Source organism: Trachemys scripta, chromosome 2, assembly GCF_013100865.1.
Source record: "Trachemys scripta elegans isolate TJP31775 chromosome 2, CAS_Tse_1.0, whole genome shotgun sequence".
NCBI lineage: Eukaryota > Metazoa > Chordata > Testudines > Emydidae > Trachemys > Trachemys scripta.
In genome coordinates this window covers 214,536,333-214,608,421 of record NC_048299.1, presented here as the reverse complement: position 1 = coordinate 214,608,421, position 72,089 = coordinate 214,536,333, and the positions used below count along the sequence as shown (strand labels likewise).

The 72,089-nt window shown below is 40.8% G+C and overlaps 1 protein-coding gene across 1 annotated transcript; it reads left to right on the top strand.

Moving 5' to 3' along the window:
• The first annotated feature begins 17,348 nt into the window (after nt 1-17,348).
• ALKAL1 (ALK and LTK ligand 1) lies at nt 17,349-62,495 on the top strand. The gene is made up of 6 exons (XM_034762915.1): nt 17,349-17,482; nt 19,070-19,426; nt 51,310-51,363; nt 56,761-56,841; nt 58,511-58,587; nt 61,828-62,495. Exons 2-5 carry the CDS (start codon nt 19,081-19,083, stop codon nt 58,573-58,575), a joined length of 546 nt encoding a protein of 181 aa, XP_034618806.1. The 5' UTR covers nt 17,349-17,482; nt 19,070-19,080; the 3' UTR covers nt 58,576-58,587; nt 61,828-62,495.
• Nucleotides 62,496-72,089: the final 9,594 nt, after the last annotated feature.

The following is a 72,089-nucleotide window of genomic DNA, read 5'->3' as shown; positions in this document are numbered from 1 at the left end:
CCCCACTCAGCTGTGCCCTCTTGTTGAGAGCATTACAAACACCTTGCGCCTTATCCCACAGTATTTCCAGAGTCGAGACAGGAGCTGCCACATGGAACATTGCAATGTCATTCAAGCAGCCCTGCTGCAAGCCACAGAATGAAAAAATTCCCGGTTGCTGCTGGCAGTTGTTCAGCAGCTGAACATGGTTGAGCGCCGTTTCTGATTCCGGGAAACAAGCACTGACTGGTGGGGTTCCATTGTTATGCAGCTATGGGATGACAAACCATGGCTGCAGAACTTTCAAATGTGGAAGGCCACTTTCCAGGAACTTTGTGCAGAGCTTTCCCCAGCCCTGAAGTGCAGCAACACTAAAATGAGACCTGCTCTGACAGAGGAGAAGAGAGTTTGTGATCGCTCTGTAGAAGCCTGCAATGCCAGACTGCTACCAGTCAGTGGGCAATTCGGAGTTGGTACATCCACTGTGGGAACTGTTGTGATCCAAGTGTGAAGGGCCATTAATCAACTTCTGCTAAGAGAGGTAATGACTCTGGGCAATGTGCAGGACATAGTGGATGGTTTTGCCACAATGGGGTTCCCTAACTCTGGTGGGGTGATAGATGAACACATATCCCTTTCTTAGCACCAGACTATCTTGCCAAAGAGTACATAAACTGAAAGAGAGATTTTTCAATGGTGTTGCAAGAGCCAGTGGATCACGGGGCATTTCATTGACATAAATTTGGGATGATCAGGAAATTGATGTCAATTTCTTTAGGAACACAGGTCTATTCAGAAAGCTGCAATCAGGGACTTTCTTTCCAGATCACAAACTAACCATCGATGATGTTGACATGCCAGTCATGATCCTGGGACACCCAGCCTACCCCTTCTCTCATGGTTCATGAAGCCATACGCCAGCCACATGGACAGCAGTAAGGAGTGGTTCAACAATAGGCTGAGCAAGTGCAGAATGGTAGTGGAATGTCCCTTTGGATGTTTAAATGGTCACTGGCACAGTCAGCTTACTAGGTTAGACCTCAATAGCAATATCCCCATTGGTATTGCTGCCTGCTGTGTGTTCCAAAATATCTGTGAAACAAAGGAAGAAAAGTTTCCGGCTGGGTGCGGGGTTGTGGCAGATCATGGCAGCTAATTTTGAGGGCTGGACACCAGAGTAATAAGAAGAGCCCAACAAGGAGCTCTGCATCTCTGGGAGGCTTTGAAAACCCATTTCAGTAACGAGCCACTGCAACATGCTCCACTTATCTGCATTGTGCCTTTCCCATATCATCTCCTACGTTGTATCAGTTTCCCGGTACCTCCCCTTCACCACTCCAAACCCACATGTTTGGAATAAATAAAGAGTATTTCATTCTTAAAACGTTGACTTTTATTGCACAAACATAAAGAGACTGAAAGAACAGGAAAATAATTTAACTTTGGGCAAACGGTGTGATAAAACTGGGAGGGGAGAAACCAAGTCAGCTTGTCTGTGAAAGCACATAAGTCTTGCCCATCAGAGGTCTTCAAATGGCTGCCTTTTGTCCTAATAATGGCCTTTGTTGGTGGGGAGGAGTTAAACATTCTCCCTCAATTTTGACCAGAAATTCAGTCCTGGACCTGAAAAGCCTTCCCAGTAAACGTTGTGTTAAAAATTACACATTTCTGCAAAAAGTTCTGATTTTGACAAATTGGCATTTCCTGACCCCAAATAATAATGATAATAATTAATAATTTATTAACAAATTCCCAAACAACTCTACTGAAGAGAGGAAATCTAAGAGTGAAAACAAAATCTATCAAAATAAGGAGTCTGGATAATTGAGGTAATGAAACAGTAAATAGAGAGACAACAGGCTTCAGAGATTTTTAGTTTGCTTGTTTGTTTAAGATAAGGGAAGTGGCATGGCCAAGTGGATAGGGCACTGGCATGGGGATCAAGAGACCTTACTTTTCTGTGTAACCCTGGGTAAATCATAAAATCTCTCTGTGCCTCTGTTTACCTTCCCACTTTTTGGCTGTATTTCCTGCTTATACTGAAAGCTCTTCAGAGCAGGAAATGGTGTGTTTTTGTTAGAGCTGGCTAGAAAAAGAATATTCCTTCCCGTGAAATTGTTTTGTTTTTGAGAAATGTTTTGTCCCGAATCAGAAAGTCAAAAACTTGTCATTTTTTGTGGTAATGAAAATCCAAAAAAAATCCGTTTTGGCAGAATTTAGATGGAACTTTTCAGTTTGCTGAGCTGCCTGGTTTCCCAGTCAGCTCCACAGTTCCCCAGCTGCTCAGCTGGCTAAAAGGCCAGTTAATAAGCCAGACAGCAGGCAATCAAGGGCAAAAGGTTTAAAAGTCTCTTGAAGTACATTTTGAAGAGACAATTTAAAAATCAGTGGTGAGGTATTGTGTTGGTGGTACCAGTGTCTTCTGTACACTTCTTTCTCTCTCCCTCTTTTACAGAAATAATTCAAAGTTTGTGTTCCATTAATTGATTATCAACCCTCAAAATTCTAACACATTGAATAATCAAAATTTTATTTTATGTTTAAAACAAAATACTTATGAAGGTTTTGATGGAATCCTTGAGGTTGGCCATGTGGCACTTAGGGAATGCCTACACTTCAAGTCAGGAGTATAAATTCCACTGATTGAGACAGCACACTAAAATTAGAATGTAGCCACAGTGGTGGGAGGAGCTAACTTCCCCAAGCCCATACATAGGGTTCCAGTCAGGGCTGTATTGTGGGCTGCTGTAGCTACAATCTATTTTTAGCATGCTAGTTCCATCAGAGCTAGCACAGGTATGTCTCCTCAAGCTGGGAATGACATGCCCAGCTTGAAGTGTAGCCATATCCATATGATACAATTATTACTTTTGTGCTTTACAGAAAGACTGAAGAGGACACTACGATAATCTTATCTCACTTGGTTGATTTTTTTAAGTTAAATTACTCTCCAACTGTCTAGAAAGGCTTAGGCTCAAATTAGTTAAACCTGATCCAGTTAGATTTAATAAAACGCCATATGGTGCAGGCAATCTGAGGCTCTTAATGAATGTTCTTTGCTTGACACTGTCAAAGGCTAGCCTTACTCTTATTTTTTCTCTTAAAATAGATAAATTCTTTTGTCTGGGATGAGAACATCTAGTTATCCCAGACCCAGGAGCTTTGGTAATGGATTTTTCACTGGTTCTTATAGCACTTCTAAAGCAGCCTTAGTGGTTCATGGAATCTCCCTCCTTTTAGCTGGTGTGAGGGGCCCTATTACAGTTTTGTCCCCTGTTTCTTAAATCTCTGAGTAAAGCTGCTGGTCTGTACAATTATCAATAGTCAATAATCAAGCATTGTAATCAAAGAATGTATGTTAATCAAACTAAGACAGTAAAAAAAAGCAGGGTCACAATGTATGTGCACATTACTTTCTGATCTATGACCAACCCTTCTATCTTTTAGAGCCCTCCTAGAATGCCATGGCTCCGATATGGGGTTAAGGTTGATGTGACATTGCAGTTTGCTTGGCATTAGAACAGGTGCAGAGTGGCTTCCAAATAGTGCACAGAAATGTGCACTTGCTCAGCAATGTGAGCAAATTTCCCTGTCCATGATGAAAAGAGCATTGTTGAGGAGGATACCTGGTCATGAAACAGGAGAGGCACAGAAAGGGCATTGGTGTTGTAAATGCAGCCTGTGAGTGCAATAATGGGACCAGTCCTCCTTCCATCCAGTCAGTAGGAATTTTACCATTGACTTCAGCGAGAGGAGGATAGGGCCTGGCATGCAAAGCAGCCATTTTTAGAGATTTCCGGTTACTCATCTTGCCAGCCAGGCTTACTAAAGTGTGCTTAGGAACTGCATTTTAAGGAAGAAAGGAAAAGCAAGGGCAGTCATGAGCATAGGCACTGCATCTGTGAGTGCTCCAGGGCTGGAGTACCCATGGAAAAAAATAGTGGGTGCTCAGCAGGGCGGGAACCTCGGAGCAGAGTGGGGATGGAGGACCCTAGGAAAAACTAAAAGTCAGTGCCTGTGGTCGTGAGTCCCAGTTGTGATTAGAAATGCTTCTGAAGGTTCACATGAAACATTGTCTCACATACTCAGCACAGTGATCTTATCAGCACAACTCTCCCCTCAAATTACTTCACTGTATTACATTGCAGGTAACAAATCACCATTCTTATTGCTGCTCTCTGAAACCTTCATCCACAATCCATAGCATAAAAGTACACAGCTAAGCCTGAAACATTCCCTCCAATGGAAATATCCCTGGGAAGTAATCTGTAGGGAGGAAAATTCTGCAAAGATGCCCTTGAGCAGCAGTTATTGACCCTCTGGACCATATAATCATAGGACTGGAAGGGACCTCAAGAGGTCATTTAGTTCAGTCCCCTGCACTCAAGGCAGGACTAAATATTATCTAGACCATCCCTGACAGGTGTTTATCTAACCTACTCTTAAAAATCTCCAATGATGGAGATTCCACAACCTCCCTAGGCAATTTATTCCAGTGCTCAACCACCCTGACAGTTAGGAAGTTTTTCCTAATATCCAACCTTAACCTCCCTTGCTGCAATTTAAGCCCATTGCTTTTTGTCCTATCCTCAGAGGCTAAGAAAAACAATTTTTCTCCCTCTTCCTTATAACCTTTCATGTAATTGAAAACTGTTATCATGTTCAGTCTTCTCTTTTCCAGACTAAACAAACTGAATTTTTTCAGTCTTCCCTCATAGGTCATGTTTTCTAGATAGTTAATCATTTTTGTCGCTCTTCTCTGGATTCTCTTCAAATTGTCCACATCCTTCCTGAAATGTGGTGCCCAGAACTGGACACAATTCTCCAGTTAAGGCCTAATCAGCTCAGAGTAGAGCAGAAGAATTACTTCTCATGTCTTGCTTACAACGCTCCTGCTAATACATCCCAGAATTATGTTTGCTTTTATTGCAACAGCGTTACACTGTTGACTCATACTTAGCTTGTGGTCCACTATGACTCCCATATCCCTTTTCACTGTACTCCTTCTTAGGCAGTCATTTCCCATTTTGTATACGTGCAACTGATTGTTCCTTCTTAAGTGGAGTATTTTGCATTTGTCCTTATTGAATTTCATCCTATTTACTTCAAACCATTTCTCCAGTTTGTCCAGATCATTTTGCATTTTAATCCTATCCTCCAAAACACTTGCAACCCTCCCAGCTTAGTATCGTCCGCAAACTTTATGAGTGTACTCTCTATGCCGTTATCTAAATCATTGATGAAGATATTGAACAGAACTGGACCCAGAATTGATTCCTGCGGGACCCCACTTGTTATGTCCTTCCATCATGACTGTGAATCACTGACAACTACTCTCTGGGAACAAGAAGAACAGGAGTACTTGTGGCACCTTAGAGACTAACAAATTTATTACAGCATAAGCTTTCGTGGACTACAGCCCACTTCTTCGGATGCATATAGAATGGAACATATATTGAGGAGATATATATACACACATACAGAGAGCATAAACAGGTGGGAGTTGTCTTACCAACTCTGAGAGGCCAATTAATTAAGAGAATAAAAGCTTTTGAAGTGATAATCAAGATAGCCCAGTACAGACAGTTTGATAAGAAGTGTGAGAATACTTACAAGGGGAGATAGATTCAATGTTTGTAATGGCTCAGCCATTCCCAGTCCTTATTCAAACCGGAGTTGATTGTGTCTAGTTTGCATATCAATTCCAGCTCAGCAGTCTCTCGTTGGAGTCTGTTTTTGAAGTTTTTCTGTTGTAATATAGCCACCCGCAGGTCTGTCACTGAATGACCAGACAGGTTAAAGTGTTCTCCCACTGGTTTTTGAGTATTTTGATTCTTGATGTCAGATTTGTGTCCATTAATTCTTTTGCGTAGAGACTGTCCGGTTTGGCCAATGTACATGGCAGAGGGGCATTGCTGGCACATGATGGCATATATCACATTGGTAGATGTGCAGGTGAATGAGCCCCTGATGGTATGGCTGATGTGATTAGGTCCTATGATGATGTCACTTGAATAGATATGTGGACAGAGTTGGCATCGGGGTTTGTTACCAGGATAGGTTCCTGGATTAGTGGTTTTGTTCAGTGATGTGTGGTTGCTGGTTAGTATTTGCTTTAGGTTGGGGGGTTGTCTGTAAGCGAGGACAGGTCTGTCTCCCAAGATCTGTGAGAGTAAAGGATCATCTTTCAGGATAGGTTGTAGATCTCTGGGAACAGTTTTCCAACCAGTTTTGCACCCACCTTATAGTAGCTCCATCTAGGTTGCATTTCCCCAGTTTGTTTATCAGAAGGTCATGCGAGATAGTATCAAAAGCTTTAGTAAAGTTAAGACCTACCACACTGACTGCTGGGATGTGAGCAATCTAGGTTCAGGTCCCTACTCTGAACCAGGCAGCACAGGGAGATAAACCTCAGTCTCCGACAGCTCACGTAGCACCCTAACACTGGGCCATTGGCTATTCTGGTGGAGTGGTGTCTTTCTCTTGTGTGATTTTTACACACACACACAAATTCAAAAGGTCTCAGTTTTATTCTGAAGTGGAATAAAAACAAAATTTGAAACCTCAAAAATTTTCTTCTTTTCTGGCCAGCCCTACTCTTCATCTCTGAAACACGGTAGAGTGACTCATGAGAAAACTCCCCTACTGCAGTCAGCCAAGTTTTTTCCTATTCATGACAAGAAAGCAAAATGATGAACATACTCAGAGAGTAGAAAATCTCCTCAGTTTAAGGTTCAGTTCTGGTCTATGACTCCTGGCTGTGGAACCTGAAAACACTCTTTCCACCTATTTTCCAAGCACCCTTACCTGACACCTGTGCTGAGCTCAAGTTACCCACCTGTCACCATGGACAAGATAGCATCCTGAGTCCTGTCATAGCCTCCAATCTGATGTTTGCTCCCCTTCATCACATAAAAACCACTCTTACTAATTAACATCACCAATGCCCACCTCCTAACTTATTTCAACAATTTCTTCTCTGTCCTAACTCTCCTTCCCTTTCTGTGACCTTTGAGAAGTTAGTTAGTCCTTTCTCCTTCACTGTCTCCTGGCCTTGGGGCTTCCAAAATGTACTACTCTCCTGGTTATCTTCTTACCTTTCTGACTGCACCTTCATTGTCTCTTTCAGAGACTTCACAGCCTCTTCCATCTGCCTTTCTGTGCTAGTCCCTCAGAACTCTCCTAGGTCCTCTTCTGATCTCACTTAAACAAGTATTTATGTCTCACTGGAATGCTTAAAGATAAGCATGAGCTTAAGTAATTTGCTGAATCAGGGCCTGTAAGAGGGCAGGCTTTCCAGCAATCTGATGGGCAATGAACGTATGCCTTATGATTTCCTATGAAGACATATTTCATGCTGACATAAGCAATATTTCAGCTGATTGTTTCATGTGTTAGGTTACTAAAATACTTGTAAAGTGCATTATTAAGATTTTTTCAAGTAAACAGAAAGGGAACAATGAGAAAATATGACAGTTTGTTGACTTTTTTGGAATAATTTCTAAAACATTATTTATTATATCTCACTGGATTAAAGAACATTTTCTGAAACAAGGAATGAGCCCAAACTAAACTAAGCAATATCACATTTCTTTTTATAGTGTTAGTGAAATGCTTCTTTTTTTAACAACACCAAATCTAATATTTCAAGTATAGAAATAATATAATAGGGATCGAGACCTTCAGAATAAATAGAGGTTTCAGAGTGGTAGCCATGTTAGTCTGTATCAGCAAAAAGAACAAGGAGTACTTGTGGCACCTTGTTAGTCTCTAAGGTGCCACAAGTACTCCTAGAATAAATACAGCTATTAATGCCAAAATTATCTACTTAACATTAGCAGGACACAAAACCTACCATTCTAGAGGTTTTCTAATAATAAATAAAACAATAATCCTTTTGGATAAAAAGGTTTAAATTTCAATAAAATATTCTTTTACAACAATAGAAACAGTTTTAACCTTAACAGACATTATGCAAATAATTGCTCACCAATGGGAGTAAGGAGTTCACTATCTAACTCATAATAAGAGGACACCAAACCAGGTGCTGTACAAAACCAAATGATTCTACACCACTCTCAGCCTCCTACATGCTCATATACACACAATGATCCATTCATTTTCCTAGGGTGACATCTCAGTGGACATGGTATGGATCCCATCCTGCAAACCTTATTTAAGCAAGTAGCCCTTAACAACACACATATTCCCTTTGATTTCAGTGGATCTGTTCTCCCAGAATCCTTATTTAACCACTGCATCACCATGCTCCAGTACTGGAAGCTTAGAGGTAAAATCCTGGCCCTACTGAAGTAAATAGCAAAACTCTCTTGATTTCAGTAGGGCAAGGTTTTCATCCTAGGTCCTGATTTCCATGTGACAGGGTCATAAATACCTAGCCCTGTTCCACAGCCAGTGTACATTAACAGTAATTGAGTCTTGAAAAAAAATAAAAGATCATAATATCTGATATGCCCCAAATATGTGGAAATAGTAGGAAGGCACATCCCTCGGTCTGCGCCTCTTCCCGCAGCCCCCATTGTCCTGGAGGGGCGAACTGTGGCCAGTGGGAGCTGCAATCGGCCGAACCTGTGGACTTGGCAGGTAAACAAACCGACCCGGCCCGCCAGGGGCTTTCCTTGAACAAGCAGTGGACTGGCTTTGAGAACCACTGGTCTAGATGTTTGCAAATTGATTGCTTAATTATTTGCTCCATTATTTTTCTGGGTACAGAAGTTAAGCTGCCTGGACTGTAATTCCCTGGGTTGTCCTTATTTCTCTTTACATAAATTGGCACTATATATGCCCTTTTCCAGTCTTCTGGGATCTCTCCAGTCTTCCATGATAATCGCTAATGATATCTCCTCAGTCGGCTCCTTGAATATTCTAGGATGCATTTCATCAGGCCCTGGTGACTTGAAGATATCTAATTTGTCTACGTAATTTTTAACTTGTTCTTTCCCTAAGCACTTCTGCCATTTCCACATTTTCTGTTATTATTCACCCTTCCCCTAATCTCTCTACCCCCATTGGGTAATGAGCCTACACTGTCCTTGGTCTTCCTCTTGTTTCTCATGTATTTGTAGAATGTTTTCTTGTTACCCGTTATGTCTCTAGCTAGTTTCATCTCATTTTGTGACTTCGCCTTTCTAATTTTGTCCCTACATGATTGTGTTAGTAGTTTATAAAGTATTCATCCTTTGTAATTTGACCTAATTTCCACTTTTTGTAGGATTCTTTTTTGATTTTTAGATCATTGAAGATCTCCTGGTTAAGCCAGGGTGGTCTCTTCCCATACTTCCTATCTTTCCTACGCAGTGGGATAGTTTGCTCTTGTGCCCTTAATAATTTATCTTTGAAGAAGTGCCAACTGTCTTCAGTTGTTTTTCCCCTTAGACTTGCTTCCCATGGGATCTTACCTACCAACTCCCTGAGTTTGCTGAAGTCTGCCTTCTTGAAATCCATTGTCTTTATTTTGCTGTTCTGCCTCCTACCATTCCTTAGAATCATGAACTCTATCATTTCATGACCACTTTCACCCAAGCTGCCTTCCACTTTCAAATTCTCAAACAGTTCCTCCCTATTTGTCAAAATCAAATCTATAACAGCCTCTCCCTTAGTAGCTTTCTTCACCTTCTGAAATAAAAAAATGGTCTCCAATACATTCCAAGAACTTGTTGGATAATCTGTGCCCTGATGTGTTATTTTCCCAACAGATGTCTGAGTAGTTGAAGTCCCCCATCACCACAAACTCCTGTGCTTTGGATGATTTTATTAATTGTTTAAAAAAAGCCTCATCCACCTTTTCTTCCTGGCTAGGTAGTCTGAAGTAGACCCCACCATGACATCACCCTTGTTTTTTTACCCTTTTATCCTTACCCAGAGACTTTCAACAAGTCTGTCTCCTTTTTCCATCTCAACCTCAGTCCAAATGTATACACTGGTAATATATAAGGCATAACCTCCTTTCTTTTCCCCCTGCCTGAGCAAGCTGTACCCTTCTATATCAATATTCCAGTGATGCATATTATCCCACCAGGTCTCTGTAATGCCAGCTATGTCATAGTTGTGTTTATTTACTAGCATTTCATGTTCTTCCTGCTTATTTCCCATACTTATTGCATTAGTATAAAGACATCTAAGATACTGATTTGATCTTGAGGAACCAAGAGAAGGCTGGGACTATTCATGGGGAAGGCCTCGTGTGTCTATGCTGGGTTTGGAGTCTCTTTCACTCCAGGTCCGTGTAGTTCCATTGGAGACCTTAGCTGCCCACAGAACCCTCTTAAAAAGGAATTCACAACCAGACTCCACCCAAATGCAGTACAGTCTGGCTTCATGTTATATTTTGTATTGATTCCCTCAGGCTTGAGGGGGAATGACATACATTCTTTTCAGTTCCACTTTGCCCTTTATGTACCTGTCCAGTCTTCTCCCCATCTGCAAGTCTATGTTTTCAGTGTAGAGCTCTCCATGAGGTACCAGAAAAAGGAAGACGTTGATGCAGAGATAGTTGCATGACCCCTTATTCCATGTGGATGGTACTCTTCAAGTGTGCATTCCAAGGGTTTTATTGGGCCCCAATTAGATATGCACTTGTTAATTTTTGTACATGGCAAATACCTGTAGAGAAAGGAGAGAAACAGGTGTGGAATGAGAAATGTACAACTCGGCATAAATTAACCTCCATTTCAGTTAAACTGAGAAAAAGCCTACAACAGAAGAGCTTATAACTCATTCATAGTGATCACTTCCTGATTTTCTCTTACAATTTTTCTTCTTTTCTTCCCTTAAAAATACCCATGGAACTAACAAAAATGATAGTGTAACATTATAGTTGCAGGATCATTAAAAGTTAGGGAATTAAAAGTGTTAAAGTTGCCCCAACAATAACTTGGGCACAACTCAGATACCACAGTGAAGAGCATGATATGACTGATAGATTGCACATATTCAGCATTTTCTCATGTTAAATATACATCTTAAAATATTGCTGTCTGTTATTAAAATATATGGGATGTACAACATTGAAGCCTTAACTCTTGGAACTTCCCAATGTTTGATCTTGCAACTGTAGAGAGAGAGAGAGTGTGTGTGTGTGTGTGTTTCTAAATTAAAAGGAAATATAAGGGATGAGAGATTTTTCTGTGTGGGGGTGGATACATGGATGGATGGAAGGGATAGGTAAGGGAGGACTGAGCAATGGCAGAAAGGACTTAAAGGGAGGAAATAGGGGCACCTAGAGGAGAGGCAGAGAGACCATTGCAGAGGATACCATGACAGAAGGCAGGAAGCAGAGGGTGGGAAAAGAGGAAAAAGGGCCAGAAAGGTAACAAAACTAGGAAAAATTAGTGTTTTCATTATATTTAAGCTTTTGAAGATATGTGTGTTGATGCATCCAATATCATAATACATGAAAAGGGGAAATTAACTGAAAGTGAAATACAATTTTTTTTTAAATTGATAAGAAAAACCCACACTACTAAATAATGCATAATTTGCCTCTGAAACTCTTTACAATAAAATACACTTGGGGCCAAGAGATTATGTGATTCCAAAAAGGATCTGAAAATTTAATGGGCAGCAGGTTTTAAAAAAATAAAAGGAAGTTCTTCTTCACACAGCGCACAGTCAACTTGTGGAACTCCTTGCCTGAGGAGGTTGTGAAGGCTAGGACTATAACAGCATTTAAAAGAGAACTGGATAAATTCATGGAGGTTAAGTCTGTTAACGGCTATTAGCCAGGGTGGGTAAGGAGCCTCTGTTTGTCAGAGTGTGGAAATGGATGTTAGGAGAGAGATCACTTGATCATTACCTGTTGGGTTCACTCCCTGTAGGGCACCTGGCATTGGCCACTGTCGGTAGACAGGATACTAGGCTAGATGCACCTTTGGTCTGACCCATTACGGCCATTCTTATGTTGTTATGTTCTTATGTTCTTAATTTATATGGATAATAACAACATCCACATTTCATAGTGTCATGGATTATAGAACCAAAAGGGATCACTGTGATATCTAATCTGACCTCCAGTATAACACAGGCCATAGAACTTCTTTGAATTAATTCCTGTTTGAACTGAATCACATCTTTTAGTGGAAGACATCCAGTCTCGATTTATAGATTTCCAGTCCTGGAGAAACCACAACAGACTTGGTAAATTGTTCCAATGGTTAATTATCCTCCCTGTTAAAAATTTGCATTGTATTTCTAATCTACATTTTTCTAACTTCATCTTCAGTGATTGGGTCTTGTTATACTTTGTCGGCTAGACCGAAGAGCACTTTATTATCACATTTCTGTTCCTTTGTAGATACTTAGAGATTGTGATCAGGTCACCTCATAACCTTCTCTTTGATAAACTAAATAGATTGAGCTCCTTGACTCTTTCACTATAAGGCATGTTTTCTAATCCTTGAAACATTCTTGTGTGTCTTCTCTAACCCCTCTTCAATTTATTAAAATCCTTCTTGAATTGTGGACATCAGAACTGGACACAGTATTCCAGTAGTGGTCAAACCAATGCCAAATGAAGTGGTACTATTACCTTTGTACTCCGACTTGTATTGTTTATACTTCCAAAGATAACTTCAGCCCTTTTGGCCACAGCCAGTTATGTAATTCTTCAAGTATGTGTCAGTGTGTAGCCCACTGCAAATGAGCATGTGCCTCGTGTGTGAGACTATAGTTTTTTTGGAGGGTTGTTAATAGCAGAGTATGTCATGACTGTTCATAGGCCCTGTGACTCCTCATGCTCCTGTATAAAGGACAAAGGGTGGGGTGGCCACAGCCTTCTCTCAGCTCCCTCTTTCTGCCCATGGCCATGAGACAGACTCTGGAGACTGTCTGATCCACTAGTTCTTAGCTCAGGCTAATCTTCAAAATCTTCAGAACCACTTCTGATCTCCTGTTTCCCTCACCATGATCTGATTCCAACCATCTGGACCAAACTTTTCTAGTCAGACCATTCCCCCCACCTCCCAACCCATACCAGGGTTCTTCAGAATGGCAGACTCAAACCTGCACGCTTCCAATTCTGTCCATCCATTGATAGACTAATTCTACTAAAGGGCAGGCAGAGTAGATTTCTCTTTTGCCTGGGGCAATCACCTTCTGAGCTGATGCTTGGTATTCTTATCCAGTCTTGATATGAGAGGCAGAGACTCCACCCTCTGGAGATCTCATTGGACCCTGTGGAAACAAGCTCGAGAATCCTACTAGTGGACAAGCCAGCATCTTCAAGCATACTACAAGCAGGGGGGTGACATCTAAGACCACCATGGAGAAGACAGCAGTGAGGTAAGATCTGGTATAGATATTGGCACTGGCACTAAAGTCAGCTTAAACGTTGAAGCCTACAGCAACACCTCCAGCATCAAAGTAGAGCACCAAAAGGAGTTTCTCCAAGCACCAAGGCAGAAGTTCAAGAAAGAGCTCAGTGTCCTCCCACGAGGACAGTCACAGCAAAGCCTCTGGAGAGAAATCCTACAGACTTTGCATGACATTAATGCAACAGACTCTGACAATGTTCCTCTCTGCATCGATCCCATTGGGGCATGAGACTCAGACGGAACAAGGTCCTTCATTGGTGCTGAAAAATCTACCAACATCAGTACTGACTCCGATACTAGGAGCACTTTAAACACAGGTGCTGTCTGTTTAGAAATACGTTCTCCCCATCATTGAACAAAGAACCTTCTCCTCTAAGGTCTGCAATCAGCGACACGAAGAGACATACAGACTTCTCCTATAGAACCCAGCTGCCACTGGTTAGTCAAGAGTCGCATTTGTCTAGCCAACAACCAGCAAACCTTCCATATGCACAAGGTATGCTACCATGGCCCTACTGAGGGTCTCTCTAAGCTCAAGACTGGTGTGAAGCTCTTCATTCGCAGGATGTTTACTTCCATATCACTATCCACCTGTGCCACAAGAAGTATCTAAGATTCACAGTGGGGCCTATTATTAATACAGGGTTCTACCCTTCTGATTCTCCATGGCACCAAGAGTGTTCACCAAGTGCCTGGAAGTAATGGCAACACATTTATGAAAATAGGAAATCCAAATTTACCCATACTGGCTGATCAGCAGCAGGTCCCTGCAGGAGCTTGAGACAACCTTAAATTGTGTCCTTTCCCTGTTCTCTCAACTAGGATTTCTTGTGAACTACAGTAAATTGTCTCTCATACCATCACACACAGTAGAGTTAATAGGAGCTTTAGTCAGCTCCAGAGCAGCAAGTGGTTACCCGACAACAGAAAGGTTATGATCTCTTCAGTCTGTCATAAACAATTCACAGATGAAATAGACTATGTGTCTGGAGCTCTTAGGCTACATGTCAGTGTGCACCTTGCCAAACTTCATCTTTGGTCCTTACAACTTTGGCCTCCACATCCAGATGGCTCATGAACACGATCCTGCCTCAAGTCCGGGGAGTGGTCATTTGGTGGCTAGACCCCTTGAATGTGTGGAAAGGGGGAAATGTTTTCAGTCACTTCCCTGATGATGGCTTTTATCATGGATGCTTTTGGAAGAGGCTGGGGCACCCACCTCAACCACCTGCAAATGTACTGAGTAACATAAAACTGATGATTATAAGTTAAAATTCCCATTGACTTCAATAGGAGCAGGATTTCACCTTCTGGGTTTTCTTGTGTAGCTGGGTTGATATGAAAGACATGCTAACAGATTCACTTTGACTCAGTCAGGCACCTATCCTTTGAATCTTCATTTTATCTGCTTTCAGTTATATGGATAATTTGAGGGTAAACTTGGGTAGTTTGTGTATTTTAGTACCTAGAAACCTCATCACTAAAGCAACACTTGCAAGCAGGTCACCCACTTGCAATTGAGCTATGTTGACTGAGGATAAGGTGAAAATTCAAAAGAGTGTCTCACTGAGCTGAAATGATTTTGTCAGTATGACTTTAATTTCAGCTCAGCTGAACACACACATGTTACTGAGGGATGTCAGAGAAGAAAAAAAAAAGTACCACTAATCAATGCAGTAACTAAACCAGTGGTTTATAGTTCGGATAGCAAGTAAATATTTCAAACAATTTATGGCTATTGTGGTCATGTTCTTTACATATGTCCTAAATAAGGGGCTGTGTCAACTCTAAATCCTTTAGAATTAAGAATTACTGTCTTTGCTGTCTTCCAAGTGCTATAAAAGTCACACTGGGATTCTTTCCAAGAATACTGATGTGGGGGCTCTTCATGGCCACTGCTAGATAGCCCTGCTGGAGTCCTGTCCTGAGAATAGGTTTTCAACCTATCAAAATTGCCTGGGATTAGTAAAGCAGTCTTCTCTCTCTAATTGCTTCTCATGTCTCCTTCTTTGAAATACTTTCTGAAGAATGCACATTCCCAAACAACATAAGCAGAGGTAAGGCTTTGTGCAATAATAGAAAATAAATCTTAAAAAAAAAATCATAGTTTCTGAGGTTCTTGGGTACTTTTTAACGAAATAGGAAAAGTGACTTAAAAGAAGAGATTCAGGAAGCATGTTGTCCTAATTAGTTCTTGTAATTATTTTAGGGCTTGATCCAACTCCCATTGCAGTCAATGAGAATCTTTGCAGTGAGTTTAATGGAAGCTAGATTAGCCCTACTATCTGTTATGCTTACTCTCTTACTCCCTTGGTTTCTTGTTTACTCTCTTGAAAACAGAGGAGGAATACATTTAAAAAAATGTAAAAGATGGGATAGTGCATTGGGCTTTCACCTTTGGCAACCTGAGTTGTTCTTTTTATATTTATTTATTTAATTGAAAGTGTTTATTGTTTTTAGGTGGGAATACCAGTATATTGTTAATCCAAAAAAGTTAGGGTGCAGATAATTGGAAAGAGAGAATAAAGGCAGAGAAAGGTAGCAGGAATAAAAGAGAAAGGAAGAAGTTGGGTGGCCAGAAGGTATTCAATAAATGGCAATCAAATAAAATGGAAGTGTGATACAGAGCTCTGCAGTATATAACTATAGATTATTGACCATACGTGTCAAGGAATAGGTTATCGCTACCTACAACCAAATTTGCTGGCTTTATACTAATTCCTAGCAGACATCCGCTTCCCAGAACCACCACAGAATTTGGATGGCAAGAATAGCAGTTTTTGCTCAAGGGATGGTCCAGATCAGGATCCCCAAAATGTTACTGATCAAGATTCAGCTGCATTTGCAGCGCTGACTAGGGAAGCTTGCAAAATGCCTGCTCCTTACTGGGGTGTTGAGACCTGAGATTGGGAAGATTACTTTAGGATCATAGTGATTGCCATACCAGGTCACTCCATGTAGCACAGCATGCTGTCTGACAAGGACCAGTCCCCAATACTTCTAAAGATGATACAAACAACCCTGAGATAGCCAATTATGGGATAATCTGACCAAGGGAAAGTTTCTTCCTAGCTACCCTATTAGTTAAAGTTTGGCTTACATGTCTAAGCATGAAGATTTATATCTCTTCCAAAACTCTTGCTTAAAAAAAACCAAACAAACCCTTACTCTTACAACTTTGGTTACTCCATATAAATGTCCAATTCTTTTTTAAATCCTGCTAAACTTTGTCCTCAGGCGAATTGTGGCAAAGGGCTTCATAGGCTAATTCTGTGCTGTTGTGAAGTATTTCCGCTTATCATTTTTAAATGTGCTGCTTTTCAATTTACTGCAGTATCTTCTGTGCCTGACTGTTGTTCCAGTGCAAAGGTCCAATTTTCAATGATTTCAAAGCTTCCTTTCCATCTTTATGAATCTTCAAGGCAAATGTACATACATTTTGGAATTAATGATTTTGCTAAGGCAGGGATAACTATTTTGCCATTTTATTTTTTGTCCCCCATGTTCTGAAATTATTTTTTAAAGAAAAGTATTAACTTTTAATGTGCTTTACTTTATTGGTTCATTAAAAACTCTCTCTCCCTACCTGCCCTCAAACCATGACAAACCTGAGTGTGCAATTTACACACACTGTTCCTTTCTGATGGCTTCTTTTTCCTCTCCATTCAACAGTATGAAAAATTAATTTTACTTTCTCCCAATGTATTAATAGCTGTACAAGGGAATCCCACTACGTTCAAAAGTATTCTCCTCTCTTGTACGTGTAGGTTTATGAGCAAGCATTTCCTAATCTACAGAGAAATCTAATTTCACAAATAGATCTGAGCCATTTCAGTTGATGGCTTTCAATTGCTATCCACCGGGGGACGAAAAAGGAGGAGGAAGTTTGTCAGAAACACTTTCGCTGAGGCGAAGAATGATTACCAAAGATGTCTTCACTGACTGCCACCCACCTACAGTCGATAGTACTCAAATGAATACGCCCGAAAGTGAACTATATAAGACAGGCGAATGGCTGCTAAAGGCGCATCCTGCTGTTTTGGGTTTAGAACCGATCGCTCCCCATTCACTCTCTAACCAAAGAAGTAAGTCTTCACTGGGAGGAAGAGGAAGGAAAGTCTCTTAGCAACTTAGAAATACCAGAGTTGAGCAAAATTTGACTCTACTTCAAGGTAAGCGCTCCCTCTTGTCCTCTGTTTAGAGAGAGAGAGAGACATTTTGCCAGGCTGCTGCAATTTTCTTTGTAGTCAAGATATGGTGGCTGGGGTTTAGCATTTCTTTAATTATTCCAGGGGTAGTGTCACCACTTAGAATAATCAGCATCAATGAATGAAAAGCTCAATCCGTTCCTAATTCATTCCTAGAGCTAGTCATATGCAATAGCTGCCGGCGGAGGGTTGGAAACCTCGAACCATTTTTGGGGCAGTTAGCTTGCTGCGAGATCTTTTTAGCTCTTTTGACAAAAGGGAGTTGTAAGCGATGCAAACATAAATCGGTTTGTAAATAACTGAATTATTCCCCCCTTTCATAATCCTAATTATTTACTATATTTAGAATAGCTTACTTAGATGTATTAGGTTCTCTGCTAGGACTCAGCCAGTCATTATTGTGTTTGCCTTTTAAACTGCCTTTCATATTTGTCTCCGCTCCAAAATAATGAAACACCCCAGCCTCCGTTTTCCTAAGATACTTATAGAAGTATCTTGGCTGTAGTATCTCCACGTGTGTAATGTGCTCGCGCGGATGTAGGAGGGCTTTGAGCTCTCACACTGATATAGTAAAACATACTAAAGGTTTGGACTTTTAAAATGTATTCGTATCAGAACACGGGCTACATCGAAAAATAAAGCGCCTAAATTCTCTTACCAGTCACCTAGCATAATCACTAACGTCCCCCGAAAGCCAGGAGTTCGATCAATGAATGTGCCCGGTAGATTCACAGAGATGAAAGGCAAGCCATTTCCCCCATCAATGGGGGAAATTGTCATTCTAAGAGGAGAGACAGCGAGAGTGTATTTTATATAATGTATATCAGTATGAGAATCTAGGGCAATACCAGAGGAGTGTGGGGATTTCTAGTTCTATGGTTTAAAAGTCCTGGGAAGATTTCTCCTTCCTTCCCCCTTTAAAAAAAAAGTCTCTGTCTTGGTTATTTGTGTCCAGCTGAAAGTTAAAACTGGTTGTGATTCCGCTGAAAGACTAAAGCTTCAGGGGTGATCACACTGGGAGAAGAAAGCCAGGCAAATCCCCCAATAAAGCCCTGGATTGTAATATGTGCTGCTTGGTTAATACCCTTGTCCTAATCCGTGTCTATAAATGTGTCCTAAAGGGATCTGAGATGAAACTGCAGCGCTTGCCGCGGTGGGCGGGGAAGTATGGTGGGGCCAGGCAATCCGGAGAGCCCTCCTTCTCCCCCCCGCCGCCCCCCACCCCAGCGCAGCGGCGCTAGCACTAGCATGGTCCCCAGCCCGGCAGCGCGCACAGTAGACGCGGGAGAGGAGACGGGTGTGCTGAGCCCAGCGCCCTTGAGCCCACCCGGCTCCCTGCGCGTCCAACAACACGCGCCTCCGCTGCGCTCCAGCCAGTCTGGTCCCAGCAGCGCTCTTCTTCCCCAGCGCCCTGCAGCCGGCCTCAGTCAGCCCCCATTGGCTTCGCTCGCTTTCCCCACCCAGTGGGACAGGAGCCGGCCCCAGCATGAGGAGAGGGCTGGGTGCGGGCATGGCCAGGAGCTAACCGTGCTCTGCTCTATCTTCTCTCAGGAGCCAGAGAGATGCGAGGGGCAAAGAGATGTCACGCTCTACCTGCCATCTTCTTCCTGCTGCTCACTTCAGCCCCTGCGCCGCCGGGGGTCGAGGGCAGCAGCAGGGACCTGGAGGCGCCAGGAGGGGACAGGAGGATTCTGCTCGATCTCCTCTTGCAAGCTATCGGGGACAGCCAGAGCCACCAGCCCCACCCACCCCGAAGGGGGGACAGGGTGATCTCCAGGCGCTACAGCGGCAGCGCCCTCTACTCCGCAGCTGTGGACCAAGACCCCCGGGTGACTTCCTCCTCCTCCGCCTCCAGGGAGCGAGCAGCGGGGCAGGTGCCCCGGCTCTTCACCAGCTCCAGGCACGTAGGTAAGAGCAGCGTCCCTTCCCCCTCCTTTCCCCTCCTCACCCCCGATCCCAGCAGGCGGCGGACGGGTTTCAGTCACCAACCGCTCAGCCTCTCTCCCCATCCCTGGCCTGACAGAGGAAACTTGTCCTCAGCAGCTGCGGTACTTGTCAGACCTAGGCCGGGAGGAAGGGCGCGTCTCCCCAGCTCCCCCGAGGGCAATCACGCGTGTTTTGTCGCGCTCCGTGGGGATCTGTGTTTCGACCCTGCCCTTCTATCTGCGGGAGCGGGACGTGTTGATGGCGTTAGAGCCAAGTTGCCCGTCGTCATGGCTCGTCTGAGATCTGCCGCTTTCACGTGGATCCCTGCCGCGCGGAGGAGCTGGCCTCAGCCTTGTAGAAACACAGAAGCAGCGAGCGAGCTTCCAGAAATCTGCTTCTCCGCTTCCTTCCCCCTCTGCCCTGGTATCCTCGTCGCTGCTGCTCGGCTCCCGTGGCAGCCACTGCAGCGCGAAAGCTGCAAACTTTCGGTGCAGGCAGGAGCAGGAGCAGCGCGCGGATGTTTTGACTGGAGCAGAGCGCGTGGCCAGATGCCCGGGATTGGATGCTGCTGCCTGTGTTGAACTGCAGAACTTTCCCCACCTTGTCCTTAAAGTTTCTACCTAAGCGATTCCCATTCACTTTCAGGTCCTCGGATGCCTTGTTAGCCTTTAAGTGCTGCAGGTCTCCCGAGGCTAAGACGAGCCTGAGTTTAACCCGTGAGCTGCTGTCCCTCTCCCTTACACACCCGCAGGCGGGGCGCAGGAGGTCGGATGATGGGCTGGGGCAGCGGAAAGCACAGCGCTGGGTAGGGAGAGCCGCTGGGGGCGGGGGTGAGCCACGGGAGCCTCTTACAGTATAGGGGCCGGGGGCTGCTCCAGGAGAACTTTTCTTCTTTATCACTTCGCCGTCGTTTCCAGGCAGCTCTCGGCAGCTCCTGGGTTTGTTTCTGCCTTTGCGTCCCTCCCGGGGCAGGCGGGAGACTCAGCGCATCGAGAGCCGGTGGTTCTCCTTCCCCTTCGTCCCGCTGCACCCTGAAGGGGACTCCTCTCGGACCCGTACTAGCAAACAAATATAGGAAGCGATTTATTATCCTGCCGCCTCCGCTTTGGCTCCATTCCCCAAACTAGGAGTTCAGCTTGTCTCGGGCTCCTCGGGGTGTGTGTGTGTAGTGGGGAGGTAAAGCCACACCAAATTTACCAAATTATGCGGTCCTTATCCGGAGGAGTGAGAGGGGGAATCGAGTTTACTGGTGTCATGTGATTATCACTTTGCTGCAAAAGTCGAGCTTCATATTTTTTGGAAAAACAAAACTTCTGAGTAGTGGTTTTAAACCAAGCCCCTCGCGTTTCATATTTACATTGACTTGTTCTCTCCTTGGGTCAGCACAGAAACAATTCTCAGGAAAACGAATTCCTACCCACAGTCTGCGCTGGCAGTTCTCTTCTTCCTAGAATTAAGCACAGAAAAAATAACTGATGTTACATTTAGCTCTGGATTTATTAATTCAAGATGTCTTGTTTTATTGATACTGACAGCACCATTTGGTCCATATATTAATTAAATGTTAGCCACTTTCATGAGTCTGCGTGGGGGAAATGCAGTGTACCTTTTCTTCTTTTTGTGTGAAGAAGGTCAGAGTAGGTCAGAAACGTTGGTACCATTAAGCAATAAAGTATGGCAGGGGAATGAATTGTGGGTTTGGGCACAAAAGTCAATTGTGATCAACATAATTGTGCACAGCACAGATCAGGTACTAAATTCTTATTTTGATAACATCTTGTATCCAGTAATGATGCCAATACACTGAGTTACAGTGATTAGTTATTAGCAGAATTATTTAGTAGATAAGTGTATAGATAAGACACACAGTCTTTTGTCTATGTGGTTAGGCTATGTACATTCTACATAACTGGTATTTTTGCATGAAAGTAGCATTATAAGATTTACAAAAAGGAGATTAAAAGCGTGAATATATCCTGGCTGTAGCCCACTGGTGTTTTCCATCAGGCTCACTGCCATTTCTTCCGGATGATGCTGGGCAATGAGGAAAAGACACATTAGAAAAGTTGACATGGCAAAAACAAATAAAGTTTGGCCCTTCAGTATTGTACTTATGCCTCTTCTATACACAGTCCTTGACCCCTACATTTCAAAGGGGCAGGAAGATGCAGTTAGTGAATACAGTCCCAGGAAGGAGAGTGTCTTTAATGAACCTTCCAACATTTCCCCCAGTGTTTAGACCACCAGTTTACTGAAAAGAGAGGTGCCCATGATGCATGATCTTTCACTATCCTGGCTTGGACTACATGTGAGACAACTGCAAATATGTCTGATTTTTCACGGGTCCCCTTTTCAAGGCAACATGCAGGATGCTTGACCAAGTTCCACCATAAGTAATTTATTCTCATGACTGGATGGTAGAAGGACAGAATAATTGCACTCCCTGGTCTATGTATAGAAATCCTCAGGCTGGGGAGTGCTATTTTTTTTTAAAAAGCATGATAGATGCAAAAGAAGCATAAACTTCTTAGTGTTGAGAGCAGCCAGACTAACTCTGGGAGTTATAAAAAAGTCTATTAGAAAACATGTTCAGATAATATCCCCACAGATTCATGTGCTGACAAGAAGGGTGATAGCAGGGAACATAGGTATTGACATACCAGAAAAGACTAGTGGGCCATCAAATCCTGTATCCTGTCACTAACAGTTGCTAATATCAGATGCTTTAAAGGAAGGCATAATTATACAATACCCACCATAGAGGCAGTTTCTTATGCACTGAAATATAAAAGTTATAGGCATATAAAATATTTATATCATATCTAATGTAACAGTGACGCTTCATTATTCATATAAATGTCTATTTTTTAGAATCTTTTCTGATGGACAGAGAAATACTTCTGAGTGCAGTTCACACAGCATGGTTTCTTTCTCTTTAAATACTTAGTTTTAGAGAATGTAGTGCTTGTGAAGAATGCAGGACTGATAACCTTGGAAACTGCAGACCTCCAGTTATCCATAGAACAGGTACAACATGGTTAACCACCGAGCAAGCTTCCTCCCTGACCTAAAGAGATCTTCTCTAGAGTTTAGAAATTTTCATGCTTATTCAGCTTCTGGATTTACTGACACAATAGACAGCGAGAGTGCCAATTACACCTATTTTCATGGCTGAGGTTTTTGAGGTGGCCACCCATGTACTTGAAACTGGACTTAGTTAATCAACTCTTTTCATTTATGTCAATGGCATGGTGACAACTTTTGTTTCAGATGGTCACAAAGTGCTATTGAACTGGATTGATAAAGAGATCTCTCAGTCAGAAGGCTGGTTCACTCAGCTCAGGATGCAGATAGAACTCCTTATTTGGATCATCACTCTTATGTTCATTTTTGAAAATGATCATTTTGTGTCAAATGACAATTCAGTACCCCTTTTTGTTTCTTCTTTCAAAAACAAAAGGTACATGGAGCTAAGGCACAGTAGGAGAAACACCTATTTTATGTGTCCTTCCTTTCCCTCTTCTCCTAAGAGCCATTCAATAGATTTGGAGAAAGAGGTCTTAGATTATACTAATCATCTCATATTATGCATGGAGACCCTTATTTCCAGATCCAGTGAAGATGACAGCTTCATCATCACTTTCTCTCTCTCCACTCAGAATCCAAGTCACAGGAACCTCCATTGCCCAGATCCTTCCAAGTTACATCCGACGAAGTGGGCATTCACCCACGAAAGCTTATGCTCCAATACATCTGTTAGGCTAGGTCTACACTACCCGCCTGAATCGGCGGGTAGAAATCGATCTCTCGGGGATCGAATTATCGCGTCTCGTCGGGACGCGACAATCGATCCCCAAATCGACGCTCTTACTCCACCAGCGGAGGTGGGAGTAAGCGCCGTCGACGGGGAGCCGCGGAGGTCGATTTTGCCACCGTCCTCACAGTGGGGTAAGTCGGCTCCAATACGTCGAATTCAGCTACGCTATTCGCGTAGCTGAATTTGCGTATCTTAAATCGACCCCTCCTCCCCCGTAGTGAAGACCTGCCCTCAGTCTTAAAGGTGCCATAGGACTCTCTGTTGCTTTTTACAGATCCAGACTAACACGGCTACCCCTCTGAAAGATTAACTAAGGAAGTCAAATAAAAATATTTGACTTCTTAACTTAATAAAATAGAATTACTTATAAAGTGACTCCATCTGTTACTTTAGCTGAGCTTTAGGGGTTGGTCTGGTGGACATGTTATTCTGGAGAATGGAAAGTTTTGATTACTGTTATTTCCTTTTCTCCCAATATCCAGAAATCTTTACTTTCACACTATAAGTAGGAAAAAGTTATTTGAATATTGAAAATAAATAATAATAATAATAAATTGGAGAAAGCATAAGCACTGCCTGGAATATCCCATGTGCATCATGACAGAACATACTTTTTAATTTCCTATTTTTTTTATAATAATTAGCAAGTTTCTATTCTTCATCAGCCTCAATTCTGTTCTCCATTACATCATTTAAAATTTGAAGTTGTCTGTTGAATTTACACTGGTGTAACTGAGAACAGAACCCAGCTTTGTGGCCTAAAATCCTGGAAAAAAATCAACTATCTTTTAAAATAATATCCTCTCACAGCAAAGGCAAAATTTGAGCCACATAGCTGCTGTGAATTTAGATGACTCTTTCCTCTACAAAAAGAGAGAATAGTGAATATATACGGTCTTTTAATTTTTAGGACTACTTTAGCATGTAGGGTACACCAAAGCTGTTCCTGTTTTGCAGAAAGTATTTGGATAAAAGGCAGCTAAGAAAATCTCATGAAATTAATGAAATATTCATGTTTACCCAAACATTCAATTAGAAGATAATCTGAGGACCACCGTACCTTTGTGGAAAATACTGCTTTAATTTTCAGATGAAAAGGCAGAATTGAAAACTCATGTACTCAGAGTAATGATGATTAGGAAGCCACAGTTACATATAGGGAATAGGGAGAAAATTTCAGTCATGGTTCAAAAAGGAGGGACCCATAACAAATTTTCAAAGCAAAAAATATGCTTCTTAATATGACGAGTTCTCAGGCTTATAGAGGCTCAAAGTATGGATGTTGCAGTAGCAAATTTAACTCCATTAGGGGTAACACACTATTCAAAGGAACAATGTGTATTTTTAGTCACATTCTAGAAGACATCCTAGCAGAAGATTGTCTTTTGGTTGCTAGATATTACTTTGTCTGAATACCTCTCTGGGGAATAGATGCTCACTTTCGTTAATCAAAATGGCCAAACAGAGACAGTGGAGAATCCCCTCTGTGCGGTGGGACTCACCACTGATGGAAACCTGGCAGATGCAGATCAGCTACCTCCTGTAACAGCTGCCCTGCCCACTCCCACTGCAGAAGAGGATGAAGGGGGTGGCTGGGTGGAGAGGGACTGTGGTAGAATAGCACTTTACTAAGCCTGATGCCTCTCTGGCATAAGGACCCCAAATGTGTAAGTTAGAGCTATTCCTCACAGCTGGAAGTTGAGCTGGGTCTGTGTAGGTGAGGCTCAAAGAGCTGTAAATGGTGCTGTATCAGCAATCCCCCCTCACTGCCGCTGTGCAGAGTTTGGATACAGTCAAGAATCTGTTTCACTATCCATGCCCTGAAGAACCTACAGTCTAATTCAATGTAAGACCTAAGTAAAGGGAGACAAATAAAAACACCTTCCTAGCATGATTTGTTTAACCATAAACATGTGATCTGTAATCAATTCACAGTGAACTGGAATCATAGGTTCACACAACATGCTCTCAGGATCCACCATAAAATATGTTACTTTTAACTGTAAACGAATCAACCATGTTGTCTTCTGATCAGGTTATATTTTACATTTGTAAAAATATATTTAAAAAATTGCTCACTACAGTATTTTTACCATATGCAAATTTAGAATCAGCATAATAAATATATACATATGTAATATTCATGTAGTTGTTTAAAGCAATTTGTATACAACTTAATGCTTTAAATGTTCAAGTTTTGAGAGGCGAGTAACTTTAAAAAAAATCTTATTAATATTAGTAGGGGCCTGACCCAGTAAGGTGCTCAGCACCAGTGCCCATTGGGGGCCCTAAGCAGCAATATTTTTGGAGGCCCTCACACACAACACATACTAATAATTAGTTGGGGACCCCCTTGAGCTGCTCAGGGGTATAAGCAATTGCTTAGTCATCTTATGCCTAGTGCAGGCTCTGATCAGCACTTCAGGCCTGGATACACAAAAGGACTTAGGCATTGTGACTCTGAGAGTCACAGCACCTAACTTTTAGATGCCTGGAAAATCACAGGAGAACATTACGATTCACCATGCCGAATTAGGTGCCTAGGCTCCCTGTAGAATGAACGAGAAGAGAGAGATGCCAGACTGTGATTCACAAAAGTCAGCGTGCTAGTCAGGAAGCTGCCAAAGTTAGCCAATGGGAGTTGCCAACCAGAGGGGTATATGCTAAGTTCTACCCCTCTCTCAGTGATAAACACTTAAGTCTGGGCTGCAGGGAGGCCCCTGCTTCTGCTAGCGATTTACAGCCAGGAACCCTCTTTGGATGCTGGGTATTAGAAAAGTTAAAAATAAAAATCAGTGATGTATCCATTACTAAACAAGGGAAAATCTTCTGATGCTTTCTGGAATCCTGTTTGTATTGTATAACTATATTTAGCATGACAAATGAGCCCCAATAAATAATGGGTTAAATTTTGGCTCCATTGAAATCAATGGCAAAATTCCCATGGATTTTAATAGGGCCAAGGTTTTACCCAATACAGAAGGAAGCAAATAACAGGTAAAATAAATTAGCTTCAAAATAATCTGTGGCAAGGACTGGATGGTTTATAGAATCAATAATGGGATGTGATTTTTTACCTCTATGCCAGTAATGTGACTCAGCCTAGCTTGGTAATGAGTCTATGACCAAACTGTTGAATGACATAAATCAATAAGCTATTTATTTTATTCTGTATTATTATCCAATTACTTGTTAACCCAGCAGCGGCATAGCAATGAGCCAAAGGTGGTGGGTGATGGTCTGGATGAGCAAGAGTTACAATAGGGTAAGACTATGGGATATGTTTATTGTTACATAGGAATCTATTCAGCGGCATATAGTGTACATGTAGCTACAGACAGCAGTGTGGATGCTGTGAAAGGCTCTGGCAGAGGCAAGGAAGTGGGAAAAGGCTTCAGCAGCTCCCTGCTGCTGGAGTCATTCACCGGGACGAGAAAAGGCTCTGGTGGGGGATAGGTAGCACAGTAAGGCTGATCCTTTTCCCACTGGTCAAGTCTTCCCCTGAAGTGAGGGAAAGGCTCCTGCAGTGGGGAGCTACTGGAATCTTTCCCTGCTGCAGTGGGGAGCTGCTGGAGTTTTGCCTTGAGACAGGGAAAGGCCTCAGCTGCTGGCAGAGCCTTTCCCCACTGCTGGAGTTTGTTTCTGTGGTCGCTAAGGGCACCAGCAGCGGGGAGCAGCCCCCCTACCCCGCCAGAGCCTTTCGTCACTGCCTGAGTCTTTTCCAGGGAAAGGCTCCAGCAATGGGGATCCAGCTGGACACTACACTGCTAAAACAGCATTGTAGCTGGGGAGACACAGTTTGGGCGAGTAGAGCATCATGTAGGGTATGTACTTCAATACACATCCACTCTCTTCAGGCATGTCTTTACTTGTCTAAGCCATCCCTCACTGTTTACACTGCTATTTATTCCCATGCTAGAGCGGCAGTACGAATAAGTACAGTACACACCACCAAACGAAGTGTGCAGTTTAGAAACCCCCATAGATTTTTTTAAGGCAAGAAGGGACTACTGTGAGCATCTTGTCTGACCTCCTGCATAACACAGGCCATAAGATTTGCCTCTATTAATTCTGGCTTCAAGTCTAACAGCTGTGCTTGAACTGGAACATATAATTTAGAAAAACATCCAAGCTTGATTTAAAATTTTCCTTTGATGGAGAATCCAACACAACCTTTGATAAATTGTTCCCAGTGCTAGATTAAAGGATATTTGGGCTATGCACTATGGAAATCATTCAAATTAGGCCTGGCTGCCCCCTCATCATGCCTGACGGGCAGCCAGGCCAAACCTGAGCAGCACTGAGTCCCTGTGTTCCAGGTCACAGCACCACCAACCCAAATCCTGTGGAAGTGCACTAAACAGACATTGGTTAATCCAGGCGTGGTTGTTCTAATGGTTAACTACCTTCATTGTTAAAAATTTGCACCTTTATTTCTAGTCTGAATTTGTCTAGCTTCAACTTCCTGCCTTGGATAGTGTTATATCTTTCTCTGCTACACTGAAGAGTGCATTATCAAATATTTGTTCCCTGTGTTGGTACTTATAGACTAGGACCAAATCAACCCTTAACCTTCTCTTTGATAAAATGAATAGATTGAGCTCTTTGAATCTTTCACTATAAGGCATGTTTTCCAATCCTTTAATCATCCTTGTGGCTCTTCTCTGAACCCCCTCTAATTTATCAACATGCTTCTTGAATTGTGGATACCAGAATGAACACAGATTTCCAGCAGTGGTTGTACCAGTGCCAGATACAGAGGAAACATACTCTTTCTACCCCTAGTTGATATTCCCCTGCTTATATATCCAAGGATCACATTAGCTCTTTTGGCCACAGAATCACACTTGGAGCTCATTTTCAGCTGATTATGCACCATGATCTTCAAGTATTTTTTTCAGAGCACAGCTTCCCAGGATAGAGTCCTCCATCCTGTCTTTATGGCCAGCATTCTTTGTATGAAAAAGTGTTACTTTACCATACTGAAACACATACTGTTTTCTTGCAGTCAGCTTACCCAAGATATCCAGATTGCTATGTATCAGTGACCTGTCCATTTCAATATTTACCAGGTTCCCCTGAATCTTTGCATTATCTGAAAATTGTATCCGTGATTGTTTTATGTTTTTTTCCCCTCCAAATCATTGATAAAGATGCCAGGAACATATCCTCCTGAGACCCCTCTAAAAACACAGCCCATTGACAATGAATCCCTCATTATAATTACATTTTGAGACCTATCATTTCACTAATTTTTAATTCATTTAATGTATGCCATGTTAAATTTGTACATTCTAGTTTATTAATCAAGATGTCGGGTGGTACTAAGTCAAATGCCTTTACAGAAGTCTAAGTATATTATATCAGCACTATAACCTTTATTATCCAAACTTGTAATCTCATCAAAAATTGATATGAAATTAGTTTGACAAGATCTATTTTCCAGAAACTTATATTGATTGGCATTATTATGTTACTCTCCTTTAATTCTTTATTAATCAAGTCCCTTATCAGCCATTACATTATTTTTCTTGGAATCGATGTCAGGCTACCAGGCTTGTAGTTACCTGGGTCATCCCATTTACCTTTTAAAATATTGGAACATCATTAACTTTCTTTCAGTTCTCTGGAACTTCCCCTTTACTACAAAACTTACTGAAAATCAGTATTAACAGTCCAGAGAGAGCCTTGATCAGATCTTATAAGCTCTTGCATGCAAGTTATCTAGATCTGCTAATTAAAAATGTTTAACTTTAGTAGATGCTGTTTAATATCATCCTTAATTTCTGTTGGAATGGAAAGTATTTCTTCATCATCATCATCATCATCATCATATGATATGAATACAGTTTTTTCTCCAAATATAGAATTCTACATATCCATCTAGTAATGGAATCATTGCCATTGTTAGGATTCCTTTCATTCTTGATATACGTAAAAAAAATCTATCTGTGGACTTAAACTATTATTTTTATTATTTGGATTTAGTTTTAAATTAATTTTAAATGTTTGGGACTATGTCTGGAATGAGGGTCATGGTGGAGGACAGTGGGGAAAAGCTTTCTGAAAGAAGTGGGTTTTCTGGAGGGTTTTTCAGGCAGAGAATGAAGTTGTGTGATATCATGGTTTTGGAATACTACGGTAATAATTGCATTAGAAATACTGTGTGGGATTCTCAAAAGTGCGTAAGTGGCAGAACATAGGGCACATGAAGCAGAGTAGAAAAGAAATGATATATAGGCAGGGTGCAAAAGGTGAGGATAAGGAGTTTGAATATGATATTGGGGTAAACTGGAAGCCAGTGCAAACATTCAGGAAGGCTGAGATGTTCAAAAGCACCAGACAAAGAAGATGCAGATAAGTTTGAAGGGTATACTGTGAAATTTGGGGAGGCCAGTGAGAGGTGGTTTCAGGAGTCAACAGGACCAGAGTAGTAGGAATGGAGAGGAAGGGATGAATTTTAGAGAAACTGTAAGTGGAGAACAGATAGGATTTAACAATGGCCTTTAATTAGCAAGCAAATTAATGTGCTTTGACCTAGTCCTTTTTGAAAGGGGACGAGTCAAAGTGCATTAACAAACTGTTAATGCAGCAGAGTTCACGTGGACAATTAATATGAGGTGCTAGTCCAGGGTAGATTCACACTCCAGTTTGCCACAAACTAATTGTTCATGTATACAGGGCCGGCTCCAGGCACCAGCCTTCCAAGCAGGTGCTTGGGGCGGCAATCTGCAAGGGGCGGCAGTCCATGTGTTTTTGCCCCCAAGCAGTGCGCCGAATTGCCGCCGCGGACGGCGGGGGCAGTCCATGCGCCATTAGGGCGGCACACACGTTTCTGCGGCAGTGGCAATTCGGCGGCAGCTTCTATGTTCAGCTGCCTGCGGCGGCAATTCGGCAGCAGCTTCTGTCTTCTGGCTGAAGACAGAAGCTGCCGCCGAATTGACGCTGCCATGGAAACGCACGTGCTGCCCTAACAGCACACGGACTGCCCCCGCCGTCCACGGCGGCAATTTGGCGCGCTGCTTGGGGCGGCAAAAACAGTAGAGCTGGCCCTGCATGTAGACAAACCCTAGATGTGATGGAGGAAAGGAAAAAGGGTGTCCTTAGATTACTCTAGGGCTGTGAACTTTGGTGTCATTAGAGATGGTGAAGTTGTTGACAGTGACAGAGAAGGAGAGAGGATTAATTAATTTTTTTTTTAGAGGGAGGAAAAATAAGGAGTTCCTTTTCACATTGAGTTTAAATCAATGACTGGACATTTGAGAGATATTTCCCAGTTAAAGAAGCAGGGCCAGATAGAATGAGAGAGGTCAGAATTGCTGAGGTGGATTTGGGTATCATCAGCTTAGGGGTGAAGAGGAGGGAGGTAGTTAAGGGGCCCTGAGAGAAACTGGATGAGAGTGGGAAGTATGTAAGATGAAAATGAGGGGCCACCTAGTAATACAGTGACTGGAGAGGTAGGATGGAAACTGATTCAGTTTGCTATAGTCCAGTTTCTATCAGAAAAGTGTCCACATCACAGTTAGCAGTTTTTGGAAGCCTTGTTGCCAGTTTCAGCAGAGGCCAGAGGTTGATTTTTTATTTTTACAGATGTTCTTTTCAAGTGAGAGTGGAAGGAGTTTGCCAGGGTAAAAGTATGCCTGTACTGCATCTGTATTGTAGAGGATTTAATCTACAGCACTGCTTATCTAGCACTTTTCACAAATAAATTTACTAAAATAATAACACATTTTTGCTTTTCCTAAACAGTCCCATTTAAAATATGTTTTAAAACATTTTCTCAATATATCCTTATTTCAAAGAATTACACTTATATAAACATATCACAAGTGCTTTCTTCTGTAGAAGAAGTACTTGATTGAGATTGTACTGAAAGCTATAATTCCCTGAGTAATATTTTGATGTTTGTGCTTTGAGTAGGTTGGCTTTTGGTTATGAGGTAGGAATTGACCATGGGTTGTTAGAAAAGGATAAGGTGTCTGTGGACATATGTACACAGCAGGATAGTATTTTCTATTCAAACATGTTTTCAACTGATTACTTGTGACTTTTATAATAAAATAAAATTTTAAGCAATAGTATAAATTCCATATGCATGAAAATAATTCCTCCAATTACTCTGGAGGAAAATCGGCAATGTCTAACTATACTTTACCAAATCTCTAAAAATGACTAATGTGTACTAGGAGAGAAACACCTAGCTGGAGACTCTGTGGAGGAGCCCACCAAAGAGAATGGAAGAACTTCCATTGACCTCAGTGGGCTTTGTGTCTAGCCCACTTACAAAATCTGTCTGATACGTGACACAGAACTGCCTGGAAGTGAGTTTTACTTTCTAAAGTGACCATTACAATAGCTAATAAGTTGACAGTCTGATTTCTTTCAGAATACATACTTTTATTAGTCATCATTATTACATTAGGGCTGGTGATGATTTTGGAAATTTGTCTGCACACAACTTATGAATTCAGGCTGATGTTATGAAATTGATGCCTCATGGAATGTCTCAGTGCATAGTGAGTCAGCCATAAATTGACTGGAGTTTGTCAGACGAGGTACAGTGTTTAGTTCTAATACCTTAATGATCAGCTTAGGATAGTGGGATGGCTGAAGCCTTGGGAAAACAGTTTGACCCAGTCTGTCTACAGGGACGGGGTCTGGAGAGTGGAAGATCCCCAGATGCAGAACAAAGAAATTAAAGTGTTGATGCTAGCCTTTAAAAACCACAGAGACTGGGTGAATCAGAGGAGACTCACAGAAACACACAGGAAGCTTTGGGCAGGAAAGAGGAAGAGATAGGAAGAGGCATCAGCTGTCAGGGATGCTATACTTGGTCCTTCTTCAGCATAGAGCAATGATCTAGGTGACCTCTTGATGTCCTCTCCAACCACACATTTCTATTCTATGCTTTTGTAGTGGGGGGGGGTCCTGTTTAATTGCATGAGCAGCTGTGGAAGAAGGAAGCTAGCTGACTTAGAGAGAGAGGATCATGGACACCCCAGAGGACTCAGTACTAATTCCAGAAAATGCTCCAGAGTGGTGAGGAAACTGAGGCAGGGAAATGAGTATTAATATTTGTTATTTTTCTAGATCTGTGTTTCCCTTGTGCTATCTAAGTAAAGAGTATTTGCCTTTAGAATCCCGTGCAAATCTACCTGTGTGTCTATCTGTGGTTCAATGAAGAGCTAAACTGTAAACCCAGAGTGCCCAGATGGTTGGAGTTCCAGGAAAAGGTGTGCTTAAGCTATGGGGAAATCTGAGGGGTCAGTACTGGTCCTGGTGGCTCTGGGTAGCAGAACTGCCCATTTCTGTGAAGGGATAACAGAGAGAACACTTGGTTGAAAATGTCACAGAGAGGCCACAGACACTGCTGGAGCCTGCTCAGCTAAAGGGAAGCTTAAAGCACATGGGTCCAGTGGATTAGGACTCAGAATCGCAGCCTGATGCCAGAGAGATCTTGATTATGGTTGTGTGTGACACAGAGGTTATTACTGGTTGTTGCTTTAATGACCTTTTTATGGGCTATTTATTCATGTTTATGACATGTTTAATATCAGTTGGAAACATGGTTGTTCTAGTGAAAATATTGTTTTGCTATTGTGTGATTGTTCATTGGTACAGTACGCACAAAACTGATAAGAACTGAATCAGACATTAAGAATACAACCATTTGCCAGGCTACTGACATTTTTTATATCATTTTATGCCTATTATATTTTATTATGCCGAATGGGTAAAAATCAATGCTGTGCAAGTGGGTTTAACCCTGCTGATTTCCGTAATCTTGTGCTTACTCTTACAAAAGGTGAATTGTCTCATCTAAAGAAGAAAAGTGTGTTTAATGCAAACATTAGAGCTGATTGAAAATGAGACCCTATTATGAAAAAAATGAAAATCTGATTTTTTTTGTTTTGAAGTGTTAGAAATCAATCCTTTTTATTTTTGAAATATGTGATTTTTTTGTCTTAAATTTTTGTTTTTGAAAATGTTAAAATGGGTAAGCTCAATAATTTTTTCAATGCTTTTAAAAATAATGGGGGGAAATGGCACAATTTGTCTCACAAATGAAACATTTAAACAATGTCAACAATTGTTTGTGAAACATTTCATTTTAGAAAAAAGCCAGTTTTTGTTCCAAAATTGAAATCAGCTGTAACAATTGTAGACTTAGTTCTTTTCTTGGTGTATTCAGCTATGGTAGTTAAGTTTCATTTTAGCAAATATTCCATTATGACACAGTTTGGAACCTAAGTGTCTGGGGATGGTGATTGAAAAAAAAAAAAAAGTTAAACTGCACCACCACTTACTGCAGCTATTGTCAGCTTTAAGATTTACTACAAGATTAGGGATACTATGACACAAGCACAATGATAGATTTGCCTTATGAAGCACAGTGCCCCTTCAAAATAAAAATAACTAATAAAAGGCTACTGAAATGTGGCTCACAACCCTATTAAATCCTTAACTACACAGTTTCTCACCCCTTCACTATTTATGGACCAAGGTTAGGTATTTCAATGGAAGATACCTTTAAAGAAATAGTGTTAGTAAGTAGTGTATACTTAACGGTGCATGTGGCAACAGCAATGGATAATTGTGGCAGCACTAGATAAGTACAGTAGATCGGCAAACCTATTAAATCCTGTGGGATTAAAATAGCCAAAGAGTTAGCTGTGATGTTGTTAGAATAGCTTTGATAAAGCAGTTACTCCTTCTTTGTCTATTAATGACATATCATAACTAATGTACGGGCAGTGTATCATAGTGGATAGAGTACTGGATAGCTACTCAGGAGACCTGGGCTCTATTACTGGTCTGCTGGGTGACCTTGGGCAAGTTATGTTGCTGCTCTGTGCTCAGTTTCCTCATCTATAAAATAGAGATAATGATCTTGATCTCCCTGGTAAAGTGCTATGAGATCTACTGCTGAAAAGTATTATTTACAACAATAGACATCTAGTTTGTCAAACAAGTTTTAATAATTTCCTAGGGATTTTTGTCTTGTATATAGTATGGTTTGTTTTTATCCATTTACATCTTCTTAAAGTTATTTGATATGGCTTCAACTAGATCACCAGATTGTTATAACCATAAAACCATAGAATATTCTTTCTTGCGTGTAATGCTGGTGAAAGGTTTCAGAAAAATGGCCTGTGGTCCTTTTTCCACCATACCCCTTCCAGTATAACCAATGTAATTTATAATCCTTATCTGCTTTGACAAGATGTTAGTAAACCCTTTGTGACAATAACAGCATGATACCTTTTCGATGCAGTGAAACCCCTAACCACCCTACTGCTAATCATTCACTGAACTTTGTATGACTAGACAACTGATGTGGGTATGAGCTTATGTTGTTTTCCAACTGGTTTTCTGTCATCAGTGACTATTCCACAACCCCCATAGAAGGATTACTTGGTGGCTTAGAAATGTAATTATCTGCTTGAGCCTCCAGCTGCTTGTGCCACAATCAAGCAAATTAAATCATTACAAATCCAATATATCTTACTATACTGATTCTAGTAAATTGCGGAGAACCTACATCAGGCATTGTACAATCTTGTCCTCATCTTAAGTGGCCCCTCAGTATTCCCTGGACAAATTGCAATAGATTTCATTGTAGCAACAACTCTCTTCACTATTATTACTAAATTCAATGCCTTTGTGCTCATGGGATCTAAGGTGTTTAGCTTTCAGATAGCTGTAGCTATTTCTGCACTGAATAATGTAATTTAGGAGACCAGAAAAAGACACAGTTCAATGTTTGGTAGAAAAAAAATTGCTGTGAAAACTGCTTCCTGCGGATTCAGAAGCAAAGCATAAATCTTTCATTTGGTAATGCTTCAAAGTACCATTTCCAAATGAACACCATGATTAGCCTTGTCAAGCTTTTTTATAGTAAGCAATAGATCTGAGTATTCAGGGCCAAATATTGGAAAACCTATAGCAGAATTGGGATACTCTGCAAATTAAATCTTGCAGTTACTTTCACATCACACCATGGAGAGGTGAGCTTTATAGATAGCCGTACTAACATGAGGATGTCCTGAGATCTGTAGGGAAAGCTCATGGATCACAGGAGAATCTGCAGAAGGTTGGCACATCTACATTGAGACCCCGGGACTCTGTTGCTCACTAACTTCACCCTAACCTTGTTCCCACAGGCTCCTCACTTCTGCCTAAACAGCTCTTCATTCCTTTAGGGGAGAGAGTGGTGTCATGAACAGTACTGAGCATAAGATAGTACTACCAAGGTCAGCATTATCTTGCCTAGAAAAATCCTCCTGGGTTTTGTGGGTAATGATATCATTGCTGGCCCAGCTCCCTTTCTCCCCAGCTGTGTACGTATACACACACACACACACACACACACACACACACACACACACACAGACACGTTAAATTACAGAATTACAGTGGCGATAGGCCTGGCATAAAAAAACCAATAGGCCTGGCATAAAAAAACCAAACATGGAAACAACAGGGGCATAGTATATGGAGATTATTTGTAGGGGATTAGATGGGCTCTGTTTAAGGTCAACACTCTTTGCCTCCCAAACTTTGGCCCATTTAAATGTGAGGTTTTCGCATTTTTCCCTTTGGTTTATCTTTCCTAGATTCATATATGGTTCCCATTACCATAGTGTATGAACACCTCATAATCTTTAATGTATTTATCCTCACAGCACCTCCATAAATTAGGGAAGATTATCCCCATTTTGCACATAGGGATACAAGGCAAAGACAGAAAGTGACTTGCCAGGAGAAGGTGTGGAATAGAGTAGGGAATAGAACTATGGTTTTCTTATGTCCCAGACTAGACCTTAACCACTGAAAAATCATGACAACCACTGTTTGTAAAACAAATGTTTTCAATAATTACTATTTTTAAAAGTGTAATATCTTTCAATGGAAAACCGACAAGGCAAGGGGAAAGCATTTGAAAACCATTTTGCTCTCAGGGGAGAGGTCTACAGCCTCACGGTACAGCCCCCAAATGCCAGCGTCCATGGGAAACTGGACTTCAACCTTGCAGATTATGGAGGTTTGCACCTTTTTGGGTTGCTCCCCTACCTGGCCTTAATAGCAACACCTCCAGAGAAGCCATGCAGTAATTAGTTCTGTCTTCCTAGATCCCCAAAGCTTGGAGGAGGAGTTTAATGCTGATGGGAGTAGCATTAACTCCCACATGGATTTGTCTGCAAATCCAATATTTATTTATCATGTTTGGAGGGGAACATGCTATACAGAGCTCCTGCTCCTAAGCCTAATCCTCACTCCAGCATGCCACCTTTCTCCCTACAATGCAATTTTGGCACTTTAACTATGTGGTGTTTGTGTAGAGGGATGAATTTCTAATCAAATGCCTCATTCCATGAAGCCATAGTTCTCTATTTCTTTACCTTTAGAATATATTGAACTGAAGCTTTAAAACACACTTATTAATACAATTATTTAATAATAATATTTAATAATAATAATTTTATTCAAAGCATCTGATGTTGGAAGTCACAGTGTGTGCCTCACACCTTGCACCTTGAGGTGAGATTAATGGTCCTGATCTTTAGTTCAGGCCAAGAACTGCATAGTGCAGCTGGTACTGTGCTAGCCGCCTGCTGGAATGTTGCTTGTGTACTCTGACTGCCAAAGGCTCTAAAGGGGAGATTGAGCAGCCAGGATCAAAAAGGTTTAAGGAATCCCTGGCCCTGCTGCCTTTTCTCAGCCATGCCCCTACTCCAGTAGCATAGGTTATGGGTGGCATTTGATCTACTGGGGTGATCCATCTATGACTGACCCTGCAGACTTTAGGGCTGTTGCCCAGTGATCCGGGGAAAAGTGACTGAACCTGAAGCAGGATCTGGACCATTTTTATTGGTCGAGTACAATCAAGTAGATAATAGTCATGGCTGTTACTAATTCTTTTGGGCTTAACACACTGGATAAGCAAATACTTTGAGTCTAATTGTTATTTTATACAACTCTGGCAGTGTAAAGTGTCCTTAATATGGGTGCAAATGTAATTTGTGTTCACTTTGAAGCACTTTTAGGCTAACAGAGCAGTCTAAAGGTGTAAATGAGAATCTGGCCCTAAGCTTTAAGTGTAAAGATTCCTTATAGACTGGTATGTCCTTTATTTAGATATTCAGTCTGGATTACTAATTACTCCAACTGCACCATTACTGTTCTAATTCAAAGAAGAAATAGAAACATTTCTAAAATAAGCATAGGAAATGTCAAGTACACTAAAACATTACCACCTACACTGCAAGTAAACTGGAGCCTAATATGTCTCATTACTTTAAATAACTTGTCCTTTTAAAGCTTTATAAGCAGTTAATGTTTATAGTAAATCAGGGTTTGTTCAAAATGTAATAAATAATTTTTGTTCCACCGTCAGGTATGCCTGCTACTTTTTCTCATAAATAGCTAGGGTATCCTATCCTCTCTTTTTACTAAATCTCTCACTAATGCTCTCAGATTGTGCTCAGATTAATATAGCATCTAATAGATTAACATAACATAATGCTTTCACTCAACTTAATTTGTGTGTTGTATATATAATTGTCTCAATGCCTTTTTTAAATGTAAAAAACAGGCATATACTTGATAAGAGGGCTTTTAAAGCACGTATCTGCATTTGGAACTCTGACCCAGGAGAAAGAGGAATAGTTTACTAGGGAGCTTTAAACTGGCATCCAAATGATGCTTAAATTCAAATTCATTGTTTGGTATAAGTAGACTCATGATAAAAAAATTATGGTCACTAAAATATTTTTTTCTTCATTTTGCTTAATATAAAACCTGCAAAACTGCATACATCTAAATTTACTTACATTGGAATATTTTTAAACTGCTTGCTGGGAAGGCCAATCTAGTATAAAGTGGGGAAAAAAGTGTGTGTGTGTGTGTGTGTATGTGTGTATATGTGTATATTGGATTGAAGCAGAAGCTTACAGTGGAAAAGAAAGAGAAGTCATGTTTCTTAATGGTCTTTTGTTAAGTGAAACCTCAAAATTTCTGCAGGCTAGGGTTAACTCACACAAATATGCTTTATGAGAGAGACCATAGAAGAATCACTAATAAGCATTGCTATAGCTGTTTTTTGTGCTCAAAGACAATTAGCCTTGTAAATGTATCCTGATAATTTCATTGTGGTTGAGGCTGAAGAAGAAGCTGACATTTCAGACTCTCTAAGTCAAATATTAATGAATGATTAGAAAGCAGCTGATTAGAAAGCATTGGCTTAGAAGAGACCATTGTATTTTGAACATTATTCTTTAATGATTTTTATTTATCTGATAAGTTAACTCATTCACTGGCAAAGGAATCAAAATCCCTTGGCAAGTGAGGGATCATGGCCCATGTAGTTATGAGCTTCATTTGCTGGGCCACTACATGGAGCAGCAGTGCATGCCCCAGAGAATAGAATTGGTTGGTATATATAGAAATAAACACAAACATTAAATCAGCCTGAGGTGGGCCATGATCCCTCCTCTGTAATGATGCACATGGGGATCACAAAGGAAAATGGGAGTCCAAGTATGGGGCCAAGTAGGCAGTCACAAGTGGCTAGGTAAAGGTGGTGGCCAAGTAGGGTGACCAGACAGCAAATGTGAAAAATCGGGACAGGGTGGGGGGTAATAGGAGCCTATATAAGAAAAAGACCCCAAAATCGGGACTGTCCCTATAAAATCGGGACATCTGGTCACCCTATGGCCAAGTAAGGGACCCAGGATCAGGTTCTCCTGCCTTCAGAAGGTCATTAAAGGCTAGGTGAAACTCTCTGTCCCCTCCTTGCTCCACCATTCTGTTTGTCTGACTAGTGTTTTTGGTGTCATTCCCCCCTCAGATATTTGACTGGGGCCTGGTTTCTTTCAGTTGTGTCTGAACTGAATAGCTCTTGAATTATTAAGACAACAAAAAAAGACTGATTCTCTTTTTTAAGTGACTGGTGCTTAGCACAGTTCACATGCTTTCAGAAGCATAATAAGTGAGTTTCTCTGCAAATTTCCAAATTTCATTCCATGCTCTACACTAGCATTTCACAACAGGGATACTCAAGTCTACATGTCATTTCTCAAAGTTAAAATTAAAAAAAGGCAGCAATGGAGCAGATTGTGAGCCCTTTTTGTTTCCTTTAAACCACCCTCTTTGTAGATCTTTCTGTTAGGGTGGCTCCCAAACTGATGTATGGAGAACAGTAGTTAACCACAAGACGTGCCCCAAGGCATGCTCAGTGAGTAATCATTTGTATCCATTTGAATGTTCTGTGATATGCCAGTGCTACTGAATTGTGGATTTTCTTCAAATCTGAGGGATTAGGATCTTGATTGGCAAGTATAAAATCTATCTTCAGGCTCCTCTCAATGCACCTGAATGAGTTATCTCTTGGGAGGTAGTTTATTTGGGGTTACAAGTGTCATGACATAGTCTTTCAGCATGGTGGTTGGTATCTTGAGCAGCCTCTGAAAAATTCAGCTCCTTCTTAGAATGGGTCCTAAAAAGTAGAAGCGTAGATTCCTTTGGTTGCACACTTATTGGATACCTTCTTATTTGTTAGGCATGGGGATATGCAGATATAATTTTTAGATTCTCAGTTGCACCTTGTATCTTGCTGGGCGGAGCTGCGGGGTTGCACCAAAACAGCCAGTTGCAGTTCCTTCATCATATCTGGCCTAATCTTAGTTTAAAACAGTCTCAAGGCTACTCTAAAGCCTCAAGAGATCAGTACACAAGCTGAGAATAACTAGAGTACAGTGGTGCGCTAGTCATGCCCCTTTCTATGCCAAGGACTGAAGGGGCCAGAGGGAGGGAATTTAACATAGAAGATGACTATACAAACCTGGAAACTCACTCATTCTGGGGGAATCTCCAACTGGGAAAATCTACTGGTATTATGTCCTTTGTGCCACCAGAGCAGAGAAAAAAAGGCTGGACTGAAGAAGAGAATCTGGCTCAATGAACTTAAAATAAATATCAGCTGTTAGAGCTCTGACTTAATTGTTTTGCTAAGTAGATCATTTGAATTACACACAGATTAGGGACCCGTTCTTGTTTCCACTGAAGTCAAAGGGAGCAGGATCAATCCCTAAATCTGCTACTACAGTAATGTCTTTCAGCAGCCACAACTGTATCACATGTGAATATTACATCTTTAGGAAATATATCTATCAGGCACCCCACACAACTGCAACTGATGCTTTGCAGTTTATTGTTCTAGACATAAGTCAGTTATCTATTTTTTTGTGTATTTTTTTGTCGGTCATTGTTTGGTTGTGATTTTATACAAAGCCTTTTTATAGTTTGATGATATGAGATTTCTAACAATGACATGAATGATTCTAAGTATCATAATATGAACATCAATTTCAATTTCCAGTTTTATGATCATAGATAATCAATAATATTTAGACGGTATCTATTGTGATATTAGCAGCATTTTCCTTGTCTCAACACATTCTTATTTTAAAACTCTGATGGAATAAAAATGACACTTGTGTCCTGAATGAAAGCGTTTAGTGTTTTATAGATAACTTGAGTAATTCTCTTGATCTGTTTTTCTTTGATTACATTTCAGTAAAAATGTTTGATCTTTTCCCCCTTAACATATTCATCAGAAATGGTTATTTTCTCTTGAAAACGGAAGATTTAAAGCAAATTTCCTTTTATAAAATTTGCCACCGATGTTACGTGTTTCTTTTGGTATTTTAAAAAAGAATATCAGGGTTGGAAGGGACCTCAGGAGGTCATCTAGTCCAACCCCCTGCTCAAAGCAGGACCAATCCCCAGACAGATTTTTGCCCCAAATCCCTAGGCCCCCTCAAGGATTGAACTCACAACCCTGGGTTTAGCAGGCCAATACTCAAACCAACATCTTATATTAAATAAAAACATTTAATCATGGAGTTTCTGCTGCAATAAGTTAACAATCAGGAGAAAGAGAGCAGTAATTGGAAACTTGAAAAGATCATTTAGGCATAACTAGAATTAAATTTACTCTAGATTTGTTTGATAGTCTTGCATTAAGGAGAGAGAGAGAGTGGGCGAAGCTTTCACATGTGCAATTGAAAATATTTTTCTGCTGCCTAGCTAACAGCCTAGACAAGGCATTACTGACTCAGAGTGAAATACAAGCTGACAGATGACAGGAGGAAAGTATTTGAGAAGATCTACAGTCAATTTATAGATTAACATGTATTGGTATAAATTCTGACTGGAAGGTAAATTAATATAGATATTGTATTTAATTGTTCATAATGTAAATGAGCTGAATATCTAGAAATGACTTAATACAGTGGCAAGTTTCTAGAGGTGTTTGGAAAACAGTGGGGGGAAATGTCTGAAATAGTTAGAGAAATTCATAGGTGCTGTCTTCAGATAGCTTTTATTTTCCTTTATACTTTTCTTCAGTATAATAGGAGAGCTGGCCCTTAAATGAAATCGGGCTCAGTGCTTTTGTTCTAGTCCAGGTGCACCCTACTTTCATGTAATGAGGAGGGTGGGTTGCCCCTGGGAATTATAAATGAGAGCTCAGAATGCTGAGAGGGGAGGCTAGAATCAGGGACGCCCAAAGGATTCAGGAGGCCTGGGGCAAAGCAATTTCGGGGGTCCCTTCCATAAAAAAAAGTTACAATACTATAGAATACTATATTCTCGTGGAGGCCCCTGTGGGTCCCAGGGCAAATTGCCCCACTTGTCCCCTCCTCCTCCCCCCGGGCCTCCATAATGATGCCAGGAAGGGGAAAAACCCTCCAGATTCTTGCCATTTTGGGCCAACAAGTGTAAATTCCTTTCTGATCCCCCCAAAAGAAGTGATTGATCAGATCTGCAACATCTTGGAAGCACAGCTCCAGTATACTTCAACTATAGGGAGAGAGATCATGCCAGCAACAGTGTTGAGATGGCCACTAGACACATAGCAGGGGTTTCAATGGAGGGAGGGGGTGCATGAGAGCCAATAAGCTTCCCTCAACACCCCCTGACTAACCAAAGGCAGAGAATCCCCTCCTCCCAGGCACATTCCCAGGTGTAATTTAAGGCACAAATTGCTCTCCTGTCCCCTTCCCAGGAGTTGGCCATCCCACCTCTGGTACAACCAAAATTTCTTCTTGCTGAGAAAGAGGGAGGGACATTTTGTTTGTCTCATCATTTCTGAAGAATTCATCTAGAGATTATTGAAGTGCTACTGTAGACCTTATTCAACCTTGCCTTTCACCTTATGTAGTTATTTACACTGGTGTAAAGTGAGTGTAGAATTCTACCATTCTGATTTGAAATGAGTAACTGTGAAACAAAATAAAATGCAGTCAAAAAAGTACGCACAGGCATACTTAAGTAACTTCTCAGATCAGATTCACTTTAGTGCTGTGCAGATCTGCTGGTCTCAGAGTGACATAATGGGTCAAATTCATCTCTGGTGCAACTCCGTTGATTTCGGCAGATTTACCTCAGGGATGAATCTGGTGTATTATTTTGCGACTAAATGTACCCACTCAATATAATACGTTGTCCTACAATTAAACCTCTACACTTGTAATGTTAACCTCTTTAGAATTCCTGATTTTTTTTTCAGCTGAACAGTTAGTGAAATGCTATATGAAATAGCCACACTAGTGTACTTATTTGTACATTATGCTTATTTAAAAAGCACTTTAATCTGGGGGAAATACTTTCACATTTATTTTGATATTACATTCATTTGTTTAGTTTTGGCTTTTTTTTTTTTTTTTTTTTTTTTGTAATTTAGCATATGACTATTGCTAATAACCAATAACATTTTTGTTTAAAGAAAAGTTTATCATACAAACATCCTATGTTATTTTTGTTGGCTGATTCCTCAGGGGAGTTATACGTGCTGAAATTTGGACAGCACTAGCCGTTATCATGTCACAAAGACAGGATTACAACTTTGCTTCATGGACACCAAGTCAGAAAGCTGGGTTATAAATTATCCACGGAGGTAACAGTAATAGAAAATGGAAAAGAGAAATGCAGGTAAAGTCAGTTTGCATTTTCCTTGTCTGTTCTCTTCTAGTTTTTCTGACTGTGAAAGCCACTGTTGAGGGACTAATTTCTCTACAAATGTCAACAGACCTTGTGTGTCCCCTGCTTGCATGAGAGAGGGGAGCCAAACATTGGAAATCTGGGCTTGGGAAGGCACAAATAGCGAGAGCATTGATAGGCAGCAGACCTTAAGTATGCTCTTAAAGGGAACTGGTTCAAGAATAGCAGTGCAGAGGTAAGGGGCCTCCTAATGGAAGCAAGTTAAAGGGACTGAAGTCTCTGCCTCTTGGACAGGAGGGGAAATCCAACTTTTCCACACACCCCTCCAACAGAAGAACAAAGAGGAAACTCCGCAAATCAAAACTCTAGGATTTGGAACTCCACTATGCGGGAACAACTGGCATAGTAGAATATGGGGCACCATGTTAAGTGTAATATCTCACACAAATGGTTTCATATACATGCTGTAAAAACAGCACTCATGTGATCCTCTCCTCTTGTTGGAGACTGTAGAAAGTCTTCTTCAACAAACTTATTTAATGTTAAAGAGGGAAGAATTCTATGTGCCTGGGGCCAATGGCTCGGTATGTTAATAAATATCAATCATTTAGAGTTGTAAAACATATCCACAAAGAACACCATAAAAGACATATGATTTAGCAGGGTGCTATTTATGAAACAAACACAGGCTATGGCACATTGGGAGGAAGTGTTATTTGGGGCATTTCAAGTTTAATCTCATGTGATTATTGTGCAGCTCCAGTCAGCTATTTTTTTTATTGCATCCTAACACATTAGCAACAAATAACACTGATTAATTCAGAAACTATCCCTAGTTAGGTAACTGAAAAAAGGATAAGTAACTCTTTTAAGAACAATGGTTATAGTGTCCCCTTCTGCATAAAGATCGTGGGAGGAAGAAATTAATTCTATAAACCCAGAACTAGTTCCCTGTGTGAAGATTCTAAGGCATCAAACCCCATAGGGGAAGAATTTGGGGCTGTACAATAGGAACCAGGATCTGGTCTCATGTCCAAGAGGAAACTGGAGATATCCCTTCAGAGAGACTGGCCCTCTGTGCTTTATCCCATCTCGATCTTCTCTAGACAGCATCGCTTGTCCACTAGTACCTTTGCTCCTTGTGGGGCTCCTGCTAATTAAGAGTGAATGCTGCTCTGAATGGCAATAACATTTAGTGGGAAATTTGCTGGCAGTAGTGTGAATTTCTCAGCAGATCAGGATATGCCTCATCTGAACCCTCCTCTCCTTCCCTCCACATCCAGAACCTTGCAGAACCCTCATTTTACCATCTAGTATTCAGTTGGAAAGGGGAAAAAAGGAAAAACTGTGACAATATCTCCATTTCTGTCCCAATTTTTCACATTTGCTGTCTGGTCACCCTATATATAAATGTAGTGCTCATGTCAGCGAGTGACTGATATTACTAGCATGAATCATCCATAGTGCAGGAAAGCATTGTCAGGCTTTGCATATGCAATTACACTCCAGTCCTGATTCACATCATGCCCCTACTGTTCTAGTCTTTGGCTTTTTAATGACTCGTTACTGAATAAAGACATTCTGGTACTATATGTGTGCGTGTGTGTGTGTGCACATGTGTGTGTTCATGTAATAGTGCTCCTAACTAGAGCTGGGAATATAGTGTATAAAATGTCCTTCCTTCAACATTATTAGAATTTTCTTGGCCATGTTCATACCCCCTTTGATGCTCACTTTCTATGAACATCAGAAAATTTTACTCAGAAAAAAAACACAAAAAGTGAATTCACTAGCTTGAATATGTACAGAAGCAAAATTGAAAATGTGGATAAACAAATAGACAGGACGTAAATGCATTAATCTAATAAGGAAACAACAACAATGCCATGTGGCTTGGGTGACAAATCACAACCAACTATCACAGTTTACATTTTGAATATTCTCTATGCCTAGAGTAAATATACTGAATACAGATTTGTTATACAGCAAATAAACCCACCAGGTTGGTGCTGTGTTCAAAGATATTGCGTAAGTAGAAAAGGAACATAAATTAGTCAAATGCTTCATTGTGAATTAGTCACTACACTTGACTCACAGCTTTCATCCCCCCAAACAGACTTTTATTTGGAGAGCTATAGGAGTGGCAGTGGTATATAAGTTCATGATATTCTATTGAGCGGACAGTGGTTTTTTTTGTTTGTTTTGTTTTGTTTTGTTTTATTATTGATTTATTCTGAGTCATGTATTAAGCTGAAACCAGCCAATCTATTTTCACTTGTGGTGTCACCAGTAATAGACCACCCTTAGAAAATGATAAAACATTAGTTAACTTCCTTAAATCTTCATTATACTACAATCCAGTGCATTGTCATTTTGAATTTCAAACAGATTTGTACTACTCATGGGAAGGAGATCTTCTTTGGGTATAACATTATCCCTGCTGAGTGTCAAATCATTTCCCATTTATCCCCCATAAAACATAATACACATACCAAACCCTTCAGTCAATGAGAGTTGTGCATGTTTCTTAACACAAGATATATACAGTGCCTCCTCTTAAACAAAAATAGAGATTTCACTTAGGTTGATGGAATCAATGATGTATATACTAGGTGTGGGGGGGAGGGGAAGAGGGGGCAAGAAATCTACCAAGTTAACTATGCATTTATTAGTTGCACCAAGGTTTTAGATTGTGAGTATCTGGAGAAAGAAAGAGATAAGCTCAAAAATAGAACAAAGACTGAAATAGATCTGGGAGGCAACATGAATGGATTGATTGACAAGTATTGAACTAGACAGTTGAGATGAATATTTCCTCATTTAGCAGCCATCATATTTCAGGGAGTTCTATGCCTTCATGTACACTTGCTTCAGGAAGAGGATTTCAGGCCATTTACAAATGTGGGACCCTGGGCAACATGATTCCCCAGAGTGAACTAGAGCCAGAAACTATCATTAAGGAAAGTGTATACTGTGATATTGTACAATGAGAGCACAGTGCACCTAGTGTGTAAATATAATTTCTCAGTAACAAACTCAAAATATAATCCTAGCAACAGTCTGCAAGGAATGCAAGAATGTGCAAAGAGGTGTATCCTAGAGTTGCAAGAAACCAATACTGCCTGAATAAGCTATGCATTAATCTGTGCGGCAAATTAAGAACCTCCATAGCCATTGTGTCAGGAACTGAAAAGGTGACGGTTCCCACAATGTGTGATATCCTGCCAGAACTTTCCAGGCTAAATATGATGTCGGAACTGGGTTTTGGCACATAGGGCTGAATAGAGTCCACCTAGGACTGGACTATGCATTTCCCTTTGGTCACCACCTGAGAGAGTCTGCAGGATTTCCAAAATAATGGATGAGGAAATATTCCTCTAAATTGTCACATTGAATGATTTGACTAATTAACTGGCATTGGCAATATTTTGTTATTGCTTTTAGCACTGTAACACTTTCTATTTACATAAATTTGTTTAAACTTGGTATAGCAAGATCTAGACAATCTTACAATAACTTTGTTTCATCTTGGCATTGTAATATTGTCTTAATTGGCTATCCATGGGCTCTCTAGACATCATGGGATGTTTTTGCTGAAGAAAAGCCCCATACAAATGAATGGGGAATTTCTGTTGTGACAAAGAATGCTACTGAATTTTACTATCGAGGGTGTTTTAGTATGTTTAAAATCAGAATATCTTCTTGGCCATTTTAAAGTTTTATTCCTAAACCAACAAACAAGTTCAGTCCACATTAAGAATAAGAGCTTTGCAAAATCTTTTTTTTTACACCCCATCCCCTTTATAGTTAAACAATAACAACGACAACAAATACAACATAATAAACAGTATCATGAATTGAAATAATCTTTTGGAGCAAGTGTTGCTTGGATTTATGGCATACCTGCCAAAATGTGATTTGAGATGACTGAGCATCAAGGTTTATAGTGGAAGAGAACAATTCTCATTTTCTAGCTGCAATACTGGTGCTAGGAAAATACACAAAAAAGACTTTACGTAGAGCTTAAAATACCATAGTTGTAAAAGACTTTGAAGTCCAAATATGTGAAATAAGTCCAGAGCTTGTAAACATTTGGTTCTTTTTTAAGGCAGATATTCTTAATTTTATATTTTTGTAAGATTGTCATTCACAGAGGAGTAAGCAGAGATAATGCTAAATATTTCAGTGGAGGGATTCAAAGATAGAAGTGATGATTCTGGGATTTTGTGTAAAATCCATAAAAAGTATGTTCCTATAAGCAAGGTAGGTGTATCCATTGGGCTCATGACAACTTGTCATTGCCTCAGTCAGTTACCCGAAGTCTAGGTGCCTCTAAACTAGATTAATAGAAAAAATACTACTGAAACACTAGTGCAGGATCTGTTCCAAACTATTTCTTAGTAATGGAATTCATTTGGCTTCAATAGAACCACAAAATAAAAACCTTCTCAGGCATTTCTCCTGAGAAATAGGATGAAACAAAACAGCTTTACATGTTTGGTCATATAACCAGAGTGAAATACCCCTTGCTTTCTGTTCGAATAATAATTTATTTAAGATTACTTACACAATATTTACAAAAGTAAATGCTGTACAGTAATGATCACTAGAGATTTGCACAATGTAATGTTCTATAACCCAGACCTTGGAATGCAGAAAGTGAACATGGAGTCACTTGTTTTGTTGTAGGAAGAGAATAATGGAGTACAGTATAATACAAAAGGAAAAATATGTGCTGGAAAGCTTAAAGAATCTTGTGTCCTACTGTAGATATTCTGAAATATTGGAGGTTCTTACATTTTGGATATAATTCCAAACTTAAAGAAGTTAAGTGCTAAATATAGTAAAGATGGCAAAACCATTTCCATTCTAAGCTCCTGTTTAATATGCTTATATATTTCTGGGGATTCAGCTACAGTGCAGTAATTTTCCTTGCATATAGAAGGTGGATTTTTTTCATTGGCTTTTTTTTTTTTTTTAAAGTTTGAGGAAAATCCCTTCATTTGGTTACTAATGTGGTGGCTCATTGTTATAGTAGGTATCTGGGTACCTCAAAAACATTAAACAATTTATTCTCACAAAAGGAAAGTACCTGTGTTAATTTTACAGATGGGAAACTGAGGCACAGGAAGATTAAATAACTTCTCCAAGTCACACAGGAAGTCTGTAGTAGAGCTGGGAATTGGACTCTAATGTCTGGAATCTTAGTTCAATTCCTTAACCACAGTTATTACTGTTATTTATTATCTATATTAAAGTAGCACGGAGAGGCCCAACCAAGGCCCAGGGCCCCATTATGCTAACAACAGTTCAAACGGAGTAGAAAAGAGTTCATGACCTCCTGAGCTCACAGTGTATCTAGACAAGACAAAAAATGAGAAGGGAGACAGGCAAAGTCATGCACAAAATCTGTGGGGTAGAGCTGAGGAAAAGCCTAGCTCTCCCATCTGGTACTTTAACCACAAAACCATCATTCCTGCCCCAGGCATCAGAGCAATTGTAGAACAGTTCTAGCATCACTACTCCAGCCTTAGTAATTTTCATGACCATCACCACCTGTGGAGGGGGAAAGGAGGGGCAGGATTTGCCCCCGTCATGCTTAATTAAAGGAGACTAGACATCCAAGATGAGAGATTCCACTGGAACCAAGAAAGAAATCCCTAAGTAAAGAAGATTTCTTATGATTATTAATTGGGATTATACTAGGGATGGAACTCTTGCTTATATTATACAAGTACATGTCATTATAATTCACTTGTAACTTTGCCTATCAATATAAAAGAGAAATGTAAGATTATAAATCTATGCATAAGATGTTGCATCATGTCTGTTCTATATCAGAACATAAATGGCTTAGTATCCTATACCCATATATTTGTGATGGTTAAATAGTACTTTGATTATATTTGACCTCCCTATGCCACATTCTCTTCATGTTCAAAGAGTAAAATATATATGCTGCTTACCCATATAAAAATTTCATTTGTATCTTCTACACATAGGATACTATTTTGCTGTATTTATGCCTAGTGCAGCTCCATAGTAAGCATAATTTAAACAAAACATTGCAAATACAGATCATTTCTACTACACAATGCTGTTTCCCCTTCATGAAATGAATATGCATCTAAGGAATTTACCTTGCCTTTAAAAGGTGATGCATACTATGTGAAATGTTACTAACACTGTTAACAAGAGCTGGTTGCAAGCCTGGCTAAACTAGCGTAGAACTCTTGTCTTGGAAATTTTACACCAACTTTTGGAAGCTTACTCCTCGTCAAGATTCTGCTTCTGCCCTCTGTTATTGGGTCCATCGTATACAACTATCAAGCAAGGGCTTGATTTCATTTAATTTAAAGTCCTTTGGGAATATGGCTTTATTTTTATTTATTTATTTATTTTATTTTTTTGGGTAGTCCTTTAAACCCTGGTGGAATTTGATGATCTTTGGTGTTGGGAATTTTGAAAACATGCCTGCTTTTAAAACTGAGAAGACTTGACTAAAAAGATGGGAATTAACTCTCTTAACAATAGTACCATTATGCTGACTCTCATTGTTAGCCTTATAGTCTGGCCATACTGCCTTAAAATTGAGAACTGCTGCAGAGTAAAAGTTACTGTTGCTCCTCTAGTGCTACCAGTTAGTTTCAGGTAGAATTGCTGATGTTAGCAGGTGCAGTTGGGAAAATGCTACCAAAAAGACTGAGACTATTCACATTTGTAATACAAATTAATTTCAGCTGTGTTTGTGGCTTGTGCGTGTGTGTGTGGTCACTTTCTGTGAATATTCTAGTGAAATGAAAGTAAAGGCCCTTTTCACATTTCACTGAGAATAATTTTAACCCCCCTGAAATTTCATGAAAATAACCTCAGTGTGCAGGGGGGAGAAATGAATTGGCCAACCAATGAAATCCATGTCAGATCAGGCTGGGATTTTCCAAGGCACCTATGGCAGTTAGATGCCTAAATCTCATTGAAATTCTGTAGGATTAGGGGACATAAATGCCTTTGAAAACCACAACCTAAAAATACAGTCCCTTCCCACCTCTGCCACCGTTCAGCCAAAAAAAAAAAAAAAAACCCAAACCAAAATCCCTGCCCAGAGTCACTAACAATTTATTTTGGCAGATTGCTGCTGCCTTCCAATCTATGAAAGGGAACATGCTTTCTGTCATTAGTTGAATGGGAGTTAATTCAGACCAGATCTGGGTTCATTGCTGATAATATAACAAAACTTAGATAGAGCCATTTCCTATTGTTTGTCTGTGGGTACTGGGTAGAGAGCAGGATAAGAATACAGAGACTTTAACACTATATAAACAAGAAGGAAACTGCTTATAGCGCCTAGACATGTTTGGTGACAAGTCCATAATGTTAACTCCTAATTTGTCTACTTATTAGCATGCATTTTGTGATCCAAGTATTTACTATCTGATACAATGATATTTAAAGTGTAAATCGAGCGATGCAGAGATATAAGGAATGCATGATGGAGAAGGGGCAAGATCTCACCCCTACTGACATCAGGGGAAAAGCTCCATTTACTTTAATGGGAATTTAATCATGGTCTAGGTGCATTATGGAGTGTTTTCCCCTTCCTCCAAAGGCACAAGCTGTAGGTATCTTAAGAACAAGATACTGTATTTGGCTTGTATCTATCTAGTTTTTTATATGGCCCCAGTCACTGTGGTACCTGAGTACTTACGGTGTAGCACAGCATTCCTGTGTTTAGATTGTGGTCTTTCTAAAAAAGTATGGTTTAACTCTACCAAAAGATATGGATTTAATTAATGCAGGAATTACTGGGTGAAATTATATGGTCTGTTTTATGCAGGAGGTCATCCCTTCTGGCATTAATCTATTGACCTATGAATTATTTGGAAAAAATATTGAAGCTAATTTAATGAACTATATATCATATCTATGAAACTGAGAATGCTTACTAATATGGGAGGTTATTGTGTGCATGTACAGCATATTTGTGTACACATTATTCTCAGTTTATTGTAATAAAAGTATCATCTGTATACTTTTTTTTCTTCAGAAATATTTCCAAGAGATTCCAATTTAAAAGACAAGTTCATAAAACACTTTACAGGTAAGGACAACTTTTTGCTTTAATTCGTGAACATGAGTATATTCTAAACAGGCATGAAAAACTAGTTACATAGCTAATATCATTCTTAATGTCTGGTTCTGAATTTAACACTTGTGAAATTAAATTGAGGCTGGAATTTTCAAAAGAGACTAGGAGAGTTCAGTCCCTATATCTCACTGGATTTAAATGAACAGCTTGCCAGTGCTATTGATGAACAGAATATATCCATATACTGCAAAATATATATATCAAATTGCCATTTGCAATCTGATATGAGGGGAACGAGGTATACATGAATGTAAATCATATCTGCTTTCTCTTGATAATATTTTGAAAAGTCACCTTGAGTTCATCTCTAATTTTACACTATTCTGTCCTTGACCATAAAGTTATGTCAGAGCTACCTTACTATTCTTATTTTCAACTTCATTAGTATTATGGCTGTTTCTGGGCTCTGTTTATTATTGATAGGTAGGCTCAGAAAGCTTACTAACATTTAATCAATAACAAATTAAACATCAATTTCACTATACACACAAACGGATGACAAAATATTTCCATCGATGATAATTGAATTGCAAATAGGCAAAGTAGGGAAAATGCTACCTGGGAACTTATTCGAGTCAAAATGCAGTGCTTTAGACTTTTGAATTAGGTTTATTACAAAAGAACTAGCAAATGAGTAGTAAAACAGGTATGATTTGTTGATTTAAAGATTTAAGTGTGTAAATGTTGACATGTGATGTTGACAATTTGTTTTAACAGATTACAAAGCTTAAATGTTTTGAATTTCAGTGTCTACTGTCATTAAATAATTGTGACTACACCATAATTTTATGTAACTGAACATTTAATCAATACAAATCTAAAAAATAAATACTTAAAAGTAAACATCAATATTATCTGTCAAAATCAAAAAAAAAAAAAAATTGAATTCTGCCAAGCTTATTTATAGGCAATTCTATGTCACTTATCAGCCTAAAAGTGAAGTGCCTCTTATCTCTGTTCTTATCATGTTCCATCACACACAGGACCATGATTGATGTGTAAATATCAAAGTTTATTTCAAAGTGCAAAAATCAGTACTATAGAATGCAATTTCTTTTGCGACTGTAACCTCAGTGGAAGATACTGTACCCTCTGAATATAAACAATAAGAACTGCCTGATAACAACATGTTTCTGTCCCCTTCATTCCTGTTTCCCATTTCCCTCTTCTCTCCCACCCCTGCAAATGTTCAGGAATTAAGGGGTAGGAGAATATCAGATGAGTGGTGATGGTGAGAGACCTGTAGAGGAGTGCTCCTGATGGGGAGAAGGACAGCTCAGAGGTTTGAGCATTGGCCTGCTAAACCCAGGGTTGTGAGTTCAATCCTTGAGGGGGCCAATTAGGGATCGGGGGCAAAATCAGTACTTGGTCCTGCTAGTGAAGTCAGGGGGCTGGACTCAATGACCTTTCAAGGTCCCTTCCAGCTCTGTGAGATAGGATATCTTCATTAATAAATAAAAAAAATTATGGGGCATAGTGGACTTTGGAAAAAGAGAAAGAGAGGAACAGGAGGTTGGAGGGGAAATAGCAGCAACCAAATGAATTTGGAGAGAAGCCCAGGAGAATGAGATGCAGCTTAGGGCTGCAAAGAGGAGGCTGGAGAGGAGAAGGGAGATGCCGAAGTCCTGGAGGGTAAGGAGGAGCAGGAGATATGACCCCAGGTAGCAGAGGGATGAGATGTAGCTCCAGCCAAAGTGGAAGGTGACTCAAGTAGGTGATATAGAGAATTCTCTGCAAGGGTAGAAGGAGGTAGAGGGGCAGCAGTGTGGACTGAGAATATGGGAGAAAGGAGGGGGAAGAGTAGGAGAAGAGACCAAGAGAAACACAATGAGATTCAAAGTCCTGTAGTTCCCAAATGCCACTATCGTGGTGTAAAGGAATCCAGCTGTTCTATGCTTTTTTTGGCTGAATAGAAAAATGTACATTCAACTGATAACCAGATCTCCTTTTACTAATTCTTCCTTAGTTGTTCTTGCTCTAGTTGTAAGAACCCGTATCTACCTCTTTGTTGAAAGATTTAGTGGAGTCAGCTTACAATTTTACCCCTCCTGGACAGGGCCTGCTTCCAGCAGCTTTAACTTTCAATGTCTCTTGCATTGTTCAAGTGTTCTGGATACTACTGATGTTAAGAAGTGAGTTGCCTTGGTGTATCATGGGTACTGTTTGCCAAGATAGGAGCAAATAAAAAAGAAGGAAGGGTGGCCTGGATGACTTAAAATGCATATACTCAAAACACAGTTACATACAAATCAAGTTATTTTTTATTTGTAAATAAAACAATAACTCTGAGAAGCAGAAGGCTCCTTCTTTCTCCCCCCCTTCCCCTTCTCTTTAACCCTCTAAGCTTTCAGTCATTTCAAGCCCCCTTAATCGCCTTCAGAGTTAGTTTAATAAAATGACTTTGTTTTATCTTATCCTGTTACTCTATGCCAAAGTCCGCCCCTTTTCAATGGAAATCCATTTCCATCTGTTAAAATGTCTTCAGATTCTGAAGTTCTTCTACCAATGGATTAACAGCAAAATTCAGTAGAATCTTCCCTAACCATTCAGCCTCTGTAAATTCACCTCTGACTTTTTTCTACATCATTGCGAGATTTCTTTAAAAATAAAAATTAGTTTTGAACATATTTTTACTGGATATTTCATACCGATATTTAGAGGCAAAAGGCAATGCTTCACAGAGCTTGTTACCTAAGTGCTGTCTCCTTCACTCAGGGACAAATGTCCACAAATCTTCAAGGTAAGCACAGTTTAAGGGTAATTCTAGAGTTCTTGATGATTGTGGATTTTTGCAAAGTTGCATCTGCACAGAATGTGCTCTATCACCTGAGGCCTTAGAAATCAATAAAGACATGGCTTTGATCATACATACCGTTGTTATTTCCTAACTGGTTTATTGCAAGACCGTGTACCTGGGCTTGAAAATATGAGCCCTGATAAAATTACAAATGGTGTGGAATGTAGTAGCACATCTCAGATTGGAACCAGCACATGATCTTGTACTTCACTAGTTTCCTATAGAACAATGGGTCAAATAGAAGGTCTTGGTCCATATTTTTAAGGCTCTAAATGATGGGGCTCAGGTTACATAAAGTATTGTCTCACCCTGTGGAATCTCCTTCACTTCTGATTCTTCTCAGGAATGGTAAAATTGTCTACTTTGAGTGAAGCATGTGTGAGAGGAGAGAAGGATTTTCTAGTACCCAGTTTTGGAATTCACTGTTGAAGGAACTAAGACTGACTGCAAACCTTACCGCTGTCCAGTACACATTAAAAAAACAAAAACAAACACACATAAAACCACCACCAGCAAAAGTCTTCGACTTTGCTTTCCTGTGTAGCAGTGCCTAACACGCCTGTTTTATTTATTTTAAAACAACAAGAACTAAAAACACTCATAAGAGTTCTCTTTTGGGGAGGGGAAAAAAGAAAATGTCACTTGACTGATGTTAGTCATATTGTTTAACATTAACTGCTCAAATACTGAAGTGGGTACAGTATAAGAACTTAGATGAAATAGAAATCATACCTAAAACAGAGTACATTGGTCAAAAATATCCATGAATACTACAGAACATATGACCAGAATACAGAAGTAGCGATGGATAAAGACCTAAATAGGGCCTGATCCGAAGCCCTTAATCATTTGAGTCCGTTTCTATATGAGTAGTCCCGTTGAAATTAGTGAGACTATTTACCTCAGTAAGAATTCCTTGCATGAATAGGGAAAGATGGATTAGCCCACAGAACACAGTCTATCCACATAGTCCAGGATTATTCCTTATGGTATATTTTGTAATGTTCCCAATTTACATTTTAAAGGTCTCAAGTAATGGGGCCACTTCCCTTGAAAGACTATTCCACAACTTTAGTAGATCTCACCATCATTAAATTTGTCTTGAAATTAAGTCTAAATTTTCAATATCTTAATTTCATCCTATTATTCCAAATTATAATCCTGTTTGCATCACCGTAAATAACATGAACCGTTATACAGACATATTCATTGTTAGTTTTAGGGCATGCAGAAAAATAATCAACATTTTTTTCATAGTCCATATGCTTCCAAATTAAGAAAAATATTCTACATATCAAATATGACAGGAGATTATGCTCATTTTAAATGTTGAATAAGTACTGTAAGTAAGATTCTTGGACAATAAACACATTAAACAAAGTAAGGGTTTAATTTAAAACCCCAGATGTTCCCTAATATAACAATCAATTTTAAAGATTTTGTTTCATCCTACTACCTTCATCTGACTTCCTGGCCTATTAGCTACTTTTGGGCTATTTTGATTCACTTTCTCTAACTCTTGAGCCAAGTTCTGAGGTCCTCCTCAGTTTCAGCATATTTGTGTCATGCAAACAGAAGACACTGACCGTATGCCCAAACTGGGGAAGCACAGCTAGGAAGATGTCATGGATCCAAAATAGCAGAGGCAAACCAGTTACTTTCCTTTGGGCCTAACTCTGAAACATAGTGGGTGGTTGAGAATGCATAATACTTTGCAAGAGGCACTTAGGGGCCAATCCTGCAAGTTGCTATCCTATTAAAACAGTTTAATAAAACAAATCTTTAAATAAAATCAAAAAGTCTCCATGCAGCATCTAGAGCAAATTGAAGTTGTAGACTAATTACTTTAGCTTTGCTGGACTTGGGAACTTTATTTGTTTAAAATGCTGCTTCTTTAGAGATAAAAATTATAGCAGCCAAACAATAAACTATATCATATTTATTCCTTTTGGGTTAGACTACTGTATATTGAGCTAAGTGGGCACTGTGGTAGCTACACAATTTGATTTTTTACTTCATTGGAAATTTCACTCCTGGCTTTGGACTTATTTCTGGGACTTCAAGACAAAAAGCTGTTTCACTTTCAAAGGACTGTATTCCTGACACATAGACCATGATCATATCAGTGAAAGAACATATTATAGCACTTCATTACAGTGACTAAATAAAAAAAAAGGAAATAAGGGAAAATTTAATAATAAAAATATATTGACTTTGGAATTTAACATTTCCCACCACCTCCACACCAATTTATATGTAGCTCCCTTTCTGTTATCTTGTGACTTCATAATCAGATTACAATGTAATTGTTTAAATTGTATTAACAGATTAAGCATAATTATATTAAGGCTGTAAAACATTAGCACTTATGGACTTGCTTTTTTCAACCTGTAATATCTCAGGCATACACAGATCTGTTTCTGAAGATTGTGTTTCATCCAGAAGAATGTTGGAGCAGGGTGGATTAATATACACGTGAACCAGCTATCAAACAGGCTTTGAAATACTCAAACATTTTCTTTTGTCGCTAACTGCTGTTTGTTATCAAACAGGGCCGGTATCATTCTCAGCTGAGTGTAGCAAGCATTTCCATCGACTCTATCACAACACAAGGGACTGTTCAACACCAGCATGTAAGTAACAGATGAAATGATTTTTAGCTCTAACACCAGTGTTTTTCTATTTATAAACATGCTTGTTTTGCCTTCTAAGGGTATGTCTTCACTATGTAGACTATGCCAGCATATCTCTGTAGTGTAGATGCAGCTGACACCAATAGAAACGTGTGTTCTGTTGGTTCAGGAACACCACCTCCCCAAATGAAGTTAGCTGTATTGATGGAAGGCCTCTTCTGTTAACATAGTTGTGTCTATACTGGGGGTTATGTTGGCATAGCTACATTAGTTGGGATGTGTTTTTTTTCAACTCCCTGACCAATGTAGCTATACAGATATAACTGATATAACCAGGCCTAAATGTGTGCCATTCTAGGCCTGATCATGACCTTTGCTTATATTCAATCCTCACTCCATGGAAAATATACTGGGTCTGATTTGTCTCTCACTTTCATCGGTTTTACACTAGTGTAATTCCATTAACTTCAGTGGAGATGCTCCTAAATAAGACTAATGTAAGTGAGAGGAGAACCAGGCCTCTGGAGAATGGCTACATTGTAGCAATAAAATGCCAATTTTTTAGAATAATTTTCTGTAATTACATACACACCTTAAAGAATGAAAGCCAATGAACTCCCAATTTCCAAATTTTTGCAAATAAAAATAATTCCAGCAAGAAGAGAACCATTGCTTTTACTATTTGACAGATTACAGGCCCAGTCCTACAGTCCTTACAGAGCTAAAATTCCCATTTCAAGTCAATGGGAGTTTTACCTGAACAAGGACTTTAAGGCCAGCTGCTAAATCTGTCCGAAAGCTTTGTTTAAGAATTTTTTTATATAAATAATGTACTAAAAGGGGGGGGGGGAATGGAACTCCTAACAAAGAAATTGTTCTAGTGCAACTGAAAGGAAAAGAGAAGCTGACTGGCAATCAACAGCACTGTTTGTCTACAATATTTAAATTTATTAGTCATGCAAAACCTCACACTTCCAGACATATGACATCATTCTGCAAAGTATGTGAGGTGTTGACAGCTTAAGTCCCATCGAACATTAGCACCTCACAGAATCTGGCCTTCAAACAGGACAGAACAGCCAAGTCCCAACTTGATTAAGTAATACTAGGCCCTAGTTGTCCAATCCTTATGCTGAGTAGAAGTGGGAACATAGAAATCCGGGCCCGATCCTGTAAAGAATAAATAATAAGTTTGTTTGTTGTAATATAATTACTTCCTCTTTCCTGTAGTGTATAGGAATTGAATAATATCCCTTTAATTGGTTTGTGACCTCACTATCTTCTGTCTCATAAGACACCAAAACCCTGCCAGAACAGGAGTTTATATATGGCCTTGCACGTTATGTATATTTACTAAATACAATTATTTGGATTCACAGAGCCATGTGATCCTTCATATTATATAGATTTTGTAAGGCGCAAAAGACAAAATCTACCCTCTACTTTAATACAATTGTGTATCATAGGTGTGTGATGAAAAGCAAAATTGTAATAAGCTACTGGTATCATTTTGCAACCAGTACAAATCATTTCATGTATTTCTAACAGAAAATTTTACATTGTGCAGTTTGCATAAACCTGGTTCCCACTCTGAATATTAATGTTGTTCACCCAGAATACATAGCAATTCCAATTATTTATTGTTATTGTGAATGATTTTATTTTATAGATTACAAAAGGTGTGCAAGATTACTAACAAGATTGGCAATGAGCCCTTTGTGTACACAACCCTAGAAAATTTGCTGTGTAAGTCTCCTTTTTCTTCATCTGATCCTTGTTTACTTTATGACCTAGTAATTTGCCTGATAGCTTTCACCTGTTATCTAGAAAACAAACAGAAATGTGGTAGTGTTTATAACCTGCTGCTTTGGTATTAATGTGCTCTATTTTTGTGCCACAGTTTGAATTTTGCACCTACTGGTGTATCATGGAGGTAGCACATTAATGTACAGACATCTGTTATCCATGCTCCGATGTAGTAATCTTACATTAACTCGTGGCTCCATATGATGTTTCTGGCACTAAATAATTATGGCTCAGATGACCCACTTCCATAAACATATCTGAGAAGGAAACTGGAAAGGTGGGGGAGGGCAGGGAATCTGTGAAGCTCCCTCATAGTATTTCCTCCAGATTCTTCCTTCAATGTGGCAGGGTTTGCTCCTCCAAGGAAAAAAAAAACCCAGAAAGTCTGGTTTCCAACTCACAGTTGCCCTGATATCTGTGAGGATCCCTTAAAGGAACAGTGCAAAATGCCCTGTGCCTTTGCACCAGATCCAGGGCCATCTATAACTCCAAAATCTGCCCCTGGGAACAGGCATGAAGGAGGTGGAATTCATGGAAGTGGAGGTGTTAGGGGAGTATAGAAAACATAATACAACCTGAGGCTTTATTAACTCTTAGGCAGCACTCTTTCTGGATACCAATCCCTTGCCTGTGGTTAAATTATGGGGCACAGTATCACAAATAGGAAGAAAACAATGCACATCTTTGAAAGAATGTCACTCAGTCACACAGACTCTCAGAAGGATGTTTAGAATGTTCAAACTTTTCATGCTGATTGTTAAAAACACTCTGGAGTTACCATAGCTAATAAATATCAAAAACTCTGATATTTGTTTATTTAAATATCTTCTGCTGGTGTTAACTTCTTACTACACCCAAATAATGCTTGCAAAGAAATTTCCACGGGGTAGCATGATTTCCGAAAATATTTCCCCTTAAAAATGTAGTGATAGCCTTAAGATTTAAGAAGCTGTGTCTTTTTTTGGTATCAAAGTGTCAGTTCAAATTGAAAGGGAACAAGGAAAGAAGAGCAGAATAAAAAGTAGTTGCCTTTGCTGATTTGATTCCCAAGTGAAGATGGGAAGATCCCAGGTGCCCGAGGGCGAAGGGGGGAAGCTTAGAAAAATATGGCAATATTCTAGTGCCAGAAGAAATGAGACAACTCTTTCTTTTATCCCTGTATTTTTTATTTTCCTTGTTTAAACCAGAGTCATCACTATCTCGAGATGCTTTGCACCACTGCCACAGCACACCACTGATTCTAGCCCATTGTCTCCTCACTCTGACTCGAAGCAGGTGTCTTTCCTAACATCTCTCTTCTGTGTATCTCTATTTTTTATTTTCTTCCTTTGTGTTTCTACAATATTTATCTTCCCCTCTATGCAATTCTATTTTTCTTTTGTTTTCTGCTCCTTGTCTCACTCTTACACTATATCTCACTGGTCTGTTTTCCTTCCTCTCTCTTCTTCCTCTTCTCTGCCTCATCTTCCCTCCTCCACATCCTTTTTTACCCCTCTAGCTCACTCTGCAGGATTCCCACAGACAGTTCTATGTTCCCATTTTTCTCTTCATGTGCTCTTCCAACTGGAAGAGCTGAAGACGTTTGCTGTAGCCTCAGTACAGTCCTATTCCCCAGAAAGTTTACTGCCTTCTGCTTTATCCTAAAAATCAGGATAAAGGAGATCAGAAGTGGCTCCTGATTTATGGAGCCAGGTGTTCTAATTCACTTGCCAAATGGATAGAAAATGAAGAGCTGATCTGGAGGTTGGAAGGGCAGGCAATGTGAGCAGCTTCCCAGTCACCATGTTCTCTTTAACATGCATTTGGGCTTTCTCTAAAAAAAAAACAAAGTAAAGGTTAGAGGAAAAAGGTAATACAGGAAGGCAGTAGAAACATGGTCCGAGTCTTCCTTGCCTCCCTCTCCTCTCCCATGTTCTATCCTCCTGCGGGGGAGATCAGAGCCTGAGTGCCTGCTCTGTGTGCCCCCCTTTTCAACCCTAGTATCTTACAGCAGCTGAGGCTTTTCTCTTGGGCGAGGGCAAGAGGTATGTTTGACCCACCTTCCTCTACCCTACCTGCTACCCATCATGCAATTTGTTTGCTCCCTCACCATCTGTCTTGGCAGCAGTGGGCAGGACTGGTGCTTCTCCTTACCCCATTAGTTGAGGATTTAATTGGTATGATTGATTCTTCCCCTCCTGCTGGCTCAATAAGGTCAGAGGTAGTGCTCCCTGCAGCAGGTGACAGAGAACCAAAATTGTTGTTGTTCCTGCCTCCCTTGTAGGACCAGCTCCTTGTGTTACATCCGAGAGAGCCCTTTTGGGTTCCTTCATGGCACCAACAGCAGGACTCAGAGGGTCCTAACCTCACCTCAGATATTAAGTACTTTTCCGCCTCCTAATATAAAAAATAGGCCCATCTTAGGATGTAAGTGACCTTGATAATTTTGTTTAACCAGAAACAGCAACTGCAATACAGGGGAGCACAAGCTTGTTCTTCCCCCTCCTTTACATTCCCCAGGAGAAAAGGGTGGAGTGGTATTTGTACATTATGGTTCAAGTTTTCCTTTGGAAATCCCAAGCTTTCTTTCCAAAGGTGTATTACACCAACTCTTCCAGGAAGGGATGTACAAAGGTTTCCTCTGCTTCCATTTCAGGACCATGGAGAAGTCTACTGATGCGATACAATATGTGTAGATTGCCTGCTAGGTGACCTGCTAGCTTGGTTAGAAAAATGACAACACTGTAAGGCATTTAGGAACATAGTTTGTATGAAGGATGCTCACGTGGTTGCAATTACAATCTTTATAGTTTTGTCTAATTAAAGTTACTGTGGTTTGTTGCAGAATAGGTAATACACAATGGTACTTGGGAATGGCAATAATGAAGATTTTAATGGCAGCCAATGTATAGAAATGCATTTGTACTGAATGCATGGGAAACTTTCTGGAAAGGTCCAGCATGCACCACTAACTTTTAAACCTCCTCACACCATTAGTCAGGATTTGCAGATGCAAAACTCATTAGTGCTCACAGCAGGGGGGCAAGACCCACCGGCACCACAGAGTTAATCTAAAGGTTTCTTCAAATCTAGAGGTTTCTTTAGTTCACACAAAATTGTAATTTGTAAACGTATTTGGATTAAGCGGACTGCATCAGTGTTGCACAGCTCTAAAACTAGGTATGCTTGTTCTTCTTGCAGTCCTTTCTACTACAAGAGAACTCTGATTTGCCAAGAAAGTGCCTTGAAATCTTCCCCAAGAAAATAGAAAAGACATCTTGTATCTTTTTGATTTACAGCATTGTTTTGTTACTAGATGCATTTTATTTTCATATGTTGGACATTCCATATTTGTGTGAAGGAAACATTATTTTATTTTAATTTGTAAATTTGTTGCCTATAGCTCAAATAAGCCAATTATTTAAATATATTGTATATAAAGAATAATAATATACTAATTAAATGTTATCATATGCAGAGAGTTGGCTAGTTTTTGCCGTTGATTATCTTGTTCTATTGTATTTACACCATTTTGCTCAGGCTCTTACTTTCATTATTTGCACTAACTTGAAATGCAAAAGTCTATGTAACTGAAATCTGAATAAGCTGTAAGTGGGATGTTCTACTTTCAATGGAAGATATTGTATATTCTGAAGCTTTGTTAATATATAAACATTATATATTATTGCGCATAAGAAAATAATTCCCAGAAATGCACCTTGCTTTCAGGAACATTTGTATAGCTATTCTGGATGATCATCAGTTACATTTGTACTGGCACTTATGGAAAGAGTTGCAAATAATGTAAATACTATAAAAGACTGGAAGACTGCAATGCAGTTTTGGTGGAATAAAGAATATAAAAATAACCTGTTTCTAAGTTGTTTTTATTGACACCTTGGATGGAGTTGGAACTTACATCTAAAGTATTATCTCTATAGTAACCGAACACTAATGTAATGCTGGTGTAACCCCTTTGGGGTTTAGAGAGCATGGCCCTTTAAATCTTTTTCCTAAGAGGGAGGGGGAGAGTAAGAAAAAAAGGAGGGAAACTCCAGGGGGCAGCGCTGGAGCTCCAAGGAGAGGGAGAGGCAGCCTGCAGGCCTTGGAAAAGTGAAGCAGCAGAGAACCCGCCTGAAGCCTGGGAAGGACAGGGCCGATCGGGGACACCCCAGGACGGGAGCCAGGAGGAGCACTGTGCCAGGGAGGAACTGCCGAGAAGGACAGGGCGGAGCTGGACCCAGTGTCACTGCTGCCCAGAGCTGCATGGGGCTGTGAGTACTGGGGCTTGTGACTCTGCATTGGGGACAAGGAGGGAGGTTGCTAGCTAGTTACGTGGGGAGGTGGTCGCTCTGTGTGGCTTTGCAGAGAGCGGCAGAAGAGGGCACCGGAGGGATTTGTTGGGGGAAAGTTCACTGGCGCCGAAAACGACCAGGAGCAACCAAGACTCACCACTGGACTGGAACTTTGCTCAGGACTCCTGAACTCTGCGTGCAGACACATTGCTCAGAGTCTGCCCTTCCAGACTGCGCTACCACTGGGCCTGTGGGGCCTTGGCTTGGATGCAGCCCTGTCTTACTGCTCCCCCCATATTTCCCCTTGTTGTTTTTCTCCTCTCATCCCTCTGTAAATAAATATTTTTCTTGTTATATCCACTGTACTTTTCCTGTAGGTGTGTGTGTTCACTCTGGGGGGTTTGGAACAGGTGCCCTGGGGTGGAAGGGATTTCTCCTGCTGCATTCCTGCGCATGCCTTCTCTTGGCCAGAGCTGCCTGCAGAGCAGACTCCATCTTGGCCACGAGAGCACTAAAGTTACACTGGAGAACTTGAAATAACATTCTGTTAAGAGATCTAACCCTTGATTTTACATAGCATAGGACTTTCACAAAGTTTGCTTCCTAAAAGCTACATTTTGCCCACACGTTCAGTCTGCAGCTGATTAAAGATGTGTATGCGAGTACAGAATGCATCTAAAGTGCACAGTGAACACAGCACCTAGTAGAGGGCTAAAGATACAGCCTGCAACAGTAGAAACATTTTCACAAAAGTAATGTCAGAGGTCAATATGCATGTGCTACAAGGAGCATGCTTAGAAGGTACTAACCCAGCTGGCAGCCACCCAAAACAAGTGTAGTGCACCACAGCAAGATGCAGTAAGGACAGTGCATTAGGCCAGTTCAATACACCATCCTGCCCTAGAAAAGCAAGATTTGTATTACACAGGGTATACCACACTGCATATATATGTTTCTGCTGCTGCTCTGAAGCCTCTTGGACATAGTGTAAGAACTTGGACAATAATATGACAAGTTCAGAGATTTTTTCAAAAATATTTGAACTATTACACCTCTACCCCAGAGGGGCGGGGCTGCGCACTCTGGCGGATCAAAGCAAGTTCGATATAATGCGGTTTCACCTATAACGCGGTAAGATTTTTTGGCTCCTGAGGACAGCGTTATAGCGGGGTAGAGGTGTACATCTTTCTTTGATGATTGAGCAGCTCCAGCAATTAAGGTAACATTTGTTCTTCCTTTATAAATTCATGTTATTGTTGTTTCTCAAACTTTTTACCCTCACATCCCACTTTTCTCAAAGTGAAGAAGAGCTCAGGCCCTGACCTGTTGTATAATGGAGATAATATTCTTATTAATGAAGTACTGACCTATGAAATTCTAGGAGCTTTTCCCTGAGACATTTCAGTGAGACAGATGAGCTTACTTCTGTGCACATACCTTCTCTAGTAGTAGAAAGACTGCCCCAAACTGAAATTGGACCATGGTCTCCTAGTTTTCCAAGGAGCAATGAGGCAGGATGGGAGGGAAACTGGGTGATCCCAGGAGTTCTGGGGTCAAAGAATAGGGGAAGATCAGAGGCTCATGGGGGATACCTTTCCCCACTCCAGTCAGTTCTCTGAGAGCTTCTATGCATCCATACTGTTCTGTTTACCTCCCTACCAGCAAGGCCCATAGGTTGCCTCTTTCTCCTTTTCAGTGGCTCCATATGGCTGAAAGCCATGAGAGCAAAAGAGAAAAGACACAAGTTTCTACATCATAGGCATGGATAGGAAGAGTCACTGCAGGAAAACCTTGCCCAAGCCCTTCTGGATGCATAATATCCAAGGTCATTTCAAACATGTAGACACAGACACAATTTAAAAGAAAATCCCATGCAGTTTCTTATTTTCAGGCTGAAGAAGCCTGATCTGGGCTATGTAATGTCATTCTTGGCTAACCTATAATAATATAGGAATTTGAAGGTCTGTAACTAAATCATAAGCTTTGTCTCCCCATGATAGGAGGTAAAGACCCTGGTCCTTGACTGTCAGGGAAATGGTTAATTGCCTTTCCGTAGGAAAGGGCACAGCTATCTTCTCTCAGTGCAGGGATAGTCAAGAGAGGATGGAAACATATGTGGAGAAGGGAAGTCCCTCCTTCTCACCCTCAGATGCTGGGGTTGAGAGAAAAAGGATGTGAGTGAACTGAATGAGGGAAGAAACATAAGTTTGTGAGCCCTCAGGACTGAGATCAGGAAGAAACTAAACCTAAGAATCAGTCTTTCAGCTTTCTTCTGGTGCCTTGGCTGAGGTAAGTCATGTTTTGCTGGGAATCTTGGGTGGGGAGAGGTTTACTTTTTCTGGTTAGCCCTTGAAGGATTCTTAGAGGCTGCTATATTGTGATGAGCTGGAGTTAAAACCAGCCTTTCCCAGGCTGTGAATCACACACCTACTGTTTGACTTCCCCATGTGGCCACCTTCTTACCACATTCCTTCAACCCAATTGTCAAATACAAACCTAAACAGATCAGAGTAGAAATCTGAACTCATATTCTACTACATGAAAGGCACACCAGAAGTATTTAGATGCAGCATTTTTCAATCTTGATGATGGTAAAATTTGTTCCTGGGCCACACTTTCAAGACCACAGGAGTCTTGGTTGTGCCTGCATATACAAACAACTAACTGCATGCATATACTTTATAGATACTATTTAGACACCATTCCTTTTTAAGTTTGGCCCTTAATTGCTACAGTCTTTCTGGGATTCACATGGTTCCATCAACTACCTGGAGTTGGGACTTTCAACAGTGGGGCATCCAGGCATTGGCCCCCCTTTTTGCTTCAGTCTCTTGTGTGGAGGCTCCCTCTATGGCTTGGAGGTTGATACCACCCACTTTTAATCCCTGACTTGAGTGTATCGAGTAGCCAACATTTGGTGGAGCAGTCAGCTTTCATGGTGATGGCACAGGTAATTGTTATGAGGCAGAGCGAGCAACCAAAAATTACCAGGGGCTGAAATGGAGATCAGGCATTTATTTGCCAAGAGAACTGCTGAAACAAAGCACTGGATTGCTTTTGCCCAGGCGCTTGTATGTAGATGAAGAAATCAACCTTCATGATGAAGTATTAAGGGAAGATCAAAGCAGCTGCCAATAATGACAGGGAGGTATGATGCACCACAAGGAAAAAAAGGTAATGCTGTGCAAAGCACTAGAGCACAGAGACAGAAAGAAGGCATAGAAAGACTACAAGAATATAATAGAGCAGCTGAAGGCAAAGGCTATACAATGTGGACAATGGGGCTATATAGTAGGTAGGAACACATGGAGATCATATAGAAAAGCTAACGCAGTGCAGATGCATAGCCACAGGGATCTCTTTCCCCAAGCATGGCCAGGAAGGATCTCAGTGGAATGTTCAGAGGACAGCATTTGTACCCTGCAGGGGACAGTATAAATAGCCATTAGTGGGCACTGCTAATGTTCTTTCTCCACTACCGCGGCCCCAGAGGGAAACAGTCTATAAAAGCAGTGGGGGGAGTTCTGCTAATCTCATGCTAGGGAACTAAGGCCCAGGAATGAGGATCTTGGCAGATGGTACCAATAGAGATTTTTTTTGTCCTTTTAACTTTCTTGTGCCTTTAGAATGCAGAAAGAAAAGGCTGTAGTTCAAGTATGGATGGAAATATAACCCAGAGGTTATAGTAATGTGTGTTGGCTGCTTAATAACAAGTATATATATTCACTTCATGGCAGGAACCACCTTGACCTTAATGAATGCCAGTGTTATGAATTACAGAGATATCAAATAATATGGCAAAGTAATGGTGAGGCTATAACAGTCTAAAAAGGCAAGGGAATTCTGAAAAAAATCTTGCCACAATGCTCTCATGACAACCCCTTGTGTTTAATGATTACATCCTATGTTGGGAAAACAACAAGATAGATAACATGGTTGAAATGCATGTATTGTAAGTATATAGCTACTGTATTTTTGTACCTTATTACAATCTATGGGTCTCATTTTATGACCCATTATTCACATAAGACCCACTTCCCATAAGCGATCAATTAATCTTTTTGCATAAGTAAGTGTTGCCACGACTCATCCTGACTCCTGAACAAACGTGCAGAATACAGGCAAAACAAAAATTAATGGTGCTGTAAATCTGGGAGTCTAGGGAAATGTTCCTTCTTTCCAATTACATGAAGTCCATCTTACAACAGAAATAGCTTTGGTTTTTTATATTCACTCCAATATGCCACACAAAGACTAAGCCCCATGTAAAACCTATTTAAGGGCTACTCACAACTTTGAAGCAGATCTTAATAGGTGAATAGGGCCTCTCAGAGGGTGCTCTAGATTGGGTGAATCTCACTCTCAGAGCAGCTTAAACACTTTAAATCTAAAAACAGCTTAAACTGCTAAGCCACTCCTACAGCAGATTAGCAAAAGCTATAGTTTAGATCATTGCTATAACTTCGTGTATTGGTATTTAAAAGTTCTAAAAGTTTAAAGTTGGAAACTCCTTAATATGCCAGGAAAATACAATAAAATTGACAGAAAATGTCTAATGGATGATTGCTACTGCTAATTCTAATGAAAAATAATTGGTTGCACTTGCTTAGATCCTTTCATTTAAGAATCAAAAAAGTGATTAAAACTCCTTGATCCAAAAGGAATTCAAGAAGCAAAGCAGTAAAAACTGACACAATGAAAAAAATATGAAGCATAAAAGAAATATTTAATGTAGCATGCAATAACATGTGTATTACCATATGTTGAAAAAGACTGGAATTTGTGGTTCTGCCTCTTGCAAGTACTGCAGGCATCATGAACTTAAAACAATAAAAACTTCATAGAAAGTCACACACTGCCAGAGTTTCTGTTGTATACATGAGTTGTGAATTACAGCTAAGTGTATATGTTTCCCCCACACCCCCCAAAAAATCAAAATTTGATGCACAAAAAGTTAAAGGGACAGAACCAGGAAATGGGGAGACTGGCTGTAGGTCCTTAGCACCCTACAAGGAGCAGGTCAGTGGGGCCAGGCTGCTGGAGCAGGAGTAGAGGATTTGTTGTCATTCCCGAGCATGGGGAACAGACAGTGGCAAAGTTCCTTCGCTTCCTTGCAGGGGGTAAAAGCAATGGGAGCAACAGCAACTTCAGACCCCTGGCAAACATTGTTCTTGCATGGCTCAAATGCTATCTTTGTGAAAAGGTCTGGAGTGTAGTGTTGGGCAATTGCTTTCCTGCCCCAAGTGCATTCTCAGACACTATGGCGGTATCTGTTCTGTTAACTCTCCTGTTGCACATGTATATGAGGCCATTGACTGAGTTAACCAGGTGATAAAAGCTGCCGTGTATTCATCATGCTAGAAGCCCCCCGCTCCACACTTCCATTGCATATGCCCCAGCTGCAGCATTAGAATAAATAATTCAATGTCTACATGAGATTGGGTGTAATAGGTCCTAGCCGGGGCTCGACCCTTCCGGGCAGGAGGGGAGCCACACCGACTCACTACTGTGGGAACAAGCAGTCAGTTAGTCCCGAAGCTCCGGCTCTTTGGTGCAGGGCCGGAGCAAACACAGTTAGGCTCAGGCCCTTGACTGTAGGGGTTGAGCGGGCAAACAGTTCAGAGCCCAGGCCCTAGATCAGGGCGGGGCAAACACAGTTAGGCTCAGGCCCTTGTTTGCAGGGAGCTGAGCGAGCAAATAGTTCAAAGCCCAGGCCCTGGATCAGGGCGGGGCAAACACAGTTAGGCTCAGGCCCTTGTTTGCAGGGAGCTGAGCGAGCAAATAGTTCAAAGCCCAGGCCCTGGATCAGGGCGGGGCAAACACAGGTAAGCTCAGGCCCTTGTTTGCAGGGGCTGAGCGAGCAACTAGTTCAGAGCCCAGGCAAGGCACGCCTAGGCTTTCTGTAGCCGAGTGTTGGGTGAGGGGGATGCCTGCCACCCGTGAGCGGGGGTGGCAGGGGGGAACGCAGGCCCACCCACTCCACTGCGTTCCAGCCCGGGGCCCTAACAGCGGTTGCTGCCGCTGCTGGTCAGTGGGGTATCCAGACCGCAACACACTGACATAGGCTCACACTCAGTTGCAGTCGGACCGGGGTCGGCTACCCCCGGGCTACTTCCGTGATCCCCCTCAGAGCCTACCTCGTTCGTCGCGCCGGGCTCAGGCCAGTCCATCTGCATGGGCTCCTCTCGGCCAGGACTCGGTGGCAGGTCCGGTAGCTCTGCCGGGAAGTCAGGCCAACGGTCCTCAGGCGGCTCCTCTGGGTAGCAGCAGGGGCGGAGGGGTTCGGGTACAGTCTCACCCTCAGGGTTGGTGGGGTGAGGCTCCCAGGGATTCTCCCAGTGACGGGAGCGGATGGGCTCCGGTGGCTCCTCCTCGTAGTGTGCCCGGGGTAGCTCGGGCCAGCTAGGGTCCAGGCCTCGGTCTTCGGCGGTCTCCTGACTGGGAGCTCCCGGCCACACGTCTGCTCCCGGCGGTGGATGCCGCCGACTGAGCTCTGGCGGCCGGCCTTTATACTTCCTGTCCCGCCCCTTGACTTCCGGGGGGCGGGGACAGGCGGTGGTGGTCCCACCCACTCTGGTGCCTGCACGTGGGCTCCCTCTTCTGGGCAGGAGGGGAGCCACACCGACTCACTACATTGGGGCATAGATAAAGACACCATCCAAACAAGTCTGTGGAGTCTGGATTGAGATAATGAATGGAAGTATGGGCAATCTAGGATGAGACTGGCCACACGGGGGGGTCTTAAACTTGACAGAGTTGCTCATTACTAGTGTCTCTGCCAGATTCATGCCCTGAGTGAGATTAATTCTTGCCACTTGCTCGTGAATTTTGCAGCTGTTTTTGCACACCAAATACACTCATTCTTCTAGGTGGCAAAGATATAGGTGGGCTTTAAAGGCACAATTTTTTAGCAGGAAGGATGATTAATCATTGGCGGAAACTACCAAGAGAAGTGGTGGATTCTCCATCTTTTCATGTCTTCAAATCAGACTGGATGTCTTTCACAGTTCAGGACACTGCACCTGTATTCCCCATCTGTGGACCCTCAAGGACACCCACTTGCTGTACCTGGCTCCTTTATCAATACCTCTTTTGGACAGAGATCTATGTCTTTCTGATTGCTGAAAGGGTTTTTCCTAGGCTACACAGTTCCCTGCCTATACTGTGATATCCCCAGCAAGCCAGACTGCTTAAATGAGCCAGCATCTGCACTTTGGTTTCTCTTTGAAGGCTATGAACACCTGTAATTGCCAGCAGTCACAAGTCAGCACACAACTCTTTCTAAGCAAGCACATTTATTCTTAAGGTGAAAGCATTACAGAGAAAATAAAAGTTCCTATATGTATGCCAAAAGCTTACCAGAGGTCACCCATCAGCCTTATGGGGTTTAAGTAGGCCAAGAAAGGTTGGAGCCCCCCTTGGATATAAGGTCCTGAGTCAGTCTAAACTCAGGCTATTTATCCAAAAGTCCATTCCTTGTCTGTTGAACTAGTATATGCAAGTCTCTCCAAATGGTGATACTTCTCTGAAGGGGTTACAACCTGAGATAATTTGCCCAATCTCCCCTCCCCCCGCCCTCCCCACACACACCCTTAGTTTCTGAAGAACTGTGGCCACCCTGATCCCTGGAATTACATGCAATCCCTGGCCCACAATGATATATAAACTTAATAGAGTAAAATCTCCCAAAGATATTTCAAGAAACTGCCATTTCTGTCACAGAATCTCATGGGCTCAGTACAGGAGTACTGGATGAAATCCTATGCCCTTTGTTACACAGGAGATCTGTCTAGATAATACAGTGGTCCCTTCTGGCCTTAAAGCTTATGATTCTGACTGATTATCCAGGTGACACAGTTTGCCTAGTCACCAAGTCCGGCTAGTCTGCACTAGAGTGACCAAATATCCCAATTTTATAGGGTCAGACCTGATATTCCAGGCTTTGTATTATATAGATGCCTATTACCCTCCACTCTCTGGCCTGATTTTTCACACTTGCTATCTGATCACCCTGGTCTACACTCTTGTTACACTGGTGTTGGGGGAGATCAAACAAATCTGCAATGATGGAGAGGGTCAGGAAGGCTGTGAATTGAAGAGTTTCATGTGGTCACTTAGCAGTAAAACATCACATGCTACTCCCAGCTTTTTTCATCTCAGTGATGTGCACCTCTTTGACATTGGTTCCGATCTATACATTTTTAAAATGCAGTATTGAATTGGCTGGATGGGTGACTGGAATCTATAGTTAACTTGACAGTAAAGTTTTGAGGGTTGTGACATAATTCAAAAAATGAGTTATAATAAAAAATTGCAGTAAGAATTGCGTAAAGGCTGGGACAGGGCCCCATTATGTTAATCACAGTACAAACATACAGTAAAAGATACAATGAGTTTACTATCTTGTTTGCAAGAGACATAACAGTAGCTTATGCAGGACTGCTAGGCTGTCTGAACTAGTACTGAACTGGTTCTGGCCAAAAGAGACTGCAGACCGTAGAGTGGAATAAAATAAGAAGTGTTTTACAGGAAGGGAAAACTGAAGTTAAAGATATCTTTTAGTATTTAAAAATATATATATTTAGAGAAAAAGAAATGAAGTCCAGGCTGGTTCTGGTTTTTAAGCAGAGCAGTGACTATTCCTAGAATTCTTTAAAATTTAATTATTTACTTTTAGATTCATAAAGGAAGATGAAATGCAGATTCCAGAGGGGGAAAATGTATTTCAAAAAAGGGAGGGATGGGGAAAACCTGAAGACAATCACATTCTTACCAGAAGAGGAGAACAAGGGAACTGGATATCTGAAGACTAGCCAGACGTCAGGTTCAGATGGAATCCATCCTAGAACTCTGCAGGGAATGCCAACAAAGACTGGAACACATTAACAAAGCTATTTTAAATTAAAGGTAGGAGCCAATGGCCCAGATGGAACCTGATGTCATGGTTAATAGATCCAGGAAAGGGCCGAAGAAAAGTGCAGCTCTATAAGATCTGTTAAAGGGATAAAATATGTAGAATGTAATTTTTTCTCCCCAGAAAATGAAGGCTAGTCAACACATGAGCTGTGAGAAACCCTCTTGGCCCAGCAATTGACTACTGTATCTTGGCTCTTTGACAATTCTATTTTGGCCAAGAAAAAAAAAAGTCTGCTTTTTCTTTGTAATTCA

What these genes read in the sequence shown, in the direction of transcription:
- ALKAL1 (XM_034762915.1), top strand. Translation starts at nt 19,081, where the DNA reads ATGCGAGGGGCAAAGAGATGTCACGCTCTACCTGCCATCTTCTTCCTG. An exon ending in CACCAGCTCCAGGCACGTAG is followed by an intron (nt 19,427 to 51,309) that starts GTAAGAGCAGCG and finishes TTTTTTCTTCAG; the next exon opens with AAATATTTCCAAGAGATTCC. An exon ending in GTTCATAAAACACTTTACAG is followed by an intron (nt 51,364 to 56,760) that starts GTAAGGACAACT and finishes GTTATCAAACAG; the next exon opens with GGCCGGTATCATTCTCAGCT.